This window comes from Populus trichocarpa, chromosome 14 (genome assembly GCF_000002775.5).
Source record: "Populus trichocarpa isolate Nisqually-1 chromosome 14, P.trichocarpa_v4.1, whole genome shotgun sequence".
Lineage (NCBI taxonomy): Eukaryota > Viridiplantae > Streptophyta > Magnoliopsida > Malpighiales > Salicaceae > Populus > Populus trichocarpa.
In genome coordinates this window covers 16,731,699-16,803,787 of record NC_037298.2, presented here as the reverse complement: position 1 = coordinate 16,803,787, position 72,089 = coordinate 16,731,699, and the positions used below count along the sequence as shown (strand labels likewise).

General features: G+C 34.4%; 2 protein-coding genes across 3 annotated transcripts; both read right to left on the bottom strand.

The window, feature by feature from the left end:
• Positions 1 to 10,569: 10,569 nt before the first annotated feature.
• On the bottom strand, positions 10,570 to 13,358 carry LOC7455690 (probable isoaspartyl peptidase/L-asparaginase 3). 2 transcript variants are annotated; one of them, XM_024584776.2, is made up of 7 exons: positions 13,224 to 13,358; positions 12,835 to 13,009; positions 12,459 to 12,523; positions 11,966 to 12,374; positions 11,791 to 11,849; positions 11,394 to 11,498; positions 10,570 to 11,009 (listed from the first exon to the last, which is right to left on the bottom strand). In XM_024584776.2, the coding sequence occupies exons 4-7, from the start codon at positions 12,350 to 12,352 to the stop codon at positions 10,790 to 10,792; spliced, it is 771 nt and encodes a 256-aa protein (XP_024440544.1). In that variant the 5' UTR covers positions 12,353 to 12,374; positions 12,459 to 12,523; positions 12,835 to 13,009; positions 13,224 to 13,358; the 3' UTR covers positions 10,570 to 10,789. The 2 variants fall into 2 exon arrangements, with proteins under 2 accessions (XP_024440544.1, XP_002320603.3); XM_002320567.4 differs by having other exon boundaries at positions 11,966 to 12,358; positions 13,224 to 13,352.
• An 8,685-nt stretch (positions 13,359 to 22,043) lies between these two features.
• LOC18105419 (uncharacterized) lies at positions 22,044 to 28,647 on the bottom strand. Its single transcript, XM_006375593.3, has 2 exons — positions 27,939 to 28,647; positions 22,044 to 22,801 (listed from the first exon to the last, which is right to left on the bottom strand). The coding sequence occupies exons 1-2, from the start codon at positions 28,222 to 28,224 to the stop codon at positions 22,431 to 22,433; spliced, it is 657 nt and encodes a 218-aa protein (XP_006375655.2). The 5' UTR covers positions 28,225 to 28,647; the 3' UTR covers positions 22,044 to 22,430.
• Positions 28,648 to 72,089: the final 43,442 nt, after the last annotated feature.

Sequence of the window (72,089 nt, the reverse complement as noted above, 5' to 3'; positions counted from 1 at the left end):
GAAAAGGCTCACGTGACGATTATGTAAGTGATCCTTAGACTTGAGATCACTAAGTCATCTTATATAGAGAATATTATGCTTTGATACTGTTATATGTTATCTTAATTGAGGTAACGAAAGGCCAAACATTAGGTATAACATGAACTATATGAAGATGCTTGAGTGATCAAGAGATGATTCATCACCCTATATGAATTAGGAAAAATGTTCCATTTGTTCTCAAATAGTATTGACTGAGAAATCATTGGCTAAGGTGGAATGAGATTTGAAAAGAGTTTTGAATCTTATTTAAACGATAAATGACTATTATGTAGATAACAAACATGATTTAACATGACAGACATACTTCATGCTTTAATGTTAAATCAGAACATTATTAATGAAAGGATATTAATTACACTAAGAACCAGTCTCTGAAAGGTTAAGTCAAACCGCTAATAACTTTTCTAATATTTGAGGGATCATGACACGTTGTTAGATGATGCACTTGATCTTCAAATATAAATTAAGCAATTGTTGAATAAATAATAAATTAAATTATTTAATTCTATTTAATTAGAATTATAATTTATATTTGTGCCAATATATTAAGAACCTAATGAATCACACACATTAATAACCATTAGTCAAAAATTAAATTAAGATGATTTAATTAAGTATGGCTTGATTAAAATATATTTTAGAAATTAAGAACTTATCATTAATACAGAGATTATATTTATAAACCTAGAAAAAAAAAGTAAGGACTTGATTGAGTTAATCTCTAAAATGATCTCGAATTAATATATGGATATTATTCAAGGGCAAATTGATATTTTGTCAATTTATAAGGTTTTTCCATATTTTCCTATAAATAATAAGCTATACCTCTCTTTTTTTAAGAGAGGAGTGGTTGTATAATAGACAGAAAAACTATCTAAAAACAATATTAGAGCTAGCACTCTAGGTATAGCAATCCCTCTCTCCTAAAAAGGGATTTAGAAGATTTTTTAGAGGTGGTTCATGTGGATTATTGTTGGAAACCGGATAATTAGACGACTTATGGTTTACGATAACCCAGCTTTTAAGGAAATATTTAAAGACCAAGAACACCAAATCTTCAGGTAATAAATCTCTAAACAACTCTAGATCTATCTAGCGGGATCTTAGGGACTCCCAAATATGTTTTTATAGCCAACATTAGTTTCCTTATTTATCTAGGATAAGTAATTGTAGCTTTAAAGAATCCTCTTAAACATGGAAACCCTTGTTGCCTTTCTTTAACCTTCCTTATACAATAAGGAAACTTTCCAAAATAAGCTAACTAATCTATCATTAAATATCATCAGCTCTTATTTCCTTGTGTAGCTAGCATGAATAAGATTTTCTTATAAGAAAAGGATTTTAGAACATTAATGAATTCTAGCCACACTTGAAAATTATGTTGTAGCCTATTAAAGATTCTTATAGAACTAGGGAATTCCCTAACCAAGTTATCACATCCTTATAGAAAAAGGATTATTGCCAAATAGAAAGTCCACAGGTTAAAAAGAAGTAAATAACAAAATTCATACAACCTATTATGACCTATATCGTAAGGATTTCTTGAACTCTGGTTTACTTATATTTTTACCCTAACTTAAATCAATATTTTCGGGAAACGATGGGTAAATTTTCAGCCAGATCCAACGGTCAGATTAAGAATTATAATTGTTTCTATAAAACTAGACAATAGGACAATTATGCTATAATACAATTTTTTTTATTCAATCTTTTCTTCGATTGTATCATTCCCTTTCTATTCAAGATGATTCGACCTCAAATCACCAATAAGTATAATGGATTTTTCAAAAGCCTCTTGTTTAAGCCTTCCGAGCTTTTTTCTTGCTAACACTCGCCTCCAACAATTTTATATGAAAGTAGCAACCATTATCTTTCATCTTTTATCTTTTAGGCGTTGTTACTCCTCTCTCTCTAAAACTTTCCATTCATATTATAGTTCATTTAACTTGTCAAATTCTTTCATTAAAACCCCAAACTTATAAAATAGATCTTTGCATTCTTTATCAAAAACACCAATATGTTTCTTCCTCTTCCTTTGATACCACCTTTCCTTTTGATATCTCCTCTTTCTTTGCCATAATACCTCATTAGAATACATGTAATCTTAATTGTAATACTCCTTTTTCAAAAAAATTTACTTTAAATTTTAAAACTAGTCAGAAAATAAAAAATTTGACCAATCTTTTTTTCTTATAACAGACCCTAAAACAAAAGCTAATGACAATAAAGAAAGTAAGAAGACATTAAGGACTAAAGAAAACTGACCCAGAATAAAAACATGGATAGAAACAAGTAGATTTAACGTGAAATAAGAGAAAAAAATGAATTTAACATAAGGATATAACTTGATTAATGGAGCCAATCTTTGATACCAAATGATGTGAAGCTCTTGATCACGTGGTCAAACAACCCATAATGAAGATGATACAACTCCTAGAAAGCCAATAAATCAGGTATGATAGAAGTGCGACACAATAGAAACCTGTCCAAAAGCATCAGCACTATTGGAATAAAAAAAACCCCTACCCAACGAATACCAATTCATGAACGAGAAGTATAAGGAAGATGTCACAAGGTCAGTTACACCTTGATAAGTCAAATTTGTTCTTTTTTCCAACAAAGAAAACGTGTTGCATCATGCAGAACACAAGTTTATTTCAGCTTCTGGGAGTGGCCTCCCTGCTGTTCGTCCCACTAGCGTCACCCCTCCGATTGGTGCTACCTCTTCCCCTTCCCTAGTAAAAGGCAAGATCCCTTTTGGGAGTCACCAGCGAGCCGCCACTGATATCCCAACAGGTACTACCAATACATAATCTCCTACACTAGTACATTTCCTTGAATATGCATCTTCAACATCTTGCCACTTAAAGGAAACCGATATTGGATAACCCATAGATATGTGGCATTTATGTTTAATCGGATATGTTGCTAGGAAATTCCTAGGATTTGCATCTTTGTCGAACTTTATTAGCAAAACCTGGAAACACAAATCAAATTTTACCATACATGACTCTGGCTGGCTAATTTTTGCTTTCTCCTCTGAAATGGAAATGCTTGATATCCTGGGTGGAGGTCCCTACTATATCTTTGGTCGGCCTCTCATTCTGAAGGTCATGCTGAATTTCTTTAATTTCAAAGCCACTGATATGACGCATATGCCGACTTGGGTAAGATTTCCTAACTTACCTCTCAAATGCTGGACTTCTATCTGCCTTTCAAAAATTGCTAGTATGATTGGGAAGCCTACACACTACGATGCTTCTACTACCTCCATGACTCGGCTATCATACGCTAGAGTCCTTGTAGAGGTTGACCTGCTTATGGATCTGCCTATTTCTGTTAATGTAGTCCTGCCCAATGGCTCACCTTTATCTCAGCAGGTTATGTACGAATCACTCCCTCGTTTCTACAAGTAATGCAGGGTTCTCGGGCATACTGTTTCTACTTACAATAAAGGAACCAGTTCTAAATGTAAGAAGAAGTCCCATAAGGCTCCTGCTTGCTCTGGCAACTCCAGCCCTTCTACAGAAACCGTTGCTGTAGAGAAACAACAACCATATAGTGAAGGCCCTCATGAAGACCCATACATTAATCCAATATCTGCTGAAGCTTCCACGGCTGTTGAAAAGAGGCATAAATCACCTGGGCGCAAACGAACCAAGCTAGCTGAAGTAGGACATTCTAGTGCTAAACGCTCTACTTCTCTAAAAGTTGTACATATATCTGCTGAATGTGATGCTATTGCAAATGTGGAGCCTCCCAAGAGCTAATATTTAACTCGTAGCAAAATTACAGCCACTAATAACTTTGGCTAACAGGAGAAACAAAATAGAGTATCCAAGACCGCTATTGTAGCTGATTCAAGACATCAGAGCAGCTCTGATGATTCTGCTCCAACATCTTCTCTCTGATTTCCTCTTTTGGTTTCATTGTATTTGTGGATCTTTATTTGATAGGGAGTCTGTTCCCTTGTTTTGTATATATTGTTATGGATTTGTTTGTTGGCCTTGATCCTTAACTGATCAAGTCATGGTTGCCCTTTGTCTTGGTTATGAGTTTCTCTCTTGCTGCTTTTAGGCATGTCTCTGCCTTCAGCTGGCTAGCTGTTGTTTCTTCTTGTGCTGTGTTTTTTGATTTTGTTTTTCTATGTGCAGGCTCTCTGCTTGCTTGCCTTGCTACTTGGTTTACCATTGTGCAGAGTTACTGCTTGGCTTTTTGTTGTTGTTGCTGGCTGTGTTACCTTTGCTTTCTCATTGCTGATTGAGCATTTAGGTTCTTGGCTTCCTGTTGTGCAGTCATACTGCTGGATATGCTAATGCTTTGCCTGCTTGACTGCATCTCCTTTTCTTGGTATTGCTAGCTGGGTGTTTTGTTGCTGATTTGCTGGTTGTTGCTTTTGGCTCTGCTAGTTGGGTTTTGGTTTTTAAAGCCCTTGCCTGCTCTTGTCTTTGTAGTTGTGGTAGCTTGATTTCATGTTATTGGTTGCTGATTGTGCTGGTGCATTGCTTCCCTGCTTATTAGTTGTTGTTCTCTTTGTTAGGATACCTAGTTTCAGTTGTATTCTAGATGGGTAGTTGCTGCGTGTTTTTTTTCTTGTTTCTTGGATGTTGTTGGCTGCTCTCGGCCTCTGTGGGAGCTCATCCCAGTTTGTGTTTTAGGGAGCCTATTATGTTTTCATGTTTATATTTGTATATATAAATGACTTGTTGGTTCTCCAGCTCTGTTTCATTTAATCTATAAATTTCTTACATTTAATAAAAAAAAAAAAACAAGCCTTCACAATTTCAATTATAACAATAATTATAAGTGTATTTAAACCCTTTAACATAAATTATTACAAGTATTTCTTTCTAATCAAATATTATCTATAGAAAATAGATATAATGTGTTGTCCAAAATAAATCCACAATAAAAGGAAAATAAGCACTTGAATTTTTTTCTATTCTTTTAACTATAACACATATATAAATAACACAAGAAATATAACAAGCACAAGCAACACATAATTCTACCAAATATTGTCACCATAAGAACCCAAATTTGAATTTTATTACTGAATATTTTCTCTTCTAGTAGTCTTCTAAAATACAAACTAAATAACCTTATTTATAATAATAGGTCTCAATTGAATAAAAAGAAAAAGAAATTCCTAAACTAAATAGGAAGAATAAAAACACCAGAAAAGAAAATATTTTTCTATACTAAATGGGAATAAAAATAATTAAGGAAACAAATAACTTTCCCGACAAATTCTTCTACATCAATCTCCCCGGGTTGGAAGGAGTTCATTCTCGAGTTCAAATTGTTGTTGTCTCGATCTCTTGGATGTCCAATCAAGACCCTCTAACTTTCTCTCTCTCTTCATTTTAGATTTTGCATAAGAAACATCAATTGACAAATGATTTCTCTTCCACTAGCTTCTAAAGTAATGAATTGTAAACCTCAAACTTGATTTATCAACATGTGTTTAATCCATATAACCTTTAAACAAATCTATCTTAGTGATAATTTTAAACTTGTGATCAACATAGTCTAAGCTAATAATTGTACCGTACATGTTCTATTTGCACTCAATCTTTAACTTATCAACAAGGACACTATCGATGACATTATCATCATTATTTTCATTATATATGTTATCATTATCAATATAATCATCATCAAAATAAATATCATAAATCTCCAAGATACTCATCTCGATCAAGAAGTTAACTCCTCTACTTATGCCTTTGAAACATATTTTTCAAATTGGTTATTGATATGTGATCACTCTCCTTACAATACTCAGTTTTTTCTTCATCTTCGTCAATTTTTGGGTAATTTTTAAAATCACCGCAACAACTTTATCACTTCCAATCGACATGTTAATTATGTAATTTATCTTTGCGTATCTTCTATCACCAGTTCCTGGACGTTGTTTTCTTGAGGGAGAACCTACTCATTTCCTCTTACATGAGTAAATTTTATTCTGCAACCACCTCTTCTAGCAAAGATTATTCAGAGACACATAACAACTAACCACTAGGAATCGTTAAACTCTGATACCAACTGACACGAACAAAAATAACTCAAGAAAAATAGGAAGCACATGCAACCCATAATTTTTTTGAATAAGGTCACCACAAGAACTCTAATTTGAATTTTATTATTGAATATTTTTTCTTCAAATGGTTTCCTTAAATATAAACTAAACAACCCTATTTATAACAGTCATTGGCCTATATTATAAGAAAAAATAAAATTTCTAAGCTAAATAGGTAGAATAAAAACACCATAAAAAAATAATTTTCCTAAATTAAATAGGAATAAAAATAACTAAGAAAACAAATAACTTCATCTAAAAGTCCTCATGCATCAAATTAATTTTAACATTTTTATAAAAAACAAATTATGCCATTCTTAACTTACATTAAACATTCGGCATGCATACCAAAACTTTTCCTCAATCAAATACCTTTACGTCAAATATTTGCAAGTACATCCAACTCAGCTATTGGCTTGCTAGCTAATTACCCTATGAAAAACTTGACAATTCCTGGATCATAGAACGGTAGAAGAAGTCATAAAATGGATACTACTTGTCACAGGGCGACGTCGAATGGCGGGCTTCCCTCTTGGGAGGTATTGGGAAAAGAAAGGGTTTTGAGTTTAATCATAAAATTAGGATTAAGGTTCAAGAGTCGCCACCTAATATTATGGTTATTAAAAAACCTATGGTCTGCGAGAGTTCGGGTAAGAGACTAGTTGTGCAAGAGAAAGACGCATCACCCCTAGTGCACCCTACCTAAGATAAGTTGCATTGTTGTTTGACTATTATTCTATGTCTTGTTCCTATCTGTTGGTTTTGTCTAAGGCTCAAAGCATATCTTCTTTTGTGAGGAAATCTTTATCTTATCGGGCTAAATCTTAATCATTCTAAAGTCTAAATTTTAGCATCATATTTATTTTGCACTTTGTATTTTTTATCTTAAATATCTAAGGGCATACTCTACTTTATAGTTTTACACTCTTAAGTATTAAAGTGTACATCTAATGTAACATCCTCCATTTCTGGGATAAAACAACAATCTCAATATATAAATTAACATCCAGGCATCAATTCATAATCGACTTGAAATGACTCATAAGACCAGGTTTAGAATATCTTACCTGGTGCGAATCAAGGCTTCGATCCCTCCTTTTCTTTCTAATGACAGCCGACCCTCCCCTCTTCTCTTCTTGTTCAATTTTTTTTTCTTGTTAATCCCTTTCCCACCAGGGTTTATTTTACCTATAACCCTCAATCTAGGATGGGTTCTTGAAATTTTGGTGTTTCTCTCTTGATTTGTAAAAATAGATATAAAAACTCCCTCTTTTCTTTCTTTATGTAGCTGCAGATCTGTTTTTAGTGAGAATAGGAGTATTTATGCTCTATAATTATTCTTATTTGTATTTAGGCCCCATTTTCTTTAAGTGTATTCGTTCTTGCCCCCATTTCTTTTTAGTTTAGTTTATTTTCTTTAATTTAATCCAACCTTGGTTTTTCTCAGGATTTACATCTAAACCCTAATACTTTAAATATAAAGTGAACAAAATGATTGCCGAAGGGTTTTTGATATTTTGACCAAATCCTAACGGATAACTATAAATTAGTCATGATATCCTTTTTTTTTTTTTTTTGCATTTTTAAAACGTGAGCAAGATGCAACTTTTTGTTTTTTTATGAAAATATGTTTGAAAACTTTTAGGATTCGGCTATATGCATGAAAATAAAATTTTTTTTTTTTGAAAAAGGAAATTAATTTTAAAAAATTTTGAGATTTTTTTTTGAATTTTCAAAAAAAAAATTAGAAACGTTTCGGAGAAAACAAAGTATTTTAATACTGGATATATATCTTACAGTGTAAATATACAACCTAATATTATGCAAAATTGGTGGGAAAACATGTGATAAAATCACAATTTTTTTTAAAGGACTTTTGAAATTTTTTTGGCATTTTTTTTATATATTATTTATTAATATATTATTATTAAATATATTGAGCTAGACCGGACCCAGCCAGGTCAGGTTAGGCCGACAACGACCTAACAAACCGGACTCTTTTTTTTTAAGGTGGCTTGATCTAGCTTAGGCCCGCATGGTCACTAGCCCAGCCCAGTGACCATGGGGTTAATTATTATGGCCACTGCATATAGAATGCAATGGTCAGGGGGTTTTGGAGGAGAAAAAAAGAGAGGGAAAACTCGCATGGTCACTTTGGGGACATTCCTGGTGTATTAGGGGGGAAACCAACACGTGGTTGGTGGTGGCAACAATGGTTGAGGCGCGGTGGATGAAGTGGCCAAAGTGGTAGTCGAGAGGGGGGAAAGAAAAACTAGGCAGAAAGATGGTTTTGTTCTCAACTTTGGCTTCCGATTTCTCCTCCTTCAGAGCATGGAATCTACCTCTATTTATAGAGGGTGGAAGAGGGACACTTTGTCTCTTTTAAGGACAAATCTTGGCCTTTGATTTAGCTGGGACGGATCCGAATCGTTGGCTCAAAGTTGTCATCATGGCTTGAAAAGGTTGCTGCAGAAAGGCTGGTTGGGATGACCATTTTAGGGTGGCGTTGAGGTTACTGTGGTGTCAATCGGCCAGAAAAGACCATACTAGGGTGTAGTCGAATGTCAGGCCATTAGTTGCATGTAATTTTTGTCAAATTTGAAGGGGAGATGAAGCATTAAATGGCCGTGAAAAGCGGTTACTCGATCAGTTTTTTTCTGGCGAAAGGGAAAGAAGACAATGATCGTTTGTATTTTTTTTTTTACCGTTTTCAAAACGGTGCCATTTTAGGTTTAGGGTTTTAATTTAGGGGTTTGTTCAAAGTTCAATTTGGTCCTCCGTCTTTTAATTTGTTTCATTTGCATCCCTATTTGACCATAAACTTTCAATTTTATGCAATTTTGCCCTTGCTGAACTTCAATGTCAGCCCCAAATTTCAGCGACTTTTTCATTTTGATCCCTGGTCTTGGATTTATACAAATTGACCTTTAATTGACTATTAAACTTTCAATTATCTTCTATTTCACTCCTGATTTCAATCATTTGGGTCCTTATAGTTTGACGCCTTTTACAAAATGCTTATTGGCTGAGAATTTCTTCAATGTAGCTCTTAATTAACCTTAAAACTTTGATTTTCTTGCAATTCTACCCCTGATTGAACCAATTAACTTTGTAAAAATTAAATTTGATCTCCTAAAATTTCATTCTTCTCAATTAAGCCCAAATTGGGCTTCCAAACCTAATGTTTCACCAATTAAGCTCCTAATAAAATTAATTTGACCTATTTAAAGTATAATTAAGTCCTTGTACCTAATTAAATCCTTCAATTGGATCCAAATTAATTCTTAAACATAATTAAACTTTAATTTGACCCATGATTAAATCAAATTGGCCTGTTAAAAATCTAATTATGTCCCTAGACTTAATTTTTATGCAGATTTGTCTAATAATGATTTAATTTGACCTTGAATCTGCATTGTCTCTTCAGTTTTGGGTAAAATGGGGTATAATTAGGCTTTCGGTTCCATCCAAACTTGCAGCTTGATTTTTTTCTTGCTTTTATCAAAATATCAGTTTTCTTACTATTATTATTTTATTTTTATTTTGAAAAGAAAAAAGGTGAATTTGAAGAATAGCCCAAAAATAGATTATGACACTACTTGTGTGTATTAATGATGTGTCTTAACTTCCAAACCCAAACTAACTAACAATGTAATATAAAGATAAAGGAAAATAGGTTAGGTTATTTGATTTTTTTTAATGATGTTTAGACTAAAAATTACAGGATTTGTAATGGAAATGAGAGATAAAATTTCAATGAAACTCGTTGATAAGTCAAAGACGTCACATAAAAGTTCCTATCAAGATAAAAACATCACACTCTTTGTAATTAAAAGTGACAAGTCTAATTTGTTCTTCAACTAATTCTTAAAATAAAAGAACAAGGAAGAAAACTCTCTAAAGAAGTTGAAAAGTTTTATATTCTTTCAAAAGTACCTAATATTTTGTCTGGAACACCATTAAATACTTGAAACAACCTTTCAAGTATAGGAATTATCAAAATGACATAATTGAGATCCAAATAAATAACTTTGTTTAGAAAACTAAACAAATAATAAATAGCATGTTTTACTTATAGAATACATACACAAACACATAAAAATTAAAACCATAACTTTTCGTACAAAATTCCAATGCATGTATGGTTGGACAAATTAAAAAGATAACATTCTAAACTTAAAAACTACATAGAATAAGCTTATTTTACAATGTTTTATAATGCAATAAAGTGGTGAAAATTTAAGCTCAAATTGGCCCACAGGTTAACAGCAAATCTAAACTCTTCAAAACTCTCAAATTATGTCTAAAGCCTTATTTGAAAACAAACAAACAAATTTGAACTATTTTCATTTAATTTTACAAGCCTCCAAACTTATCGAAGTTTTTAGTCGTGCTAATATCACATGTTAAGGTATTTTATACTTATTTTACCTTAACTCTCATAATTAGACCATTTGAATGCCCATCCATAATCATCCCTTCCATGTTAGAATCACAAATGCCTATCAACTAAAAAACAGCAACAATCTTTGTCTATCTCAAGAACGCTCTCATTCCAGTGGGACCTCCAAACAATTGGAGCTTACAATTACACAAGGTGAAATGTAAAAAATGTCATTTTAAAGGTTAAAACGGGCCATCTTGCTAAGTGAGGAAGTTGCTACTTCACGGAAGTACAGTAAAAACCTCCACATCAACAGTTACTGGACTTCTGACGGAGTACTCAAATGTCCATCCATGACAAGCACCAGCATGCACACCATTTTTATTGACAGCAACAACAGCTCCCACAAAATCTGGAAATTTTCTTGCAATTCTTGATATTGCATCCTTTGCAGCAAGCCTAGGTTCCATACCTAATCTCATACTTTCAACAACTTGATAACTGAAAGAGACAAGGATAGCTTAGCTTTAAGTAAAACCAAAGCATCAAATAAATGAGACAAGGCTATATACTAGAGGTAGGATGAAACTGTATAAGAAAGACGAGTCTCATATTTGCTGCAAAAGTCTCAAACTTAAGAATCAACTCATAGATAACCCAAACTAGTTTATTATTCCTGATAGAGCCAAACCAAGCAAAATTTCCTGTCAGCTGAGCGTATTTGTCTTAAAGCATCGAGATTGACAGCATTATCCCGAGTTCAGCCTATGTAATGGAACTCTAAAAGTATGGGTCGTTAAATGGTGTGAAAATACCTTTAGTGATGGTTTACCAAGAATAACTTCATCATTCAAAAAGTAAAAAGCCTGATATTCATTACAATACCATGGAAGGAAGCGCATCATGATGTCGCCATCCCCAGTTGCACCACAAGCACCAACATCAGTATCAGCATATGCTGAAGATCCCGCAATGGGTCCATCACCTACCCTGCAGTCAAAGAAAGAATAAATTAAATCAACAAGATGAATGCTTAACCTGAACCAAAATACCTTACACCGGGGGGGTTTGAGGGGTACAGTACTCAAAACTTCTTGTCAATTACAATGATTAAAGGAAAAGCTTTTTACATTTGAAGAGATATCTCAAAGCTTAAAGACTCAAGGGTGGGAGACAAGATGCTGCTGATGACAGCTACCAAATTTCATTGGAAGCAGAATCTGACACGTTTTAATCATAGTTCATTTCCACAATGTTTACAGTGACTTCATATTCACCTTACCTTCCAGGGATCTTATAAGTGGCTCCATTAGTTGATGTTCCAACAGCTACATGTCCCATCTACATGAAAAGCAAAAGAATTCCTTCTGTAAATATATATGCAGGAAGACTGTGTATGCACGTGCATGTGTGCGCACATGCTAGTGGAATTCGTATCTGCAGTTTCATCAAGTTACTTTATCAATAACAGCCATTGATATGGTGTCATGATTGTGAGGACCAACAAGAGATGATCTTGGTTCAGCAACTCCCATCAGGTTGCGTGTGGAACACCCGCCGTCTTTAACATCCATGCTAGCCTTTGCATGATAAGGGCCACAACTATCTAAAGGAACAACATCTTTCCAAAAATTAGGCTGGCAGTTATTCTCTTTCCATTTACTCCACTTCCTGATGGAATCGGAAGAACTAAGGTTACTTGGTCCTGGGAGACCCATCGAAATGGCAAAGGCTGAGGCCTTCTCCCCGACAAGCAAAGTGTGCTTTGTATGCTGCATCACTAATTTTGCAGCTCTAATTCCATCTTTCACAAACCTCATGGCAGCAACAGCTCCAACCTCCATTGTCACCTATGCATGAAAGGATCTTCATTTATAATGTAAGCAAACCAGCATGCAGCAGTAAAGAGAACAAGAATATTAATGAACGGAAAAGGAGAATAGTGTTTACCCCATTCATGATCAAGGCATCAATAGTAGTTTCTCCATTCTCATCTGGACTGCCCCCCGGTCCCACTGTTCATTCCAGATTCAAATTACTAGAGACAATCAGTTAACAAACCTTAGCTAAAAGCTACAATAATCAAAACACACATCGACTACGACTAGATATGAACTTGATAGAACACATCATAAAATTCGCAATTTGAGATGATATGTTAAAACACTAAACATGAAACTTCAAGTAAATGATGTTCTGCCATACAAATCAACAATTAAGGAATTTATTTAAGCAAATGGGTCTATTTTATGAAAGATTAAGTATTCTATTGAGTCATTTCATGGAAAGATTAATAATTAATTAACATTTAAATAAAATATTTTACCTGTACCATCACACCTGAGTTCCTCACAAGCAGAACAACCCTCCACAACAGCATCAACAGCAGAGTGGCCACCATCAACAGCCCTCCAAGCAGCTCTAACAGCTTCTTTGAAAGGCCAGGTGCTCACTACTAATGGGTACTGCTTTGAGATCGCAACCCCATCATCTCCTATTACCTTATAAGCCATAAATAAATAAATACCCATGTCATAAATTGCTAAGAACAATCAACATTCAATAAATAAATTGAAATATAACTGCAATTATCAGGATTTGATCTTTCATTTCCATTTTAATTCCCTTCGTTTTCTCAGTATCCAAACAGAAGTGAAATGAAAAGTTATTTTTTAAAAAAGAATAAAGAAAAAGGAGAAGAGATAATTCGTTTACCATGGAGAACAAAGTAGAAAAGAAGACAAGAGTGATGAAGGGCAGGATTCTGTTGGCCATGGAACTGGGACTCTGTTCCGTTCTGCTCTGGTCTGTTAAACTGGTCTTACACATAAATTTGAACATAAATTTAAACTGCTCTGTATATATCGGTCGGGGTTGTTTTTAAAATATTTTAAAATAATATTTTTAAAAAAAAAAATTATTTTTAATATCAGCATATTAAAATATCTAAAAATACTAAAAAATAATTTATTTAAAATAAAAAAATTCAAAATCATTTTTAGAATATAAAATCCCCCGAAAAGAAACAACATGCTATTTTTTTTTTTAATTTAACGTGGGTGTCCGGGCCAGCTTGTGCGTACCTCGACTAATCCCACGGGCCCTGAAGTTAACGACCATGTAAGCCTCCAGTGGCCATCATATAAATAACCACAGGGCTCGAACCTGAGACCACAGAGAAAACAAACCTCTTGATCTCAAGCTCTTATCACTGAGCCATCACCTAGATAGTTAATAACATGTTATTTTGATTACATGGAGGGTGTGGGGATTTAGCCCTTACGGCAATAATTTGTAAGTAATAATGAGGGCATTTTTTAGATGTGTACTTTGGAGTGGCAAATTGTTTTAACAAACATTACAATATAACATAATTAAGTTAAAAGGTAATCAACCCTTCTGAACTCTTATTAGTAAAATACAATTTGTATAGAATAAATAAATTCTATACAAATTGTTCGAATTCATTTAACTTATTTCAAACCAAGGTCCCGTCAAATTATTAACAAAAGCAAGACACTTGAAATTATCATTTGTTAATACTTTTAATAATAATAATAATAATAATAATAATAAAATACTACTTTTAATATTAATACTTTTAATCATAATAAAAATAATAATAATAATAACACAAATAATATTTTTTTAATATTAATAATTGTTTTTCAAATTTATTAATTATTTTATTAATAATATCAATTATAATAAAAATAATAATACTTATAACACAAATAATAATATTTTTAATATTCACACTATTAATTATAATATAAATAATATAAATAATTATATTAAGAATTTCAAGGATGATTACAACACAAATAATAATATTTTTTATATCAATACTTGGAGTTATAATAAAAATAATAATATTTATAACACAAATAATAATATTTTTTATATGAACACTTTGAATAATAATTTCAAGGACCCAACTTAGGGTTGGGCGCGGACGGGTCCGGACCCAACTTGGAGTTGTCATAGGCAATCAAGCCTTTTGTCAAGATCCAAGCGTCAGGTGGTGCTTGGGTCTGCCCCTCGCAATGGAGCCGCCCAAGCGCCAGGTGGCGCATGGCTCAGGGCAAAGGGCCTGATTATCTTGGGTCTGAGGCAGGACCCAATTGTCTTGGGTCCGTCATCGTATACTCAGCTCAATGGATATGGCGTGACCCAATTCTATTGGGTCTTGATGAAAGATTTTAAATATTTTAATTTTTATTATCATTAAAAGTATTACTATCAAAAATAGTATTATTTTTGTTATAAATATTTTAATTTTTATTATAATTAAAGTATTAATATCAAAAATAGTTTTATTTGTATAATGAATAGTATTTGGGTTAAAAATATTATTATTGTTATTAAAATTTAAAATATTCATATAAAACTAGTATTATTTGTGTTATAAATATTATTATTTTATTTATAATTAATAGTATGAATACTAAAAATATTATCAGTTGTGGTATAAATAATATTATTTTTATTATAAGTAATAATATTATAATAACAATGGAAAGCGTCATGTGGCGCTTGGTCTGCCCTTGCGCCACGTGGCGGTTGGGTTGCCATAGCCAATTGGGCCTTTTGCCAAGACCTATGCGTCAGGTGGCGCTTGGGTCTGCCCCTCGCATTGGAGCCGCCCAAGCGCCAGGTGGCACTGGGGCTGCCATAGCCAATCAGGCCTTTTGCCAAGACTCAAGCGCCAGGTGGCGCTGGGGTCTACCCCGCGTACTTAAGCCGCCTAAGCGCCAGGTGGCACTTGGGTCTGCCCCGCGCAAGGTCAGGGCTGCCCATGCGCCATATGGCTCTCGATCTGCCCCGCGCAAGGGCCGACCCACCGAAGCGCCAACTATCCTTGCATGGGCAGCGCCAGTGCCAGGTGCTCTCTCTCCATGGCCTGCAGCCCCACCAAAAGTTGTGCTGACAATTTTCTCCCTAACCATCCCTTTTAATGCCAAATGCACCCCAGCAAAAAGACAACCCCTTCCCTCCCCCGCTGCCATTGCAACTCTTTGTGTCAAGGGCTGGGCTACCATTACACTGCTTCAATCCACAGTGCTTTGTATCTATGTAAACAGTAACAGGGGCACTGAGCCCTTTTAGTATATTACGTAATAAAGATGACATGAATAATGATTCTACCATGAAAGGTACTAATTCTAAAATGTATAGACATTCAAAAGATCTAATAATAAGAGTTTTGGTGAAACAACTACAAAGTATCTGAACAAGTCGAATTAGCATGAATGAAGCTTCAATAAGTTTGAAGGCTTGTAAACTAAATGAAAGTCATTCAAATATGTTTGTTTGTTTTCAAATAAGGCTTGGATCATGATTTAGGAGTTTTGTAGAGTTTGAGTTTGTTATTAGCCTGTGAGCTAATTTGAGCCTGAGTTTTCACCACTTTATTACTTTGGAAGAATAAATGTCATCTTTCTACTTTGGCCAACCATGAATGCACTGGAGTTCTGTATGAAAAGTTATGGTTGTTTTAATTTTTGTGTGTTCTGTAAGTACTATTTTTTATTTGTCTAATTTTCTAAACAAAGTTATTTATTTGGGTTTTAATTATGTCATTTTGGTATTTTCTAAACTTGAAGGGTTGTTCCAAGTATATGATGATGTTTCATACCAGATATGGAGAACTTTTGGAAAGAATATAAAACTTCTCAACTTCTTTTTTATAGAGTTTTCTTCCTTGTTCTTTCATTTTGAGAATTGGTTAAAGAACAAATTAGACTTATCACTCTTAATCACAAAGAGTGTGTCATCTTTATCCTGATAGGAATTTCTTTATGGCGTCTTTGACTTATCAAGTAGTTTTATCATTTATTTCCATTACAAATCATGTAATTTTCAACCTAATCACCGTAAGAAAAACAATATAACCAAACCTACTTTCCTTCATCTTCATATTAGATTACTAGTTTGTTCCGATTAGAAAACTAAGGCACATCAAGAGATAAACCCAAGACTATCACATTGTATAATAGGAGGAAAAGATAATGATATATGTAAATATTTTAGAACCATTTGAGTATTAGGACGAGTCTTTCATTGTGTTATAATGAATTATAATCTATTATGGAATGTTTATATGAGTATTATGAAGGATCTACTATTTTTTATAAGGAATGCTAAATTGATACGAAATGTATGTACGAGTATTATGAATGGTCTATTATTGAAATATATTGAATGCTAAGTTGTTATAAAATGTTGAATGAGTATTATGATTAGCTTCGGCTAATGGCATCTTAGAGGAATTGTTGTGTTGCGATTGATGATTAGCTTCGGCTAATGGCATCCTAAGGGGATGGTCGGGATGAATTGATCATTAGCTTCGGCTAATGGCATCCGTGATGGATAGCCAGGTTGTGTTTGATGAGTAGCTTCGGCTAATGACATCCTAAATGGATGGCCGGGTTGCGTTGATAATTAGCTTTGGCTAATGACATCCTAGATGGATGGTTGGGTTGCACTGATGATTAGTCTCGATTAATGGCATCCTAAAGGGATGGTCGGGTTGCATATTACGATTAGCTTTGGCTAATGGTATTCTAGATGGATGACCGAGTTTATTATGATGATTGGTTTCGGCTAATGGTATCTATAGGAGATAATGGGTTTGATTTTGTGATTAGTTTTGGTTAAAGGCATCCGAGACAGATGACTGAGTTTGGATGTTGTGATTAACTACGGCTAAAAGCATCAAAGATGGATAACCGAGTTAAAGTGAAGTAATTAACCTCGACTGATATTTAAACTTCGGCCTCACAAATCCTATGGAGAGGTTGAAATGTATGAGTGAGAATAATACATTTAACGAAATAATAAGGATTGTACATTGTATATGAGAAGTAAAAGAAGGAATGTACTTATTTTAAGTTGATAACGAAAAGTAACAATAATGTTCTTCTAATTGTTTATTATCATGTTTAGATTATTCACAATTCTTGTATCAATGTTGTTTTTGTAATAAGAACATCACACAATCAAGGTGCGTAGGAAAGCTCGTTCCACGGGTTCACATATTTTAAAAGGTGCAATGTAATAGTATGTTTTAAGTGTTATGTATTTGATAGGAACGAATGTACTAGTTGTATAGTTGCCGATGGACACTTTTGTATGAACTCGTAACGATACAATATTAGTTTGGGAATGCTAGTTTATGCATATGTTAATGAGATGTAATGTAAACTTATGATTATACCAATATGATGTTGTGGGTATGTGTAATGAACACTATTTATGAAGATGATGATTCCCACTATTATATGTGTATTGTGCAAAACTAATGAATGGAATCCATCCAACATTTCTTGGAATGCTATTATGAAAAGCATTAAATGTACTAGTTGTGTATTGTCATTTGGCACTTTTGTATAACTCGTGATGATAACGAGACTAGAACAGGAACGCGATCTTATAAATATGTCAATGGGATGTAACGTGAACTTACGAATATGTAAATATAATATCGTGGGTATGTGTATTGAGTAACCATTTTATAGGGATGTTGATTTAGAACAACCATATCAGTATTGTTTTATGATAAGGAATGGAACCTATTGTTAACCTTGGGATGCTATTGTGAAAAGCATCGGGGACATAAAAACACAAAAAAAAAAATCAACCGATTTTGGCTTTGAAAAGCTGAGTTGTTACAATCTCTAAAACTAAGTTTGTTGCAAAACAGTCATTGCAAAACCAATAAAGGACAGAGCTTCTAACTATTAAAATGCAATGAAGCATTGAGCAATCATGATCAAACTTTAATAATAATAATTAAAAAAAACCCTAGCAAGAGCCTATAAATATCCCATGAAAATCCAAACAAAAAGGAAAAAGAGGAGGAGGGGACAAGAAAATCTTGATAAGAAAGCTAAGTGTGAAGGATCAAGAGTCAAGTACTAGAATTTCTTAAACTTTGAGTGTGGTAAAGCTAAACTATGCAAAAGAAAAGCATAAGGGGGAAGCAATCATTAATGAGCTTTAAAGGTATATACTTCCTCTAACCTAGGAGGTGATGTTCATTAAGCACACATCTAGTTTGTTTTACATGTTTTAATGATGTCTATGAACTTGTTTTGGTGTTATAATGTCTTTAGTTTTAATTTTTTATTAATGCATAAAATATTATTTTTATTTGTTTAATCCTACTTTGAGTTGGTTGTTAATGTTTGCTGGATATTTAGAAAATGTTTGGATGATTGTTTTTTATGAAATGGAATAGTTTTGGAATCTCCCATAGGTAGTAGTAGGCCTTTGATGTTTGTTTTGATACATGTTCTTGTTTTCTAGGTTTGTATAAGTCTTATTAAATGTTAAAATGCTAGTTTTAAATACCAAATTATTGAATATGTTTGTTGTTTTAATTTGGAAATTTTAAGAATTGGGATATTAGGCATGATTATGATGATTTAGTGTTATTTGTTGTTCATGTTAGTTCAATCATATGTAACAATTATAATGTGTTTTGTGTGAACCAAAAAAGCTTTGTTTTAGGGCTTGGAATGCATATTCTGGGTTTGACAGTAGCTGGGGGTTTTTCTAGGCAATTATGGGTTGTTGTTCTTCGTGTTCTTAGAAAGAACATTGTCTTGGCTCCATGATTTTGACTAGTATTGGTCTAATTCTTTTGCAACAACAACTTCGTGAGGTTTGGTTAATCAATAATCTAGGGTTAGTTTACATCAATAACTATTTTTTAGTTTTAATCTTAGGGTTTTGTTTTTACACTAAAACCTATTTTGATCAAATAGTGATTACTAGTTGATAATCGTTGATGTTTAATGTTTGATTATTGCTTAGTGATTGATTTCCAACATGTCTATGTCTTTGGTTTGTTTGTATTTGATATGGATCTTGATTAATGTTGTTGGGCATGTTTTTGGTTTTTTTCCCAAGTCAAATCAGTGTTTTTTATTCGGTTTATGTTCAAATCAAAAATTTCAGGTCAACCCGATCAGGTCAAATTCGGGTCATTTGGGTAAGGCTTTGTTTGGTTTTTCAACTTTTTTGATAAGGGATTTTTTGGCTTAAGCTTGCGTTTGGAAAACATGTCCATAGGCCTATTTTGACAGTTTTATTAAAAGAAAAAATGAGTTTTTGTCAAACAAAGCCTTAAAGAATAATAATAAAAAGTAAAACTATTATTTTTTAAAAAAATAAAAAGGTTTCCTTACATATGACTAAAAATCCTAAAAAAATATTGGACCATGTCTTAAAATTAAGAAAAAAATTTCAAAAACATATTTTTGCATGTTTAAAAATATAACAAGCATTGCATGGATTTTACAACCAATTTGTAAAATTCCAAAGGATTTTGATTTATATTTTAAAAATATTAAAAACCTATTTTTGACAAGAAAATATATAATTCACTTTTAATACAAGGATAAAAAACCTACAAAAGGGTTATTATCCAAAATATTATTAGGGATAGTAATTTAATATTATTCATTTTTAATATAAGGATAAAAAACTCATATGGGGATCAGTATCTAAAAATATTTTTTGGAGTATTACAACTCATTCACTTCTTTTATAAGGATAAAAATTGTAAGGAGTTTATCTGAAATATTATTTAGAATGATGCAGTAGCCAAAAAAATTCCAAGTTTGTCCTGAAAGTGAAATTAAGGATATTTAAACTTGTGTCCCAATATATAAGAGTCATAGACATTCAAAATACCAAATGTTTACAATACTTCTATTGGGTTTCGGGGTTGAGGTTGGGGTTGACTAGTTTGTTGTCTAGAGGATAGATTATCCCCATCACCTTGATGAGAAGATTCAAATCCTCTACTCCCATCAACAAGATGAGAAGGTTTAGCTCCACCACTTCCACAAGCAAAAGTACAAGTTCTGCACTTGAGGGCCTAGCTGCTGTGGTCAATCGTGTGACTTGTTCCGCCCCCGTCCCGGGTTCGACCCTCTATGTGCACGCCTGTCACCCCCGCGGTGCCTTACCTGCTCCTGGACTTGCAGGATGTCCAGTGGGTCGTGGGGAATAGTCGTGGTGCGCGTAAGCTGGCCCGGACACCCCACGTAAATCAAAAAAAAAAAAAAAAAAAAAAAAAAAAAGTACAAGTTCTAGAGTCTTCTCGACCACAAGTTTTTTAATTCAACAATATATATTTAAAAGTAAGCAAAAAATCAAGGAAAAAAAAGTAAGTTTCTTCACCTTTCTTTGCATATTGAAGGATCACCCACTAATAATTTGAAAAGAAAAAGAATGTGATGCTGAAGAAGATAAGTACTAGCTATTTATAACAGTGATTCTGTCGTAACCATTATTATGGTGAAATGATTATGGCATAACCATATGAAATAGTAAAGGGATGGACTAAGATTCCTGACACACCTGCTATTATCATGTTATTATCATAGTAGACCATGATTCTTCAACATAACCATGTGCACAACCATGTGAAAGGTGTCCCAAGACTCCTGACATAGCTACAAGCTTTTAGTCTCATAATTGTTGGGTTCCAGTGCCATAGTGTCACCATTATTAACAGGTAAGTTTATACCTTCCATGGATATATTTGAATAAGTCATGCATTATTTAGTTCTCCTCGGTATATTTGGTTTTGAACTTCTAGGTTGTGGGATAAAGTACCTAATTTAAGAAAAATTATTAGACTAATACATCATTAGTCATAAAACAATCTATAATATCATCAATACAAAAACCCTAATTAAAAAAAAAAACAATAACATAATTGGACAATTATTTAAATATTAATTTAATAAATTGATTTAAAGTGATTTTTTATCAAAAAATTAAAAAGAAAAAAAATAAATAAAGAGATATATAAGAAAAAGGCTAGATGCACTTGGGCCTGACCTTCTAGGCCCACACATGTATAGCCCAAAAAAATTCAAGCGCTCATAGGCCTCGAAGGTCAGGCCCAAGTAATCTTAGACTATTGTTTTATTTATTTTAATTAGTTTGAACTTTATTTAAATTTGATGTATGTCCGACCCATTAGTTTTACGGTTTATATATAAATACTGTTATGTAATGATTTTTATTTAATTTATGAATTTTATCTACAAGTTGCTGCTTATTGTGTGCTTATTTTTGTTTGTACGGTTGAGTGATTCTCATATTAAGTTTTTAATAGAATTTGCAGACTCTTCAAATAATTGATCAACTTTATACTTCTTGTTCGCATCTCGTTATAAGCATAGATTAAGAGTGATCAATTGCATATAATTTTAGTTCTTCTTTGCAAAAATAACTTTTTTCCAAACCTCAAATTAGCAATCTAATAAACAAATCTACATGAGAAGTGGCAGCTCTTGAACTTCAAATGTCGGATTGAAATTTGAATGTTGATTGAAGTCCTTCAGCACAGTCTGGAAAGGAGCAGGATCAGTTATCTGCGTTGTCTATTTATACTACAGGGTTTGCCAATTTCTGGTAAAGTGACACCATAGCTGACTGAAATAAATACAGGCAACCACAAAGAAAGAAAAGTAAAGGAAAGGGTGAGGAAGAAGAAGGCTAAATAAGAAGTTACAAGAAGCAGCTCCAAACCACCTTTTCCTTGTTTCAAAACAAGAATGCTGTCAGCAATCTAAAACACATTTCCATATCAATTGGAGAAAACAAAATGTAAAGAATTGTTGCTATCAGAATTTGATAGGCACACAAAACTCCAATCAGAAAAGGGGCGCCGAGATGGATAGGCCAAAAATTCCAGACTCAAGAGAACTGCAAAATATTGGACACTGGTAAATCAACACATCCCTATCTCTGAAAAGAAGCCAGGTCCTATTTTACCCAATTAAGATGCGACAAATGCCGTTTCCATGCAATGAAGCACAAGTTTCCTATATCTCCAGTGAAAAAAAAAAAAAAAAAGAGATTCCCAAAACTTGATTGGCATCTTTCAAAATTTCCTCAAATCCTATGTCCTGTAGCTTGAGCCTGAAGATTTTGGTTGTCTTCTAACAATCGGTCATATTCCAGCAGGAGGTCAGCAGACCGTTTGTGAAGGGCAACAACATGGGCTTCAGCTGTTTCAATCTGCTTGTCCTTTTGCTCAGATTCCAGCTTCAGCTTCTTCAAATTCTCTGATAGAGTAGAAAATTGTTCTTGTAGAAGCTTCATTTCCTTGGAAGCTTTGCCTTCCTCCTCTTTAAGCTGCATCTTCTCTTTCTGAAGCCTTTCAACTTCCTCTTTTGAAGATCCCACGCTACTTCTCAACCCAATAAGCTTTGAAAGATAATGGTGCATCCGATCAATTAAGAACCCAAGAAACAGGGTGAAACCTGCAAGATTAAGTTCGACCCATTAAAATACCACGGTAATGAACTAAAAGAAAATCGAAGAAGAGGGGAGATAAATTAATTTAGGCACTATCACTAAAACTATCATGGAAGAGCCTCATATAAACACTGGTAATAATATTGTTAGCCAGAGGTTCAGGAACTCTATGAAGTCCAAACTATCACAGATGACAACATGTATATGTGTTAAACACAGATGCCTATCTAATAGCATGTTGATTTTTCTTCACATCAACAGATCTGAATTTGATCTTACTCTCTTCTTTTTTTTCATTTGAAGGACAATTCACATTTTATTGAAGGACAATTCACTTGATTTTACACGAAAGGACCAAAAGAAACTAAGTAGCGTGTGTGATCAACATGAACTCCACGGAGCTCCTTGACCTTCGTAAGCAACATCATAGATCTTCTTGACACATGAGAAGTTGCACACGATTGACTTTCTAATATTTCTCTTCTCTTAGAAAAGGCAGCTTTCATCTTGTAAGGGTAAAGCCAAGGAATAACATATTACTAATACAATATGAGATGGCTATCTCAGCTATTTATGCTGCTTATAATATGGCTTGCGGGTATTAAAAGTAATTTCATTCACAATTAGTCTTAGTGCCACCCACTATGATAAATATACTCAAATCGAAAATTATTTGTAAATGACAGATCAAAATCATTTGAGGTCATAACAAAGGTGTAAAACCCTAGTTAACACGATATCAAAAAAAAATACAAAACAATCAAAATAAATGAATAATAATATATAAATATTAAATGACTAAAGATGAAGATTTATGAATTTAAATCTTAAAGTATGGTAAGCCTTAAAATAATAAACAAGGAAGGGATAACCGGTAAAAAAAAAAAAAAACTAAAGAACAAGGACAAGATTTTAATTATGAGTACAAGGGAGATACAAATAGAAACTCGGCTTCCTTAGGAAGCCAACTTTGCCTGCCATTTGAGGGAGAAAAAGAGTGATGTTGAAGCAAAATTATGGAAAAATCTTGCTAAAAAACACCAAAGAGAGATAAATAAATGGATCAAAGAGGGATTAAACAAGAAATTGAAGGTTATCAAGGATTGTTTGGTTAAAGGAGGCCGACTTTGAAGAAGAGGAGGGAAAGAAGCGAGTAGAAAATTATTATAAGAGGGATAGGTTGTGCCAATGTGAACCTGTTGACCGTTCTAACTGATAATGAACTATTATTATTCAATTTGAAACCCATAGTTCCATAATACAATGTTCATCCAAGATAATGATAAGATCGATCAAATTTGTGTGATTAAATTGTTAAATACATCATGTGGACTTATGTTACTTGATGCTTAATGAATAAGGAATACATTAATTCCAAAGAAATTTGAGTTAAAACCATGCATTCCTTAAAGAAAGAAGTTTGGTCAAATATGCTAGGATGAGGGGGTTAATTAAAATGTACAAAAGATAGAATAATAATTATGAAATCCCCTTGGGTATAAGATCAGAATTGATTAAAAATTGAAAATAAGACTTTTGAGATAAGGATTTTAAATTTAAAATAATTATAATTCTAATGATATAAGAAAGGTTGCGGAAGCTACTCAGCCGACAAAGACAATTAAGCGACAGTAGATTTTAGGTAGGTGCTTAACACCCCAGTAGCTATTAATTCTTCTTTTCAAAGTCAATAGTGACTACTATTTTCTTGATATCAATAAGTTTATGGAGTTAGTAATGATTGACAATTGTTACATTGATGTAAGAAATTTTAATTGAAAATGGAATAATTGGCATTTGAGTAAGATGCTGAATTGATTAGTATCAAATTAGAATTACTGGAGTTATTGGCTTCCAGATAGGAATGTTGAAATAATTGATATTCGAGTAAGATGCTGGATTGATTGGTATCTAGTTGGGATTGCCAGATTTAATGGCTTCCAAATAGGAATATCGGAATAATTGGCATTTGAGTAAGATGCCGAATTGATTGGTAACCAATTGGAATTACCGCAATTAATGGCTTCCAAATGAAAATGCCGGAATAATTGGCATTCGAATTAGATGCCGAATTAATTAGTATCAAGTTGGGTTTACAAGAAATTATTGGCTTCCAAATGAGAATGCCAAAATAAACGATAGATATAAGGATTGTCATGTCTATATGTAACCGAATAAGAGTTACACGATTAAAAAAAAGAGAAACTAGTACAAGATTTTATTTAATTCATTGTTGAATTATTAGGATAAAAAGGAATGTAATAGAAATGAAAATGAGTTCTTAAAAAGAAGGGAGATTAATCAAGATTGAATAAAGTTATAGTAAAGATTAAAAGCATTGTAATGTTAATTTTTATTTCGGGTCTGTACAAGATCATTAAGAAAACACTTTTGTTATTGTTTTCCTGTTCTAGTTACTAGGAAAGTTAATTCAGTAGTTATGGATAATGTATTATAATACTTAAGTATTTTTTTTTTTGTATGTAAACTAGAGATTATGAACTTTAATGTTTTGTTAGAAAAGAACTTGAAATTTAAAGTAGTGACTATGTTCTATTTTATGTTCTTCCTTGTTATTTAAATTCTCTTATCATTTTATTAGTATACTAAATTGATTAGGTTAAAATGATGTGGTGAATGTAATGAGATTATTGATGAGATGAAAATTCCAGATAAGTTAAATAGATGTTTGAGATTGGATTGAGTAAATTGTTTTGATGTCAACACTTGGGATCATGATATATTAGGAAAAAAACTCTGCCAGAATTTCAGTAAAATAGAAGAAAAAAAATCCCTTGTTTTTAGAAATCCTGATTTGACATGTTGATTATAAGTAGAAAATTTTTTTGGAATCGTTACAAAAGGTCTGCTCAATCATGGCATCCTCCATCTAGTTTCACAGTTAAGAATGGCATCATCATTCCCTCAGGTCATATAAGCTTATTTAACTACGCTATGTCATATGTTCCATTTGAAATGCAAGAAGAACCATGGTAGATTAGCACAAAATGTTAAAGACAAAAAGGAAAACACTGAAATGCATAACAGGTCATGGTGTTGAGTCTAAATCATATATAGATTTCTTACCTACAAACCTCGAGAAAGGTTCACAATTAACCACTTCCTAAATCTTCCAAATGCACTATAAAGCACGTTAGTCACCAGGTTAAGTTAGACAAAAACAGTATTTAGGTGCAAGGATCAATACAGAATCTCTGTTTAGCTTCTTTTGCAATAATCATAATTCATCCATTCTAGAAAGTAAATGGTGGAATACACGCAGAGGAAATAATTCCAAGTTACTTGCAATTTAAATTATTGGGTAATTTTAGTATTTTTATTTGCAATAACTGTGTAGTTTTATCATTATTTAAGTATAATTTATTTCATTTAGGAAAATAACTTATTTATTGTTATGTCGTTATTATTAATTAGGAGTACATGTTTATTTCGAGGACACTTTTATAAGGCTTTTTTGTGTGCCTATAAGCACAATCGTACATTGTATCAAGGAATCCATTTTATGAATTAAACTGGGAATTTCAGTTTTAACTAAAAAATAAACTAACGTAAAACAAAGTAAAACAACTTTGAGAGACCGATATCCTATTTTTCTTTGTTCTTGTTAATTCAAGAAGCACCCCTTAGTGGATTCGAAGATTTGCTAAGTTAATTCTAGGGATTTTTATCTTTTCTTCAAACCCCTTTTTCATCAAATTCCATCTTGTCATACATCAGGAGACCACAAGGATGGGAAGGAGAAAATCTCCAAGATTTGCACGCATGAACCAAAACAAAACTCGACTGTTGAATGCAAAAGGATGTTACTTCTTAAGCTATTGTTAACCACACCTTTAGCTGTGAGATAACACTCCAAAAACGTTTCACCACACTCCCGCTATCCCATATTTTGATACAAAAATACGAAATGAAGGTGGGGCAATGGGGATGTGGTTAAACATTTCTGGATTACCAATATCAGTTCCTCTTTAGCTGCTGTAGAATGGACACTCTTTTCTCGCTGTCAACCCATGACCAACTTTGAACCTGAATTTGCATCTCTTCATTGCATGGAAAAATAAGCTTATCGTTTTCAATTTCAGAATATGATCTTTTTAGATTGTCCAACTATGCATGCATCGGAGTTTTCTAAAAAAAATAATGGTTGTTTTAGTTTTCATGTGTCTGTTTGTGTTTCTAGGAAGTCAAAAACATGTGCTAGTTAATGTTTGTTTAGCTCTATCAAAGTCATTTATTTGAATCTTAATTATGTTATTGTAGTATTTTTTAGACTTGGATGGTTGTTCCAAGTATATAATGATGATTCAGACTATGTATGAAGGATCTTTAGGTGAATTTTGAATTAAAGTCTTTGACTTAGCTTTTTGGCAACCTATCAAGTTTTGTATATTTTTTTTGAGTGGTTGATTTATTACCTTATCTCTACAACTCTAAAGTGGTAATTGATCTACATCTTTAGAGTGGTGAGTAATTCGTATTTATATTTTTTCAGTTTTGTACCTTAAAGTAGTGAGTGAAAACTAACATTTTTGTGTGACCTGATACTTTTCGATAGTCGTACCATCCCGTATCAAATTCTCAGCTCAATTTGCTGATGCACTGTGAACAGTATTGTATTTCACACACTCAACAACACCTCAACCATGTGAGGTTGACCATTCATATATGTTTTCTCATTGTACTCTTCTACTAAATGCATGGTTTTCCACAATATTGTAAGCTATCAATTCATGCATCCTTAACTCAAACTCGCCATCTCTTCTCACTAGTTACCTCCAATGGTACGAGTTTTCACCTTCTAGATTCATAAGCAACAATATAATCAGGGGGCATTATATAGTCTACATATTTCTACTGATTATAGCGTTTTCTTATGTGCTTATGGAAACATTAGAATATAGTAAAGTAATCAGATAAGGCACGGACTTGATATAATTAAGTTCATTTATCTCCAAAAAAGAGTGTAATTTCCTCTTTATTTCACTACTATCAGAACTAATAATTGCAAACCACAAGTTTCCATCCAAAACAGCATCATCAAGCACAACAAAAGAAGCTGAAAGCAAAAAACACAAAGAAGCAAGCAAACAAAAGGACCCAAAGAAAAGAATAGGATCGTACCCATGAGTGATGCCTCAAGCAAGTGGGTTCTCCATAGAACCTGATCCATAGGTGACATGGTTCCAAGCTTTGCACCCTTATTTTGGATCTTAACAATGCTCATGAGGCTAGAAAACAGAATCACAGACATGGTTCCAGCAATAGTTTTCACTGTAGCAGGACCCTTTCCCATCTTCACCTGATCCAAACTCTTAATCACCAAGTCTCTCAATGGCCCAATCTTTACCAACAGCAAAGATGCCACAAACCCCTCAGCAAAAAGAACAAAGAACAACAACTGAATCATCTTCGCTGCTACGCAAAACTAGGTTCTATCTTAAGGAAATGAAAAAATTTAAGCCTATAGATCACAGATTAAAGCAGAAATTTAAAAAAAAAAAAAAATTCTTTAATGGAAACCCATTTGCCCTTGACATGTGAGCTAGAACAAGTGGATTGTCATATACTTAAAATAGCAACAAATTTCTTTTCCATAAGGAGCAAAAATTGGTTGGAAGAGTTCACAAAATCTCTTTTAGTTCTCGTGAATTAGTAGTGTCAATCTTGACAAGGAAAAAAACCCAGTTTTTATATTTGAGAAAAAAAAAAGAGAGAGAGAGGTTCTAATGGTGTGGTTTTAGGGATCAGTGGGGTTTAAGGCTACAGACACCGCGCAATTAGCTCTAATTGGGAAAAAGATGTAAGCTTTTTCTAAGAAGCCCTTTTTATTATTTTCATGAATTTTTCCTAATGGTGTGGTTTGGGGATTAGTGGGGGTGATTTCGGAAATGGGTTTTGCTTTTGCCAGGCCAACAGAGATATGCAGATAAGAGTACCGTTGTTCTTGCAATTTAAAAATATTTTGAAAAAATTAAAGTTAAAAAATTCACATTAAAAAAATAATTTATTTTTTAACAACATGAAATATTTATATTAAACGGCTTGAAATCCCACATTAAAAAAATATTATATTATTTTTTTAAGTTGAAGTATTTAAACTAAAAAATTTTTATCCCAACATAAAGTGTATATATATATAAAAGGATTTCAAATCTTACATTGAAAAAATATAATCTCTTTGATACGTAATATATATATTAAAGAATTTTAAATCTCACATTAAAAATATTTTTCTAATATTTATATAGTAAACTTTAAAATATGTTAATAACCAACTAAAAAAATATGAAAAAAGAGAGATATAGGAGAAAAATCATATTTGAAAAAAAAACATCGGGTCTCCGGGTTCGCCCGGGTCATGGGTCGACCCACCAGGTCGACCGTGTTTTGTCGGGTTGTTACACTGGTCAGTCTTTTAATAAATCCGGACCGATCCAGCCACCGGACTAGCCCGGGTTTAATAACTCTGGTTTAGAACACTAATTATTTGTTTAATGATGTTGTCCTATTGTTTTTAAAAATGATTTTGAAAATAGTGTAAAACTAGAAAACTTATAAAATAATATTTTTTATTTTTTAGATGTTTGTGATATTAAAATATCAAAATTATTAAAAATAATCTTAAAGTTATTTATTTGATTTTTTTTCTAGCTAAAAATACATGACGCTTTATTAAATAGACTCATAAGAATTGTTTTTTATATTAATTTATATAATAACATTCATAGAGTTTTAACTTGTTGTATTTTTGCTAAATTAGATAATAAAAGTCCTTCCATGTATGGTGAAGCCAGTATCTATGATTTTAGACTTTTTAAAAAAATGATGGAACATGTAAGATTTTTATTGTTTCCATTTCAAGAAAAAAATTGATGAAAATTATATATATAAATAATTTATTTATTTATTTACTGTTGGAAGATTTTTCTCAATCATGTTGGTAATGTATTTTTAAAGTTAAAAAGATGATTAAAATACCCCTTTTTGTTTATGCTTACTTTTTTTTTTTAATTTTTAATGGAATTAATGGTATCACAAAAAAATTATAGAAAAAAATATAAAAAAAAATAAATTTTATATAATTATTGAATAGTTCTTTCAACTATCACGACAACTACTACCAACCCCCTCACCATCTCCACCACTACCCTATTGTTATTAATATAACTATTTGCATCCATCACTTTCCAATCATTGCAACCATTAACGTATAACTATCATTACTATAATAATTACATCAATTCTTTCCATTAACTCTATTATTGTTATTTTATTACAAATACATCCATTATTACCACACTAATCACTATCTTACAATTATGATCAATACAAACACTATTGTCATCACCTCTAATATTATTATTATGATCTCTAACATCACAACTCCTCTTGGTTACCACCACTCAATAATTATGAATGGAACATAATTTACTTTTTAAAAAAATATTTTCCTTAACACATAAAAACAATGAAAATAACTTATTTTATAAAAAAATCTATAAAAATATTTTTCAGAAAACTAATGTGAAAAATTTTATAGTGCTCAAGCTGATAATTATTATATATGATTTAATATTATCATTCTAAAACAATAACATTTAATGTGAACCTCGCGGATATAAAGATCTAAAAACTCACAATCAAGTTTGAACATAATCCTGGAAAGTCAAAATTTAGATTTAAAAACATCTAAAAGAAGGTTGAAAAAAATAATAAAAGAGTTCTAAATAAAATAGAAAAAATAATCATAAATTTATAGGAAACTAATACAAATTTTGCAGTGTAATAGTCTCAATTTCCGAGACAAAACACATACTTTAATATGGAATTACTATGAATATTTTTTAAATAAAAACATTGTCATGTACTTTACTACAAATTCTATCAAAATTCCGATAGAGTTTCCTCTATAATACAACATCTCAAATTATCGACTTAAATCTGTTTTACTTTTATTCACAATATCAATCCCTTAACCCAATCATCCTGCATTATAATCCATATTAACCATTTTCCAATAATTTCAATTCATCCAATATAACATACAAATAATTATATAACACATTAATTATAAAATGTTGAGAGTTTATATAAAATTATAGGATACATAATAAAAAGTAGAGTTATATAAATTCATACATCCATAATAAAAGTTGAGCTTTGATATTTACATGCTTAAACAAAAATATATTATAATCCAAAATGGGTACATTATACTTACTCTATGTAAACAAAAGTGATAAATAAATATACTCTTGGCATGTATAAGATGACCTTTAAAAATATAATAAACAAATGACATAATTTAATTAACGATATTACATTAGATAAAATATAGCTAGGTTCTCTTTTCTTTATGTTGTGGTAATAATTCAAATCTTTTTTTATCCCATTTACTTATCAATCATTTATCTTTTATTTCAATTTCCAACATCTAACATCATATTATCAATTCATCACCCATAAACCGGGTCAACTAATTGATGCCGATGTCAATTCCAAAACTGATATCATTAGCCCTCACTTTAAGTGTAACAAATCAAAGGTATGCCGATATCAATCCACCTGGTGTCATTAGCTTTCATTCCATTAGATAATTAATCAATTTTTTCTAGTACATGCAAATGAACTCATTAACATCATTAGCCTTTCTATTTTCTAAGAACAATTAATCAAGTCCATTTCCATATATTTATTTCATGTTCATGTCGATGCTAATGAACACATTGACATCATTAACCTTTTTATTTTATAAGAATAACTAATAAAGTCCATTTCCATATATTCTGTAAAACCCCAAGCTTTTATTACAAGAATAATATTACAATATAAATAATGTTTACTTTGAAGGGTCTTAAAAAAAAGGGAGAACGAAATGAAATTAGGGCTGAAAATGAGAAATGCAAAATAGAATGGGGAGAAAATTGAATTTAAAGAAAGGGTTAAAAAAATAATGATAAAAAGAAATAAATGAGAAGTAACGGTCTCTCTTGGGAAAAGAGAGGAACCATCACTTCAAATACAAGAGAGAATGGAAGGATGAACTCTATTGTGACTTTTAATCCAGAAAGAGAGCACATTCAAACTAGAAAAATTAAGAGAACATTTAGAGAGTTAAGCAATAAGATACATTGCTCAAGCAAGAATTCAAGAAAAAACCAAAAGGAAATTCAAGGGATTAAAGAAAAGCAGGAAGAATTGGGGAAGAAGATAAATCAATCAAGAAGTAATCTATTGATTTTAAGATCACTTGGTAAGGAGTCTTAACTTCTATATTCTTCTCTTATACTAAATTGTAAAGAGGAAGAGAAAAGCCCCAAATTGTTTGTAAAATTAGGGTTCATGTTGATTGGGGAAAAATTATGTATTTAGTAAAGATTTCCTAAATAATATTCTAAAAGGAAGTAGTTAGGAGAATTAAACAACAAATTAAAGAGAAATCCAATGGTAGAAACCCTAATTGGATTTAGGGTTTGACCAATTAGAGGAAATTCAAAGGTGTAATCTTTTCTTGAATTTATGCATGGTTATTGTTGTATAAACATCAATAATATGTTACATATGTAACTTGTATGATGTATGTATTAATCTTAAAGGTAAAACTCAAATTTGTTGTAAAGGTGAAGATTTTGGTTAAAGAAAAAAAGAAGAAAATTTTTCAGTAGTAGAAACAAACTAGCCATTTTGAGAAATGGCTAGACCGATTTAAGAAACGGCTAGACCATTTCTCAAAATAGTGAGATCGTTTTAGCTACTATTTTGTGGTAGGCTGATTTTGTATTTTGGCTCTTTCTTGGTTTTCTTTGATTCTTTTATGGAATAAGCTTTGGTTTTTTTTTGTTGTTTAAGAAAAATAAGTGATTATTATATGGAAAAGAAGAGCATAATATGTGTGTATGCATGAAATAAGCTTACGTGATAGCATTGCTTATATTGGAAGGTTAAGAGTTATAAAAAAAAAAAAAAAACTTAAGTTTAAAGTGTGATAATGTAAGAATACATGTATTCATGAGTAAAAAAGTACTCAATTTGTTAAAAGAATATTGAGAAGTACATTATTGATCTTTTCTTAGAAAAAGAGTGAATTTAATGTAAGACCTTGGATGATGCAAGAGAGACATCAGCTGCAGGACCCCAGGTAAGTGAGACAGGACCAGTGAGAGAAACATGTAGGTGCTTGTCATCTCATGCTTTTAATATTTCAGTAATATTTACAAGTCTTAATTTTTAAGTAGTACATTGATGATGAGTTTACATGATGCATGGTAACGTATTGGTAAAAGACTGATGAAATCTTATTATAATATGTATCTTGAGAGTTGTGTTGCGGTATAATAGTTGGTCACATGAGTGGAGTTAGGGATGATATTTGACAATGGTTGTATTAAATGAAATAATGTATGGAAGCTAACTCCAAGGGGGGCTTAGTTTGTAAACAAGGTATTAAAGATACAAATATGCATAGGTTATATACATGGAAGTCAGCTATATAAGTGGGGCTAAGATTGAGGTTCTTTGAACGATATATTTGATGCGTATTTTATGCATAGGAGTTGGCCATAAGAATGGGACTCTAAATGGTTACTTTAGATCGGACATAAGAAATGTGGACTTGATTTTAATTTTATTGTACTAGACATAATTATGGAGGTAATTGTTGAATAATAGTCAACCGCATGAGCGGGGATCAGAAAGATGTTATATAACACCCCGTAATAATACTGTAACACCCTATAATTTATACATGTAAAATAATTTTCTTAAGCCTTGAACTTAGAAAATCAGAGCAATTGTTTTTATAGAATACGAGACTATTATGATCTAGTCCTTAAACTTTGATCTCCCTTCATTAAGCTAGAGTAAAAGGAATTGAACAACCCACAAACACAATATTCATAATAATTTTTACTTTTTAGTCCATAAGAAGTCAATGTATACATAATATTCAAAATCAATTATAATTTGATAGTCAATACTTAGTTTTCACATCATTTCCATATTAACATATACATGTCACACTTATTAACTTAACCATTCTCAACCTCCTTGTTTACATCCAATCCATCATTTGAACCCTTCACATTGAATTTATATAGATATATTTCTATACCCCCATCATGTCATTCAATAAATTTTTTTCTATCCACATGTTAATAGGCAACATTATCCATATAAAAAGAAACACTACGGAGACTCATTCCTTTATAAACAGAAATGATATCATACATTTTCAGTGATTTGACTTTTACACTTAACAATTTAAAATTCTCATTCTCCATACCCTTGGTCATTTAGCATTGACTTGTCTTATGACAGTTAATTTTAGTTGCATTATCACATTTCTTTTTAACTTGTCATATTATATCAGCACCATTACCCCATCATTAACTTATTTTCACCCCCATCAAGTAAAAACATGCTCAAGGTTTATTTCACCTTTTAACTTAATGGTTTATTGCATCACATGATTGGAATATTATTACATTCCTTATCCTTTTGTATACTTATGTTTGGAGTGGATTCTTCTCTTAAAAATTTATAATTTTAGCCGTAGTTTTTCTCGCACCTTTTACATTGAAAAACATGATTGATAGTCACATTCCAACACGTGGGTACCATCATTGCCAATAGGATGTCATTCTGCTACTAATACAACCACAATTTATTTTCATACCATATTGACTGTCAAGTCAATATATATTATATTACGAACATGTTATTACATGTATATTTTATAACGTTATACATGCATCCTTGAAATAATTCCAAATTTTATCAGATATGCCCTGATACACATTATCAAACACATCATATACATATGTTTTAACAATTTTGAACAACCATTATTTTTGTTATTTGTAACTTTTATCCATTTGTTCTTTTTATTTCATATATTATTATAACAGTCCCCTCCCTTCAAGAACCCAGACAAGGTTGTACTCCAAATAGCCTCAAGTTATGCCACACAAGTCATTTCAATCAATTTTTATATTCACTTTATTATGTGATCTCAATAATCACAAAGTTTTCTATACAAAAATATTCATACAATGCCACTCTACTTTATACTTTACTTAACTCCCCAACATAGTGATGTATTTAATCCCTTTTATCTCCAAGATGTTCTTGATGTGATAACATCATCTTCCTCCTCACAATGGTCATTCTCCTTATATAAACCCCCGGTCAAAAAGGAAAGAAATGTATGAAAAGTGCTGGTGTAAACACCAACGAGAAATCGGTAATGTTGTCGTGGCATGAGAATAAGCCATAAATGACAAAAATTGAAAAATAAATATAGTAAAGTGGCTCTGATGAGACAGTAAAATGATTGGGTGCTTTATACATGAATGAAATAAGGAGATTTTGATTTTTTTGGTGAAAAATCATAAATCGACTAGTTTTACATTAAAAATTCGTAACTCTCGATCGGGTTGTCAGAAAAATCTGAAAATTTGCGTAGAGACTTATAATATATTTTCTTAGTTTTGGTTAAAATTTCAGAATTTATGGAGAAATTGAGATTTTTTTTAGAAAAATTGCAATTTGACCAATTTTGCACTATCGCGCATAACTTTTGATATGATTGACAAATTGAGTTGAAACTTTGTGTGGAGCATTCTAATATATTATTTTACCATGGGGTAAAGTTTCAGAATTTTTAGAATATTATGTTTGGTGATTTTTAAAAGTTGCATGAAAAAGTACCTGTAACCGGGAATATATATATATATATATAGACACACACACACACACACATGCTGATATAATTAAAAGAAAGAAGAAATAAATTAGTTGAAATGTCAGCCCTCAAAGGGTTGTTTCCAGTCGACCAAAAGGAGAAAGAAAAGAAGAAAAGAAAATGACTCATGGGGACTAGATAAATTTAAACATGAAAGGCAAGGGCTTAAATGCAAATAATGAAAATTTTATTATATAAACCCCAATTTGATTGGGGTGTCCAGTGGGTTACATGGAGAGAAAAGGGGAGCTAGGGATTTTCTTACCTTGAAAATAATGCATAATTATGGAGAGTTAAGATAATTAAGAAGGTTTATGGTGAGCTACACTAAATATTTGAGTGATCTAAGGGTTTTAAAGCTTGTGGAGGAAGAATGAAGTGTGGAGAAAGGAAGAAGGAGGGAAATAAAGGGTGGTTTCACCTTGAGGTTTCTTCTAATTAAATTCCTTGTTATCTTAGTAGTAAATATGATTGTATTGTGTTGATTGTAGAAATTTCATACATGTATGTTTGGGTGATGATAGGCTTGATTATGGAACTTTGTGATTAGCATATTGGTTGTAATAATTTGTGATATTGTGATGAAATTTTGTTTGTTGGCATGAGAATTGAATGGGTTAGTGTTTAATTGAGTAAAAAGTTAAAGAAATTTCATGCTAACCTTTACTTGAAATTTTGGCATTGGTAGAAAAAAAGTAGGGAATGTGTGTGATTGATGAAAAGAAAAATTATCATGCTCAAATGAATAAAATTAATTTTAGATGAGTTTTGAAAACTAGAATCAAAGAAGAATTGATCTCTCCTTGGATGTTAAAAAACAAATTCGGCAAGGCTAAATGATGGAAGAAGAGGAAAATTGTATTTGACTAAGTTAGGATTTTAGTGTAGATGGAAATATATTTAATGGGGTTAAGTAATGCATAAACAAGTAGGATGTAAATTAAAAAAAGAAGAAAATAAATGCCATCCTTACTAAACTAAGAAATTTGACAAAGTGAGGAAAGAAATAAAAGGATGGAATGTGGATGTGGGTAATGATAAAATTAGTGTTAAAATACGTTAAGAAACATGGTGAGAAAGATTGAATTGCAAATTAAATAGGATGGAAGAAAAATCTTAATTTTCCATCTTATAAAGGTTTGGCCAAGTTCATGAAAATTAATGAATTGGGTTGTTAAATTATGACAAAATCCTTGTTTAATCTTATTTTTGTAATATATAAGGATTAGGAAAATGGTGGAGTTGAAGTCATGGAATGGATAATACAACCAATTTATTATTTGGATAAACCATGGCGATAAATGTATTATAAATAAAATAATTTATTATGGGTATATGGATTGGATGTAGTTTATTAATGATTTATGAATGTGAAGTTTAAATTTAATTTCGCGATGGCGAAATAAATTTAAATTATTTTGGAAAGAAATAATTGTATAAGTGATTTAGTAATTCTTGTTGGTACAAGAGAGTTGCCTACATGAGGATAATATCAGGGTTGTACATTCCGTAACTAGACTGTAGGTAGGTGCTCGACACCTAATCTATTTAGAAAATTTTACGAATGTTAAGATATTGTAATTTTTCTTATAATTCCATTGTAAATATGACCATTGATGTGATATTATTATTAAGAAAATTGAAAAGTTCTAGCTGCCAAGTGAGGAATTGGCGGCGGTGGAACTAATTAAATGATTGTAATGATTGATACAAATAGTATCGTATATTTTCAAAAAAAGATTGAAATGCGTTATGCTTTTAATTGATAATAAAGAAATTGGTTTTGTTTGATGAAGTGGCATTTGATTTTTATATGGCTCTGGAAACATGTGTGAGTGATCCGGTTATAATTTTAGGTTCTTTATGTGTGTATTGATTTTTTAGCATGTTTAATTATAAAATTTGGAAAAATGAAATGATTCGGGTAGGGGTTCAATTAAGTTGGAGGATGTCCTATGTTTAAACCTTTCTTAGTGAATGATTTTTGATGATCCTCGTTTATAATATGAAGAACTGGAATTAAATCTCATGTTTCATTTGTTTGCTGAAAATGGTGGAAGAAAAAATGCAACCAAGAATGTGAAGACTTGTTTTCTTTATTTCCCCACTTTTTCTAAGTTAAGTTAATTAGACTTGTTGCCATATTTGATGAATTATAATACTTTTCAGCGAAAACAAGAGCAGCATCAACAATATGAATAAAATTGCTTCCATCTTTTCTTGTGTCAGTTTCCTGCTACTAATTAGAGGTTAAAAATGTTCTTGTTTGAAAAAAAAACCGATAAAGGAGGTCAGTGCCCGGGAAAATAGTCAAATGAATTAGTGATCCAGTAAAGGGTTCAGTGCCCGGGGAAAATAGGCGGATGAATTAGTGACCTGGTAAAGGGGTCAGTGCCTAGGAAAAGGGGCGGATGAAAGGGGGTCAGTGCCCAAGAAAAGGGGCGGATGAATTAGTGACCCCGTAAAGAGGTCAGTGCTCGAAAAATTAGGCGGCGGATGAATTAGTGTCCCGGTAAGGGGGTCATTGCCTGGTAAATTGGATGAATAAATAAGAGACCCGGTGATGGGGTCAATGCCCGAGAATTGGGCAGATAAATAAGAGATCTAGTGATGGGGATGGTGCCGGGAATTGGGTGAATGGATTAATGACCCATTAACGGGGTTATTGTCAAATGTTGGATGGTTGGATTTTTGGATAGTCAGAAATAATGGACTGAACCTGGGGTCAGTGCTGAGTTTAGGTAAATGTGATAGATGTCTGGTAAATAGGCATAATGGGAGGAACTACTTGTCTGGATGGTTTGGGACTAATGTCTTGGTTAAAGGGTTGCTAATAGAAGCAATTATCGAGTGGATAATTAGTATATGCGGTATAATGTTAATGTGGAATCTTAAAAAAAAAATTTAGGAAAAAACATTTTATCAGAAAAAGAAAACATGTATTGTGATTGAATACGTGAAAATGATTGGGATGTCATGATAATTCTTATTTTTGAACTATTGCAGCATTATACCCCGTTCTGGGCGATTGAGCATTACTACCTGGTGAGGGTCGAATGCTTGGTGAGAAGGAATGAGAGTGGTTGTCTGATTAAGAAATTATTGCATGGCTTGGATTGAGAAAAAAAAATGTTCCTAAATGGTCGAGATGGGCCGAATAGAATTGTTAGGGTGATCTTGGACGAGGAGTTATTACTTGGTATTGATCAGTTAGTGCTAGTACATGACACCATTTACTGGAGTGATACTGTTGATTAGTGTCCAGGAATTACTGAAGATGTTAATGGAATGGCATTAGGGATCGAGGCTTTAAACATAAATTCTAATTGAGGGTTTAGATCCAAAGGTTTGTGCCTTAGTCTATAAAGTTATTGTAAGGCATTAGTGACTCAGATAGGGAAAAAGGAACCCTGTTTGATGGAACCAAAGGGGAACCTAATACCTGTAACAACCTAGCTTTTCAAGCCCAAAACAACATTAAATTTTTTTTTGGAAGTTGACACACATCGTGTCAGTAATTGGCGAGCATGTTCCCTTCACATCATCAATATACAATCCATGCATCAACAACAATCAACATTTCATTTAAAAATGAATCTTACATAAACTCATAATATTATGTTTGCATGATTAGAAGTTCGCATATAAAATATACATTCATAAACATGAGTTTGTATTCTATCCTACAAATAGTCATCACGAATTAATCTAAAAGGATCTAATAATAGTTATACATTCAGTACATTGATTCATATAAAATACATCATGATTTAAAATGCAACTAAATGATTCCTTGCAAAAGTAGGTTCCCGTGTATTGGGTTTCCTGGGCATCTTATTGGTATGACGTTCCTACTACAGTATAAAACATTTACAAGAATGCAATAACTTAATAATAATAATAATAATAAGAAAACAGTCTGGCAGTTTAATGAAGCATTAATATTATCTTATGTTTGAAGCGTGACATTTGTAGTTTCTTCATGTTCTTGGTATACATAACTTGCAGTACATATAGATGCACCAATTCTTACAATCATCCATAATCTTAAATCCGGCCATCCTCTTAATACATCATTTGTTGAGGTTAACCGTTCACTCACCCCGACCATCCCCTTCGAATGCCATCAACCAAAGCTAATCAACCGTTTGTCCCGGTCATCCATTCAGATGCCATTAGCCAAAACTAATCAACCATTTGTCCCGGTCATCCATTCAGATGCCATTAGCCAAAACTAATCATTCATTTGTCCTGGTCATCCATTCATATGCCTAATCAATTGTTTGTTTTGGTCATCCCTTCGGATGCCATTAGCCAAAGCTAATCAACTGTTTGTCTCGGTCGTCCATTCAAATGCCATTAGCCAAAACTAATCAACCATTTGTCTCGGTTGTCCATTCAGATGCCATTAGCCAAAACTAATCATTCATTTGTCTCGGTCATCCATTCGGATGCCATTAGCCGAAGCTAATAATTTGTTAACATTTAAGCATTTGACAATCTGATATCTGAATTAACACAATAGAGTAACATTCATGATAAAGTATTTTCATTATTCAACATTATTTAAAAGGAAGGTGAAAGTCACCTACCTGTAGTAGAAGCTCTACTCGTGCTCCCCTGTTGCTGCTGTTGCACCACACCAGTGGTCCCTCCTGCAGTCACAGACTCATCTCATAAATTTTCCTCATTCAAGGATATGTTTTATAATAATCATATCAATAACTAATAAATCTTTCTTTCAATCATTTCTTTCTTTATATCTTACGTTTTTCTCATTACACCCATTAATGTTGTCATCTTTTATCCAACCATAGTTATCATTCCTTCAGGCCGATATTACAGAGAATCCATATTCATCCATTACTCATATGTTACTTTCTATGCATGCTTATTTCCTCACAATAACATACATACATATATCATGTATATTTTCAGAGTTAGTATCTCATTGTGCAAGTGTTCGTATGACTCAATTCTTTTATATTCTTACATATAGTATTCACGTGAAAGTCTACTGTTACTGTCTAGACATTGAACTGTTATTGTCCAACTGTTACTGTCTAGACATTGAACTGTTACTGTTAAAATGTTACTGTCTAGTCATTGAACTGTTACTGTCCAACCATTACTATCTAGACATTGAATTGTTACTGTCCAACTGTTACTGTCTGAACACTCATCAGATTTTTAACTATATCTAGAGTTATAGAACTTCGTTTCAAGCGAGATTAGTCTCGTTGGAAAACTAATACATGAGGCTACAAGTTCTCTAAAGGAAGGAGAACCCAGTTCTGCCTCTGAAATAGTCAAAATTGCTCATCAACAAATACTACCCTACAAGGTTTGTCAGGACCCAATCTCGGTTGATGACCCATAGCTGAGGTTCTACAGCTCCATATTGAGTAAGACCAGTTTCCTTAGTTAGCTAACATCCAAAATTACAATTACTATGAAGAAACTTGATCCTAATTCTCTCATCCTCCTACTCGAATTCTCTCTAAAAGTCAGGAGACGAATCTGTCCAGATTCATCAACCTTTCCATTTACACACAACATCCACAATTTAACTTTTTCTCTTTTATCTCAACCCCTGGCCATATCACATATCATTTAAGAGTGTCAAAACATATCTTTATAAGAGCCAATTTATCTTATTTATTTCAATCTTCCCTCTTAACGTCAAAATAAAACATTCTTATCGATTTTACAAACTTTCCGAGCAATATTCTTCTAAACACAATCCTTGACAACAGTTTCAATCACAACCATAAATAATAAATGAATAATATTCCAAACAATCCATACTGTCAAGTTATAATGCATTATTATGAGTATAACATATCCAAATATTAACCTCATCAAATGGTGAAATTTCCAGAAATATGGGTTTAACTGTACTAACCTCAAACTTGCAGACCTATTGTGCGAGAAGCACAACTTCTATACCAAATGTTTGTTTCTGATCTCCATCGTTTAGAATCTGGAAAGCATCAGGAAGAACAACATATCCAAATTATAGCCTAATCCAACGGTGGCCGAAGGAGAAAACAGACAGCAAAGAAGACTGTCCAGAAGTATATTTTCCCAGATATTTTCCTCCCTCGATATCGCTTAAACGGAGACTGATATAGAAAATCCCTCTGGTGAAAATATACATGACATGGATGAGAACAACATATCCGAATATAGTTTTGATCCAACAGTGGAAGGTGGAGTTATAACTGTCGGATGTTCTGCCATCATTATGTCTTCTCTCCAGCCTCTCTCTAAACTCTCTCTTACTCTTGCCAGTCCCCCCAAGAGAAAAAATAGAATGATATTTATAGTTCTAACATCTTGTTAATTACAAATTTATCCCCACCCCTTTTTATCATTTGTACATAAACTCTCAACCTTCTGTTATTTGAATATTGACCTCTCTTGATCTTACATATTCATTTTGTCCTCACAAATGTTTTTTTTTCAATAATTTAGTACTATATTCACTTTTCATTTCATTAATTTCACTATTTTTATCTTGATTTAGGTTTCTTTAATTTAATTTAACCCATTTTACTATTGGTTAAATTTCTCATCTTTTAATAACCCAGAAAAATTATAATCGGGGGTTTACAGTTCCTTTCATAGGAACTAGTGTTTATTCAGTGTTAGAAATGAAATTGTTAGAATGGAAGATGTGATGTGATAATAAGGGGTATCAGTAATGAGGAGTACTCACGTTAAATATGACGGTTAATAAAACAAGTTTATGATATTTGTTAGCAGGATGACGTGATCGAATGAGTGAATGTGTGGATCTCAAGATGGATATTCAAGATGATGCCGAACAGAGTAATTGAGATGGTCATTGGCATAGCGATGATTGAATTAAAGTGACTAGTCGATTTCACCATTAGGAAATGTGAAATAAATGGGTGATTCTGCATAAAGATAAGGGATAGCTGTTTCAGAAAGGATGGGTGGTATACCCAACTAGCATGAGCAAGAGTAAGTGAAGTTGCAGAAATACAGAGGTGTAATATACTTTAATGAACTGAGATATTGTGGACAAAACACGTTGAGGTCTTGCGAACAAAGAGCATGTTGTGACTTATGACCTAATGATATCATAAAGGTGTAGGGAATCAGTGGTTCTACTTGTATGTAATTATAGTTGTTCAGATTTACATAAATATTAGTTCTGTACAGGACTCCTACCATGAACGACAAGAAGAAATTTTCCATTATGAGACAATTGTTTTAGGAGTAGTTTGGTTAATATTAAATTTTTGGGAGTAGTAACCAAACAGAAAAAAAAAAAAGTATTTATGTTTTTCTCATTTCTTAGTCATTATGTTTCTAGTACATCAAATGCTAATTTATTACCTTAACCATTTATTATTTATTATGGTACATTGTGTGTGAAACCAAGACGTTATAGATATTGAAAAAAAAATCCTTATTTTTCTTGAGTTCAAGGCTTGTGGAAATTGCATTTATCATGAGGAAATCTTGGGGTGTTACACCTTATCACTATTTGAATTTGCTAGATTATCTACCCTTCCATGCATTATCATCAGGTGATATAATCTTTGTATTTATCCTTCACAAAGGTTAGGCATTAATCAATTCAACAATATCATGAACTTAATCATAATATTCTTATTAATTCAGTACTTAATATCATAATTTACCACTTTTATTTAACAGTTAGATTTTGTAATAGCCCGGCCCAACCTGCTGTATATTGTCCGATTTGGGCCTTCCGCCCTCACGGTTTTGTTCTTGGTGACGCGAGCCCATCACCGAACCTGACGCACCAAAACGCATACAACAGATTAGCGATAAGCACTACTAATAAGGTCAGCAACTAACTCCTCATCCGCCAATGTGAGATCTTACAATCCACCCCCCTTAATGAGTCTGACGACCCCGTTGGCACCATCAGACAGCCAGTGAGGTTGGCTTTGATACCAAATGTAACAGCCCGACCCAACCTACCGTATATTGTCCGCTTTGGGCCTTCCGCCCTCACGGTTTTGTTCCTGGTGACGCGAGCCCATCACTGAGCCTAACGCCCCAAAACACGTACAACAGGTTAGCGACCAGCACTACTAATAAAGCCAGCAACTAATTCCTCACCCGCCAATGTGGGATCTTACAGGTTTCACCCAATATTTCATTAATAGTTCGACAAGTTGATCTTTAAACGAGATAATGCCACTAGCCCGCACTAACCTCATTATCGAGTAATTAGTTCCACAACATAACCCATTACCAGGTTACTAGTTCCACAACAAAGCCCATTACCGTGCACTAGCATTAAATACCAACACTTCAACCACTAAGTATCATTCCATACTTATAACATAATTAATTTAACTCTTTCATAACGTTTCCCATGCGCAATCTTATTTCATTTCAAACATTTACTATGCCCATATAATCTATATACACCATAGTTTTGAAATCCAGCTAAACCCGGTGGGTCGACCCGGGACCCGGCCGACCTGGGGTTGGAACCGGGCCGGGTTTAAGAAAAAATAAGGAAAGGCAAAACCCAAAGTGACCCGGCAGCCCGGTTGACCCGGCAAGACCCGGTCAAAAACCCGGTTGCAATCAGTTGACTTTTTTTTTACTAGAACGACGTCGTTTTAATTTAAAAAAAGGAATTGACCCGGGCGACCAGTGACCCGGTCAAAACCTAGAACCCAGGTCTTGAACCAGACCGGGTTTAAAAACTATGATATACACTGTCTTGTTGTATCCAATCCAACTCACAATCACATTAAAATACAGTTTCATTATATTCAATCGAACTTACAATCTTATTAGCACATAATCCCATCAAATATAATACCAACTCACAATCATATTATAACATATCAATTCTAAATTTCATAGTTCTAAATTACATTAAATTTAGGAAAAGACAAGGTGTCGAGCACCCACCTGGAGTATGTGCATGTGCTGCCACTCCATGCTGTTGTACAGTCCCTGCACCCACTCCTGTACCACCAGGGATTCAGTTTCATCAACAATACAACCAGCATCACAACTTTATTTAATTTTCATTCAACGATTATTTTCAAACCAATCACAAGGAAAATCCTTAAAATCCCATACTTTTACACATTTTCATGTTCATATTCATTCTTATATATTCTGTTATTAAAATCCTTTCACTCGAAAACAATTCCAAGCAAAGATTAAAAAATATCTAATTCTGATTGATTTAGTCCAACCAACCCAGAATATTGTCTAGTGTTTTAATCATAACTAAAGTTGTATAACTCAATTGTAGGCATGATTTGTCTATATAAAAAGCTAAGACATAGAACTACAACTTTCATGAAGAAATAAACTCCAAATCATATTGTTTTAAGGTCAAAGTCAACAATCATGGTAGCCCATCTTTTACAACTAAAATTTTAAACAACAAGGATTTTCATCCCTTGAAAATCTTTTTTCAACTTCCAACTTATATCATGCATAAACAACATTATTCAAGATAATTTGACATCATTAAATCACAAATTTAAATCAATTCTAAAACAAGACATTCGACAATTTCCCTACCTTTATAACATAGCAAGATTCGACCAAAATAGAAAACTCATCCTCTTGAAATTTCTCTTATTTCTTTTACACGCCACATACATTAACATCTTTGTTTAACATTATTAACATAACAAAACAATGAACCCTTTATTTTTTACTTTCTCCTTCTGCAATTAAACATATACAAAAAACCTTAACAATTAATGTTCTTACATCATTATCACAACAATAATTTTCATTAACTAATTAATTTGCCAAAAATATTCCTATGGCCAACCTTAAATATATTTAATTTTCCAAATCTTTTTCTTTCAAATTTCTTCATGGTTCCAACTCATTCACATCCACATAACCTACAAGTTAGCCTTTTATTTATTCAACGTGCTCATATTACAATGTTTATTCCTATTCTTACACCATAATCATTTTTCCCCTCATATAAAGAATACACAATTCATCCATAACAATATTAACAACAAGAACACATTTTACCACTACATCTTCTGTAAACCCTATCACCCACACAATTTAAATTTCATCGAAACATGTATTTAGTCAAGTTTCCTAAATTTTATAGAAACTAGTAATAGATTAAAAAAGCAATACATCATCCACCTTAAATTATATTTTCAAACCCGATCATTAGAATATAGACTTTGACGTCTTGTATAATATATCTCAAATTAGAATGATCCACTAGTTAAATCTCCTTAAATCAAAATAAAATGAGCTAACCTGAAAATTAACGAGCTACTATTCAATATGAACAAAACCTCACCAGAGAGTTTGTTTCCTATCTCCACCGTCCAGAATGAAGAGCACATCCAAGCGCACCACATAACCAAAAATAGACGTGATCCAATGGTGGAAAAGAGAGGAAACGGTCGGCGACCGAAACTGCCCTTTAGGGTGTTTTTTCCATGATATTCCCGATGGAGATTTTTGTCAAATAGAAAAAGAATGTACAAATCCCTCTAGTTTATGTATCCAAAACAAAGCACGATCCAATGGTTTATGTTAGACATATCATCGCTGAAGTGTAATATTTTTATGGGTTGGCTTCTCCAAATCCTCCACTTGTCTCTAGCTGAATTTTCTCTCTTGTTTCTCACATTTTTTTTACATATAGAATGGTTGACCTCTTTGTTGTTTTAAGGGCAATTTTGCCATTACTTACAATTTTATCCCTCATTTATGCCTTTATGTATTTTATTTTAATTTTTGTGTAAACTATCTGATTTGTTGTTTAAATTGTTAGTCTTTATCGAACTCCGATTGAGCTGAGATCTTAAACCAATATAGGACAACATATTAATAGACTCCATGCCAAATTGCAACATGATCTGATGGTTAGATTTAGAGCTTTGCTCTTTAGCGTAAAATTATTCAGTTCATGACTTTTCATCAATAATCCAAATTTTCTTATTCAATCCTCATAGAAATCATATCAATTATCCTTCTAAATCCTTAGGGTCATTTTATTATTTTAATCTATATTTATTTTAGATTTTCCACCTTTATTTATATATCAGGTTTATTACCGTTTCAAGGTAGCATCACTGCACCTTCAGTCTTACCTTTTCGTTGCACTATCCTTCTAATAGTTTATTCTTTATTACATCAGTTATTCTTTAGAAATATTTTATCATTTTCCTTATTATTTTATCCATTAAAATGTGTTACTAGTTTCACCGTCATTATGAATTCTAAACTAAAATTCATTTTATGAAGGTCATCCTCTCTATTATATGTCACATCCCCTTATTCGGGATAAAACACTCGTCACATTTCAAAAGGAAAATAGGGTATTTTTTTAATACAATTTTCATATAAAGTCCACCGAAATTTCTATTGAAATTTCAGTAGTCTCCCCTATACCGGGAGGTCCCAAGTTATCAATATATAAGTTGTATACACTTCTAAGATCCCACATCTCATAACTCAATCACAACTCAATCATCTTGGGTCTCAATCCCATAAACACCATCATCATCTCAACCATAATATTTAACACATATATTGAACAACAAATACCATTATAGAGGAATAAATTAGATAAACACGCATACATAGAACACGGTTATATGAATTTCAAATTTAAGTTCATCTATTCAAGTTTAAACATTAATTATACAAATTAAGTTATACAAATGTTTTAATATTACAAAATACAAGGATATACTTCCTAGAACTACATAACAAAAAGTGAACAAAAGCTAGAATCTACTCTTGCCGTGAATGCGATGGTCCTGAAACAAAATACATATTATTGAAACATGAATATCACAATAAGTATAATAACACAAATATCCAATAATTTAAAAAGGTAGACATGTATTTTAATTCTATTCACTTCTCCCTTTTTGTTTCCATTAAAACTCTCTCTTTCTCTTTCAACTATTAAAACTGTTTCATCTTCCATTTCTAATTTCCATTCAAGATTCCATAAAATCAACCACATTTATTTCCGCCTAAAACATTGTCGATACCACTTTCACTAGTATCATCATCACCCTATACGCGTCGATGCATAGCGATCCCTTTACCTAGGACCCTAACATACACTAAATATATGTTAGTTGATGCATGGTGATCCCCTTACCCGGTATCCTAACATACATTAAATGTATGCTAATCCATGCTACATATCACACTTCTCATATTTTCTATGTCAGCGATACTTCCATCACTTGGCAATTCACACGAAAGACCATTCACCTTGAACACATATACATTCAGGATATTATCCAAAATAACAATATCATTATGCAAACTTTCATTCTTTCACATAATATATAAATTCATTAATTCACATTTCACCTCAATAACATATTAAATCATGAAATATAACTAAGAAGCATAGGTGCGGATCACCTATTTGCAGTAGAAGCTCTACTTCATGCTCTGTTGTTGCTACTACTGCACCACGCCTGTGGTCCCTCCTGTAATCACAGACATATCTCATAAATTATCCTAATTCAAGGATACATTTCATAATAACCATATTAACAACCAATATAGGTCTTTCTTTCAATTATTCCTTTCTTTATATCTTACGTTTTTCTCATTTCACCCCTTAATATCATCATTCGTTGTTCGACCATAGTTATCATTACAAATTTTCATTTCGAACATGGCTCATTTCTTTTGAAAGCTAAGATGTAATATCACTTGTTCCCAGAAAGGAAAGGACCCAATTTTCACCCTTAACACATCTAGAAAGTCGCTTTAGCGACTTTTTGAATCTGCCAGCAGAGGTCGCATTCTGATCTCACCTTAGATTTTTGACTATATCCGAAGTTCTAGAATTCCATTTCAAGCGAAGTTGGTCTCGTTAGAAAGATAAGACATGAGGATAAAAGTCCCATGAAGGGAGGAGAACCCAGTTCTTCCCCTAAGACACTCAAAATCACTCGTCAACGAATCAGACCTACTGCCCTATAGGGTCTGTCATAACTCAGTCTCGTTTGGTGACTCATAACTGGAGTTCTATAGCTCCAAATTAAATAAGACCAGTTTCTTTAGTTAGTCAACATCGAAAACTATAATTTCTATGAAGAAACTTGATCATAATTCCCTCATCCTCCTACCCGGATTCTCTTCGAAACTCAAGAGACGAATCTGTCCAGATTCGTCAACCTTTTCATTTACACACAATATCCACAATTCAACTTTTTCTCTTTTATCTCAACCCCTAACCATTTCACATACTATATAAGAGTGTCAAAAAATACCTTTTAAGAACCAATTTACTCTATTTATTTCAATCTCTCCTCTTAACATCAAAATATAACATTTTTTTTTATCGATTCTACTAACTTTCTGAATAATATTCTTCTAAACACAATTCTTGCTACTTCAACATGTATTTTTCCTCATTTCAATACAATTAAACACTCGTTATCAAGCTAAATATGTTAAATTAAACATCCTCCCCCTTTGATGCATATTTGGCCAAAACCATGACCTTAAGGAACCAAGAGTTCCCTTATTCCTTTCATGCTAATTTCATTCAATTCACACACACACATTCACACTAAAAACAACCTATTATAATAAATTCAATAAGAAAAATCATAATGTCCCCTTTTCCCTCTTTGCTCTTCATATAGCCTACCACCCCCAAATTAATTGCCCATACATTTTCTTTGATGAATTATCATGATTCCATACCCCCAATCACATACAACACATAAATTAACTTAATTCTAACAATTAATATATTTTCCCCACTTCAAGTCTAAGAACCCTAATTAAAATTCAACACTAAGGCATCAATTCGTAATCGAATTCGAAATGACTTATAGAACCATGTTTAGAACTCCTTACCTGGTAAGAATCAAGGTCTTGATCTTCAACCAGTCAAAAATTTTCAACTCCGCCTTTTCTAATGACAGTCGCCCCCCCTCTCTTCCTTTAAAATTTCTTGTTAATATCTTACCTACAAGTGTTTATTCTACTTATAAACCCTTAATCTTGGATGTGTTCTTGGAATTTTTGGTGTTTCTCTCTTGATTTGGCAAAAACAATTCAAAAAGTCCCCCTCTCTTAATAGTTGCTGCGGATTTTTTTATGAGTAAGGGAGAGAGGTATTTATACCGCATAATTTCTCTTATTTGCACTTAGACCCTATTTCCTTTAAGTGTATTATTTTTGCTTCCACATCTTTTCTCATTATAATTAAGCTATACCTCTTTCATTTCTTATAATTCTAACCCTTAACTTTTTAGTTTAGTTCATTTTCTTTAATTCAATCCAACACTTAATATTTCCGGGTTAAATTTATAATATCTCAAAATATTTTGTCCGGAAATTTATATCCAAAAGTTTTCGAATTCCAGTTTTATTTAAATTTGTACATGAATTTCTTCACTTTTATTTTTCATTTATTTAGTTTGTAATTTACGCAAATGTGAAAACCTTGGAAATTTATAATTTAAATATGTAGATGTGTAAACCCTCATGTAAACGTAAGACTGAAAGTGGTAATAATATTTCAATGAGTGATGGAAACCAAGATTAGAAATAATAGATAAATAATGATATATAATGGAAGAGATGACCTCCATAAAATAAATTTTTGGTTTAGAATTCATAAGGACAGAGAAACTGGTAACGTGTTTTGATGGATAAAATAATGAGAAAAATAAAAAAATATTTTTAGGAAATAAGTGAGGTAATAAAGAATGCATTATAATAAAGGATAATGCAATGAAAAGGGTAGGACTGAAGGTGCAAGCACCGATTAAAAATCAGTGATGTTATTTTGAAACAGTAATAAGCCCGATAAATAAATAAAGGTGGAAATTAATGAATACGTTCCAAAATAATAAAATGACCTTAAAGGTTTAGAAGAATAATTGATATGACTTTTTGTGAAGATTGAACAAGAAAAATCTAGATTGTTTATGAAAAGTCATGAACTGAACAAATTTACATTAGAAAGCAGAGCTCTCAATCCAATCGTTGGATCGGGATGAAATTTTGCATGAAGTCTATTAATATGTTTTCCTACCTTGGTTAAATATCTCATCCTAATCGAAGTTTGGTAAAGAGTAGCGATTTAAGCAGAAATAAACCAAATAGTTTACATGAAAAATAAAATAAAATACATAAAGGCATGAATGAGGGATAAAATTGTAATTATGGAAAAAAGTGCCTATAAAACTACAAAGAGGCCACTAGTTAAAAAAATAGAAAAAAATAGAGAAAAATAGAGAAAAGCGGATAGAGAGAGAGCTGCAGATTTTGGAGAAAAACCAATAATGCTCTGGTGGCCATATCTCTGGAATCCATCGTTGGATCATGTTGTGTTTTAGATATGTTGTTATTATTACACTCTTATACTAACTGACCGGAGGGATTGGAAGGCACACAATCCATTTGACAGAAATCATCATCGGATATTTCCTGGAAAACAAAAAGGAAATGCACCTGCAGGGCAGTTTGGTCGCCGACCGATTTCTCCCTCTTCCACTGTTGGATCATGCTCATTCTTGGATATGTGGTGCGCCTAGATGTTGCCTTCATTCCGGACGGTGGAGATCGGAAACCCATTCTCCGGCAAGGTTTCGTGCATGTTGAACAGTAGCTCGTCCATTTTCAGGTAAGCTCCGTTTTATGCAGATCTAGGGAGATCTAACCGTTGGATCATTATGATTTTGAGATATATTATGAACAACGTTATGATATGTAGTTTGACCGTTGGGTTTGAAATAATAATCAGAGGTTGATGACTTATTGCCTTTTAAATCTATTGCTAGTTTTGACAAAATGTAGTAAGCTTGATTAAATACATGTTTTGATGAAATTAGAATTGTGTGGGTGTAGGTTTTATGGAAGATGTAATGGTAAAGTATGTTCTTGTTATTAGTATTATTATAGATTAATTGTGTATTCTTTATATGAGGGGAAGAATGATTATTGTGTAATAATAGTAAGGAACATTGCTATATGAATATGTTGATTGAATACAAAGCTAACTTGTTGGTTGTGTGGATATAAATGGGGTGGAACCATGAAGAAATTGAAATGAAAGAAATTTGGAAAATAAAACATATTTAAAGCTAGCCATAAGTATTTTTGTCAAATTGATTAGTTAATGAAGATTGTCATGGATTCCAACTAGTAGGGTGAAATTGTTGTTGTGATAATGATCTAAGAATATTAAATGTTAAGGTTTGCCGCATATGTTTAATCGCACGAGGATAAAACGAAAGAAAATGAATAGTTCATCATTTTGTCGCATTAAAAATAATAATGGGAGAAATCCCAAAAGGAATGAGTTTCCTTATTTTTGGTATAATCTTGCTACATTGTAGAGGTAGAGAAATTGTTTGAATGTTTTGCTTTAGAATTGGTTTGAATTTGTGATTTAATGATGCCAAATGACCTTGGATGATGTTGTTTTTGCATGAAAATAAGTTGGAAGTTGAAAAGGATTTCCAAGGAGTGGAAATCCTCGTTGTCCAAAATTTTAGCTATAAAGGAGGGGCTATTGTGATTGTTGATTTTTAGCCTTAAAACTAAAATAATTTGGAGTTGGTTTCTTCATAAAAGTTGTATTTCCATGTTTTAGCCTTTCATAGAGATAAATCACTCCCAAAACTGAGTTTTACAGCTTTAATTATGATTAAGACACTAGATAGTGTTCTGGGTTGGTTAAGTTAAATTGATTGGAATTAGACAATTTTTAATCTTTGCTTGGAATTGCTGTTGAGTGATGGTTTTGATAACAAAATTATAAGAATGAATATAAACATGAAAATGAGTAAGAGTATGAGATCTTAAAGAAAATTCCTTGTGAATGGTTTGAGAATACTAGTTGAATGAGAATTAAATGAAGATGTGATTGTTGATAAAAATGAATCCCTGGTGGTACATGGGAAGTTTTGGGGACTGGATAATTGCATGGAGTGGCAGCACGTGCACCTATTCTAGGTAGGTGATTCATCACCTTATCTTGTAATTATTAGTTTTTCTTAAATGTTTGTGTTATGTATTTAATTGATGTTAAAAGAATGAAACAAATGAATAAGTTGAGTGATTATTACAAATGAGAATTATTGGTAATTTAAGAGAAATTACCGAAATTATTTGGTTAACAAAAGAGGTTAGCCGGGTGCTGGGTAATTCGTAGGAAATTACCGGATTGATTGGCTAACAAAAGAGGTTAGCCGGATGCTAGGTAATTTGTATGGAATTACCGGATTGACTTTGGCAACCAAGATGGGTTAGCCAGATTTCTTGGGTAATTAAGAGAATTACCGGGTTTATTGGTTAATAAGGAAGTTAACTGGATATGGGGTAATTCGTATGGAATTACCGGATTGATTGGCTAACAAAAGAGGTTAGCCGGATGTTATGTAATTCGTATGGAATTACCAGATTAATTGGCTAACAAAAGAGGTTAGCCGGATGCTAGGTAATTCGTATGGAATTACCGGATTGACTTTGGCAACCAAGATGGGTTAGCCAGATTGCTTGGGTAATTAAGAGAATTATCAGGTTTATTGGTTAACAAGGAAGTTAACTGGATATGGGGTAATTCGTATGGAATTACAGGATTGATTGACTAACGAAAGAAGTTAGCTAGAGACTGGGTAATTCATATGGAATTACCAGATGTACTAGTAACTGAGGAAGGTTAACCAAATGTGTGGGTAATTATATGAAATTACCATAATTATTGGCAATCGAGATGAGTTAGCCGGATAGTTAAGTTTTGAAAAGATTATGTGAATTAATTGATTGAAGTTAGAAGTAGTAAATTCTAAATGTTATGAGTAAAATAATTAATATATGACTAAGATATTGAATTAATGTGGTTATTGGGTAGACACATTGATTTGGAGATTGGAGGGGAATTGATAGATAATTGGTTACCATAGTGTTGGTGGCTAATGATACATTACAATGATACTTAACACTATAATGATGGTGGCTAAGGGCATAAATTGATACTTGGCACTGTGATGAGGGTGACCAAGGTTATGTGAAGGATGCTTAGTGACCGTAGTGTCGATAACTAAGATTGTGTGCAAATGATACTTGGCAACCGTGGTTACAATGCATATGATGTTAATAAGAAAAATAAAAGGGGTTTGGTATGAATGGAAGAATCAAATGGCATTGATTAGCTATCCAGGTTTGGATTGCTAATGGTATCGATGAAGTTTCATCGGTGCCGATATTCCTTAAATTGATTAGTCTAGCCCAATATTAGAAGACTAATGATACTAATGAGATTTATTAGTTTCGGTGATTACCTTCTAGCAATGGATTCAGAAAAGGGAAAATATTGATTGATTATTCCAAAAGAATGAGATAAGCTAATGATACCAAGAGAGGAATATCTTGGTATCAAGTGAGAATTGATTTATAAGGAGATGGTGTTCGCAAACCGTTGAGTTGTGTTGAGATTTCCAAGATGGAATTATTCTTGGCAAATGAGACTCTGCCGAATTTTGGTGGAACCTGTATAAAAAAAATTATTTGAAAATTTCCAATATATTGCGAAAAAGAATGTAGAAAAATCGGGGTTGTTACAACAAACATTTATTTCCCGGGGTTTACATTATACATTGCAATTATTGTTATTATCATCATTTATCTATTCTTTCTCACCTTGGTTTCCATCACTCATCAAGATCTTACTACTTTCAGTTTCACATTTACACAGGGGTTTACATATTGGGTATACATCTTTGGCATATATGTGAATGAACAAGTTTTACTTGTTGATTATGTTATCAGACCCCTAGAAGGTGATTAAAAAGGGTTCACCTTTATACGTGGGGCTATTTATTGGTGTTAGTGTGAGAAAAACTACTATGGGCTATGCCTTATAAAGGGGTCAACCAAAAGATTGGGGACTATGTGCCTTATGTTGAATCCTAGAGCTATATGAATAACTTATCATTTAAATGCAAGAATGAATATGTTAAAGTATCATGTTACTATTAATAATTGATAGAGGGAATGTATATGTTAAATAAGGGTAAAATTATGTTGAGAAGTTAAAGGGTTTATAAGTAGCATGTGTATATGTAAAAAAATATCATTGTTGAATGTGAATGGCCAACATTGTGTTATGAATATATCTATTATCCTTATCACTTAGTATGTTTTATTTTTCTTTGATAGGTTTATCATATACTTCTCAAAACTAAATGACTAGACATGATGTTTAATTGTAGGATTTCCTAAATGTTTTCATTTAGCTGTATGATTTCCATGCTTATGTTTATTTTGATAACTTGAAGGATTGTACTAAACAAATCATATAGCTATTGTGGTTTAATTCTCTTTATCATGAAGTTGTAATGATGATGACGACGACATCAACCTTATACAGTTAATACAAGATTTTTGTGGTTGCTTTTCTATTTTAAGTATGTAATGTTGATCTTTTAAGTTTAGTGATCATACATTGTATTATTCTATCTGAATTGATTGTCTTCTAATTTCATGGTCAGTTATGGCTAGGGTTCAAGGGTGGATATATATATATAATTCATGTTATTTAAGTGGTATTCCACTGGTTTTAATGTGTTGATTGTCTTCTAATTTCATGGTCAGTTATGGCTAGGGTTCAAGGGTGGATATATATATATATATATATATATATATATATATATATATATATAATTCATGTTATTTAAGTGGTATTCCACTGGTTTTAATGTGTGACCACATATTATATGGGGTGTTACATATTCATTTCAAGTTTATGTTGATGCCAATGAACCCATTGACATCATTAGGCTTCTTAATTTTCGGGAACAACTAATCAAGTCCATTTCTATATATTCCTTTCATATTCAGGTAAATGTCGATATCAATGATCATATTGATATTATTAACATTCAAATTACCTTGGATAACTAATCAAGTTCACATTTCTTTCTTTTCATTCACCCTTTATTCTTTCATTTATTAACAATGAATTGTACATTTAAAAAAAAATTGTAGATCGACAATTCAAGTGATATAAATAGAAATATCAAGGTATGGAACGCCTATCGGCTGCACGTGAAGTCCTTGCGCCCATCCCGGACTATGGTCTAGGTGCTACATATCTCCTATCAAACATGATCACTTCATTACTATCACTTCTCATAAACTTTGTCACTAGCCCACAAGTTCCAAAGTCATCAATTATAAATTCTATACTCAAGTAAACAAACATCTTTATAAATTCATTGGATTTAATCACATAAAAATTTAGCAACACTTTATCCATTCAATTATACATATTTCAAAACAATCTTATTTATTTCTTCAAAAATTAAGTTTGGACGAATGGCCTTATCTAAAATGATATAGATTTCCTTTTCAATTTTCTTCTTCCCAAATGTTCCCAAATCTATTCTCTTATACGTCTCATGATCATTCCATCACAACCACAAGGAATTCTCTTTTTTTTTCCTCCTTCTTAGCTATAGTTTGCCCAGAATGACCATTATGGTTTTTTATGGTGGGTTTTTCATTATTTTTCTTATAATTCATGATCAACACAACACAATTTGGTTTTAAAAACACCTTTTCATTATAATTACATGCATAGTTATATCAATTTGTCCTCCATCATAATTATTCATTATATACCTATTCAAACATAATTCAACTCATTATTCTAACAATTAACTCAATTAAATCCATCCCTCCATTAATAAGTCCTGGCTGAAACTTTTATTTAGGGCGGGGGTAGATTTTCTCTTTATTTGTTTTTGCAATTAACCCATTACCTATTCATTTTTCATATCTATAAACATGTTTCAAGTATCAATTAATCAATCTCATTCATCCCTAAAAAGAAGTTTAGGGCCAAAACTCCCATAAGTGGTGACATGTGATTTTCTTTCTCTTTTCTCCTAATTGACACCTTACCCAACCATTTTTCATACTTATAAAAATCATTCTAACATGAAAACATCAATTAAAGTATCCCACTATCACAATTCAAAATTACAACATACTAATTCATCCATAAAACACAAATTCACCTTTAACAATCACTTTAAAAGAGTTTCTTACCTTCAAAGATTGAGAAATCAAGAGAAAGACACAAGAGAAATCAAGTTCTCCTCCATATCTTTCTTCACTCTCCAACCCTTTAAGATTTTTCACTTTCCCAACCTTCAAACACTTCTCTAAGCTTAAAATCCTTGTCAAATTACTTAAAACTCCTTTTTAATAACTTAATCTACCTCTCTTTAGTGTCTTTTATGGAAGAATTTAAGATGAAATCAAGCAAAATAATCCCTTTCCTCTCTTTTCGTTACATGGCCAAGTGATGCCTTCTAAAGGAAGCCAATTCTATTTTGATGGTCAATTTTACCTATAATTATGACATTGCCCCTTTTTGTCTAGTGTAATTATTTTTCGGTTCAACCAAGTATTTCATCCTGGTCTACTTTTAAAATAACATACACGGAATTTTTAATCTTTAAAAACTCATTTATATCTATTCAATATCTCCTTATTTTACTTTCTAATCAACCCATTTTATTCTTGAGTTAAAATTTAAATTTCCATTAGTATTGAAACAATTCAGGCTAGGATTTTACATTCTCCCATCCTTTAAAATTTCATCCTAAAAAATAAATCTTGTACCTAAATAAAAATAATAATTTTGAGATGCGTTCTTGATACGATCCAAGAAAGGGTTGAACAAGGAAATTCGAATTCTAGCGTAATTGTGTCTACTATCTATTTTATAGCAACAACAATAATTCTCAATCCAATCATTGGCTTGAGTTGAAATGTAAACACCAAAAAAAAGGTAAAGCTAGAAATGACTCCACTATCGCTACCGATTTCTGAATCGGCAACGACATAATTTTTCATTGCTGATTTCTGAATTGGCAGCGACGCAGTTTGGCTGCTGATTTCTGAATCAGCAGCGACACAATTTTTCATTGCCGATTTCTGAATCGGTAGCAACATAGTTTGACTGCCAATTTCTGAATCGGCAGCGCCGCAGTTTTGCTGTCAATTTTTGAATCGATAACAATACAGTTTTTCGATGCCGATTTCTGAATGGGCATCGACAAAAGTTTGGCAGCTGATTTCTGAATTGGCAGTGACTCTGTAAAATCCAACAAAAATTAGTATTGGACCGGCTTATCCTAGAGGAGAATTGGAATGGAAACCAACCCAAGATAACCCAAAAGAGAGATAAGGACAGCCTTGTCCAGTACCCAAACATCCTCTCTCATTTAAGAGGGGTATACATGCAGGAGGAAAGAGAAGGTGACCCTTCCTTTTTGCCAAAAACAGTCACCCAGCAGCCTTGGCTGTAATACCCCCTCTCTTCCCAAAACAGAACCCAGCTGCATGCAAGCTCTTGATTGTTGTGTGAGGAGAGAGTTAGAAGAAAGGAGAGAAAACCATGAAAGGTAAGTGAGATGGAAGGGTCGGCTGCTGCAGCAGAGAAGGAAGAGAAGAAAACACTGAAAGTAGAGAGGAAGAAGAAGAAGAAGAAGAAGAAGAACTACATAAGAAACCTATCTAGGACAACCCAATATCATGAGGTAAGGAAAGAACATCACTTCATTACTTGCCTCTTGGAATTTCAGGATAGAAAAGATAAGGAAACCGCAAGGGTTTGGCTAGGGTTCTTACACTTATTACTTGAAAGGACTAAATAGAAAGATTAATGAGAATAGGGGCTGGATGGTGGGACCTATTCCAGAAATGTTGACAAAAAGAAATGGATGAACATGATGAACAAAACCTAGACTAAGGGCTGGCCAAGGGAAATAATGTAAAGGATTAAATGAAATGATAAAACCTGAAATTTATAACCTTGTTTAACTCATGAAAACATGCATGAGCTGAGGTAAAAAATTCATGTTCATGATAAGGTATGGATTTAGCATGCATAAGTGAAGAGTTGTGTGAAAATAAAATGGAAAAATGTGCAAAATTATGATCTTGTTGAACCCTTAGGATGATAATTGAGTCGAAACAAAATATATGTTAATGCTTTGATTTTATTATGAGGTTAATGAACTTGCATGAATATGGTTCAAATGAATGAGAATGTGGTTGCGACATGATTGTTGTGATTATACTTTGTGTTAATGATATAAATTCTGTATATGTGGTGGACGAAGTTATGCGAAATTGTGTTACCTACAACGAATCTGTGTTCGCTGTCGAAATTGTGTCATCTGTAGTGAATTTATGTTCGTTGCCAAAATTGTGTTGCCTGTAGCGAATCTATGTTCACTGCTGATATTATGTTGCCTGTAGCGAATCTGTGTTTGTTGCTGAAATTGTGTTGCCTGCATCGAACTAGCTTTCGCTGCCGAATTGTGTTTAGTTGCAGCGAATCAGTTTCCGCTTCTGAATTATGGTGTCTGCAGTGAATTAATTTTCTCTGACGAAGAGTGTTGTCTGTAGTGAATCAATGTTCACTGCTGAATTTCTATTGTTTGCCTCAAATCAGTTTTTGCTACTGAATTGTGTTTGTCTGCAGCGAATCAGTTTTCGCTGCCGAATTGTGTTGTCACCGACGAATCAGTTTTCACTGCAGAATTGTGTTGTCACCGACGAATCAGTTTTCACTGCAGAATTGTGTTGTCACCGACGAATCAGTTTTCACTGCAGAATTGTGTTGTCTGCCTCGAATTAGTTTTCGTTGCTGAATTGTAGAGTCTGTAGCGAATCCGTTTTCGCTGTCGAATTGTGGCGTCACCAGCAAACTAGTTTCACTGGCGATTCTGCATTCTAGAGAATCAATTTGCTGGCAAATCTGCGTCACTAGCGAACCAATTTCTACTAACAAATTTCTATAGCAGTTTATGTATCTGAATTGGTCCAATGACTAAAATGATTGCATTGTGTGATGGTGTGATATGTGGAACACTTGAATGTGAATATGTGGATTCTTGGAATATGTATGGTGATGAGTCATGTGATTTCAGAATACAAATGTGTTGATTTATGACCATTGATGTGTTAGGTAGTGCGATCGGGATTGGACTTTCGACTGGGCAAGGACACCCCACAGGAGGAACAAGTAGGTGATTTCCACCCCCTTCTAGCATAACATGAGTTTCTAAAGTGAATTTATTACAAAAGATCTATTGTTGTGCTATATGGAATGCTAAACTGTCACGAATGATCGTATGAGCATTATGAAGGATCTATTCTTGTATTGTACTGAATATTAACTATCACGAATAGTTGTATGAGTACTACGAATGATCTATCATTGCATCATACTGAATTAAAATTATCACGAATGTTTATATGAATATTGCGAAGGAGTTATTGTTGTGTTATACAAAATGCTAAATTATTATGAATATTTGTATGAGTATTACGAAGGATCTATTATTGTATTATATTGAATATTAACTATCATGAATAGTCATATAAGTATTACGAAGGATCTATCGTTGTATTATACTGAATGTTAATTGTTATAAATGTTTGTATGAGTATTATGAAGGATTTAATGTTGTGTTATGCAGAATGCTAAATTGTTACGGAATGCTTGTTTGAGTATTACAAGGGATCTATTATTGTGTTATACTGAATGCTAAACTATTACGGAACGTTTGTACAAGTATTATGAAGGGTCTACTATTATGTTATAGTGAATGTCAAATTGTTATGAATCATTTGAAAAGGCATTACAAAGGATATATTATCATGTTATAGTGATTTCATAAATCGCCTATGGAACATTTGATTGGTTAATGATTAGCTTCGACTAATGGCATCTTAAGAGGATGACCGGGATGAATAAATGATTAGCTTCGGCTAATGGCATCCAAAATGGATGACTAGGATGAACAAATGATTAGCTTCGGCTAATGGCATCCTAAGTGGATGACTGAGGTGAATAAATTATTAGCTTCGGGTAATTGCATCCTAAGGGGATGACCAGGATGAATAAGCTTCATCCTAAATGGATGACTGGGATGAACAAATGATTAGCTTTGGCTAATTGCATCCTCAAAGGATGACCAGGATGAATAAATGATATAAATGATTAGCTTCGGCTAATAGCATCCTAAGTGGATGACCGAGGTGAATAAATGATTAGCTTCGGTTAATTGCATCCTAAAGGGATGACTGGGATGAATAAATGATTAGCTTTGGCTAATGACATCCTAAGTGGATAGTTGGATTTGGGAGTTATGAGTTAGTTTAAAAAATCCATGCGTTCATGTATACTATTTTTTGTATATACCAAGTATATGAAAGAATTACGATTGTTATGCTTTAAACAGAGAATAACGTTAGTTCAGTTAATGGTATTTGAGATGGATGATCAGGTTTGAGTATTGTAATTAACCAAGGTAATTGACTAATTATTAAGGGTGATATTTACGTAAATAAGGAGAAATGAAAGAATTATGCTCTTTTGGTCCATGAATGAAATGTAACGTTGATATTGCTTTTTATGTTTTTAAATTGCTTATAATGCTTGAAATTACCTTGTGTTGTAACAGGGATATCATACCAACATGGTGCGTAAGAAAATCCATTTCGCAACTCACATATTTTGAGAAGAATTGTATATTTGCATGTTATGGGTGATATGAATTATGTATGAACAGACGAGTTAATCGCTCAATTAGTTGTCCGACCCCTTTTGTAAAGACTTGTAATGAAAAATTAAAATGGAACATGGATGTGTATGTGCAAACATGTAGATGTGATATGTATGAATATACAAATGTGGTACTCTTCTTATGAGGATGTTATATTGTGAAATTATATTAGGTCAGGATAAACGAAAGTACTAGTTGTGTAATTTGTCGTTTGATACTCTTATATGAACTCGTGATGATAATGAGACTAGAACAAGAATGTGAATTTATAAGTATGTCAATACGATGTAATGTAAACCTATGAGTATGGAAATATAGTATTATGAGCATGTGTATTGAGAATTCATTTTATGGGAATGTTGATTTTTTTTATCCTACGTGCATTGTGCCTTGTTAATGAATAAAATGCAATTATAAATATGCAGAATGATACGGTGAAAAAATCTAGAACCTATATATATATATATAAACCCAAAAAAAAGAAGAAGAAGTGAAACCAAAATGACTCCACCATCGCTGCTGGTTTCTGAATCGGCAGCGATGCAATTTCTGGCTGCCAATTGAATTGGCAGCGATGCAGTCATGGGCTGCCGATTTCTGAATTGGAAGCAATGTAGTTTCTGGCTGCCGATTTCTGAATCGGCAACGACGCCATAAAACCTAACAAAAAAAATTAGTGTTGGACTGACCTATCCTAGGGGAGAATGAGAATGGAAACCAGCTCAAGGATAACCCAAAAGGGGGATTAGGACAACCTTGGTCCAACATCCAAACACCCCTTTTTTTCTTTTAAGAGGGGTATAAATGCAACAAGGAGAGAGATAGGGGCACTCTTCCCCAAACGAGCTACATGCTCTTGTCCCCTTCCCTCTTCCCAAAGTGAGTTGCATGCTCTTGTTCTTTCCTCCTTCCCAAAGAGAACTCAACAACTATGCTGCATGTGCCCAGCAACATGCCCTTCTCTTCCCCTTTCCAAAGAAAAACTTGACCAAACCCAGCTGCATGTGCCCTCCTTAGGCGCAAGAGAGAAGGGAGAGGGAGAGGGAGAGGGAAGGTTGAACAACTGAAATCAAGGAAAAAGAGGGAGCCTAGGGCCGGCTGGAAACAACCAGCAGAGGAAGAAGAGCAGAAAACCGATACTTGAGGGAAGAATCATAGCACCAAGACTTGCTCAAAAACTATCTAAAAAACATGAGGTAAGACCAATATCTTTCTCTTGGCTGGCTTTTACCCCCAGATTTCAGACAAAAGGGAAAGGGAAGAAAACTAAAAAATGGAAGGGGTGGTGTTCTTGCACCTTAACTCAAGGAATCTTGACTAAATGGACAGACCTATGTAGAACAAAAGATGAATGAACACATGCACAAACCCTTACTCTTGAAACATGAACGATTTTGAATGCATGAACCTAGGGGAGGGTCGGCCATGGTAAGGGCTAGACATAATATGAATTAAAGTGACAAAATGCATGGATGATGATCTCATGAGACTTCTAGGAACATTTTTGAATAAAAAACAGAATCATACTTGTGTTGATGATGTAAATTCTGCATATTTGATTGATGAAATTATATGGAAAGATGGTGGGAATGATGTTAAGTGCAAATTGTGTTATTAATGAACCTTGAAAACATGCTGCAGTTGAAATAGGAACCACACCATATAATGCTTCGGTTTTGTTTGTTTAATAAACGAACATGTGTAATTGTTAATCAAGAGAATGAATTGTGAATTGTGATTGTGATTATACTTGTGAGAAATATGATGATTGGCATGTGTAGCTAAGTGTATTGGGCAGCAATGTCCAACCATAAAGAATGAGGGAACAATGAGAGAATTCGACGTAACGAACACCTTAAGGGAATTAAGTCCGTGACAAAAAAATGAACACTTGCGAATTATGAAATTGCTAGTGGTGGTGTTGACTTGTGTTGTCTGCAGCGAACTAGTGTTCGCTGTCGCAAACTATGTTGTCTGCAGCGACTCAACGTTCGTTGGCGAAGTTATGCTGTCTGCAGGGAACTAGTGTTCGCTGCAGAAAGTGTGTTGTCTGCAGCAAACGAATGTTCGCTGCCAAAGTGTGTTGTCTACAATGATTAAGTTTTTGCTGTCGAATTTGTGTGGTCCACAACGAATCATGTGTTCGCTGTCGAATTCTGTTGTCCGCAGCGAATCAGGTTTTCGCTGCTGAATTGCATTGTCCCCAGCAAATCAGGTGTTCGCTGTCGAATTGTGTTGTCCGGAGCGAATAAGGTGTTCGTTGCCGAATTTGTGTTGTCCACAGCGAATCAGGGGTTCGCTACCGAATTGTGTTGTCCACAGTGAATCAGGTGTTCGTTCCTGAATTTGTGTTGTCCGCAGAAAATAAGGTGTTCGCTGCTGAATTGTGTTGTCCGCAGCGAATTGGATGTTTGCTGCCGAATTGTGTTGTCCGCAGCGAATTGGATGTTTGCTGCCGAATTGTGTTGTCCGCAGCGAATAGGGTGTTCGTTGCCGAATTGTGTTGTCAGCAGAGAATCGGGTGTTCCTTGCCGAATTGTGTTCTCCGCAGAGAATGAGGGGTTCGCTGTCGAATTTGTGTTGTTCGTAGCGAATCAGGTGTTCGATGCCGAATCGGTGCGGTTCACAGCGAATCACGGGTTCACTGCCGAATTCATGTTGTCTGCAGCGAATAAGGTGTTCGCTGCCGAATTGTGTTATCCGCAGCGAATCAAGTGTTCGGTGCAGAATTTGTGTTGTGTGCAGCGAATCAAGTGTTCGCTGCCGAATTGTGTTGTCCGTAGCGAATCGGGTCTTCACTGCCGAATTGTGTTGTCCGGAGCGAATCTGGTGTTCGCTGCCGAATTTGGGTTGTCCATAGCGAATCCGGTGTTCGCTGCCGAATTGGTGTGGTCCGCAGCGAATGAGGGGTTCGCTGCCGAATTCATGTTGTCCGCTGCGAATCAGGTGTTCGGTGCTGAATTTGTGTTGTCCGCAGCGAATCGGGTGTTCGCTGCCGAATTGTGTTGTCTGCAGCGAATCCGGTGTTCGCTGCTGAATTTGTGTTGTCTGCAACGAATCAGGTGTTCGCTGCTGAATTGGTGTTGTCCGAAGCGAATTAGGGGTTTGTTGACAAATTCATGTTATCGACAGGGAATCAGGGGTTCGCTGCTGAATTGTGTTCTCCGCAGCGAATCAGGTGTTCGCTGCCGAATTCTGTTGTGCGTAGCAATTTAGGTGTTCGCTACCGAATATATATGGTCGCACGGAATCCGGTGTTCGCTGCTGAATTTGTGTTGTCCGCAACGAATCAGGTGTTCGCTGCTGAATTGGTGTTGTCCGAAGCAAATTAGGGGTTTGCTGACAAATTCATGTTATCGACAGGGAATCAGGGGTTCGCTGCTGAATTGTGTTCTCCGCATCGAATCAGGTGTTCGCTGCCGAATTCTGTTGTGCGTAGCAATTCAGGTGTTCGCTACCGAATATATATGGTCGCACGGAATCCGGTGTTCGCTGCTGAATTTGTGTTGTCCGTAGCGAATTAGGTGTTCGCTGCTGAATTTATATGGTCGGTAGGGAATCAGCTGTTCGCTGCTGAATTTGTGTTGTACGCAGCTAATCAGGTGTTCGGTGGGGAATTGTGATGTCCGCGGCGATTCAGGAGGTCGCTGCTGAATTTGTGTTATCCGCAGGGAATCCGGTGTTCACCATCGAATTTATGTGGTCAGCAGGGAATCAGGTGTTCGCTGCGGAATTTGTGATGGCCGCAGCAAATTTGGTGTTCCTTGCCGAATTTGTGTGGTCCGTAGAGAATCAGGTGTTCACTGTCAAATTGTGTTGTCCGCAACGAATCAAGGGCTCGCTGCTGAATTGTGTTGTCCGCAGCGAATCACGTGTTAGGTGGTGAATTTTGATGTCCACAACGATTCAGGTGTTCATTTCCTAATTATGTTCTCCGCAGCGAATCAGGTGTTCGCTGCCGAATTCTGTTGTGCTCTGCGATTCAGGTGTTCGTTGCTGAATTTATGTGGTTGGCACATAATCAGGTATTCGTTGCTGAATTAGTGTTGTCCGCAGCGAATCGGGTGTTCGCTGCTGAATTGGTGTTGTCCGCAGCGAATCAGGTGTTCTGTGGTGAATTCTGGTGTCCGCGACGATTCAGGTGTTTGCTGCCAAATTGTGTTGTCCACAGCAAATCAAGTGTTCGCTGCCGAATTTGTGTTTTCCGCAGCGAATCACGTTTTTGCTACCGAATTTGTGTCGTCCGCAGCGAATCAGGGGTTCGCCCCCGTATTCGTGTTGTCTGCAGCGAATCATGGGTTCGGTGTCGAATGGTGTTGTCGGCAGCGAATCAGATGTTCGCTGCCGATTTGTGTTGTCCGCAGCGAATGAGGGGTACCCTTCCAAATTTGTGTTGTCCGCAGCGAATCAAGGGTTCGCTGTCGAATTGTGTTGTCGGCAGCGAATCAGGTGTTCGCTGTCGAATTGTGTTGTCCGCAGCGAATCAGGTGTTCGCTGCCGAATTTGTGTTGTCCGCAGCGAATCACATTTTTGCTACCGAATTTGTGTCGTCCGCAGTGAATCAGGGGTTCGCCCCCGCATTCGTGTTGTCTGCAGCAAATCACGGGTTCGGTGTCGAATGGTGTTGTCTGCACCGAATTAGATGTTCGCTGCTGATTTGTGTTGTCCGCAGCAAATCACGTGTTAGGTGGTGAATTCTGATGTCCACAATGATTCAGGTGTTCATTGCCTAATTATGTTCTCCGCAGCGAATCAGGTGTTCGCTGCCGAATTCTGTTGTGCTTTGCGATTCAGGTGTTCGTTGTTGAATTTATGTGGTTGGCACGGAATCAGGTATTTGCTGCTGAATTAGTGTTGTCCGCAGCGAATCGGGTGTTCCCTGCTGAATTGGTGTTCACAGCGAATCAGGTGTTCTGTGGTGAATTCTGGTGTCCGCGGCGATTCAGGTGTTCGCTGTCGAATTGTGTTGTCCGCAGCAAATCAGGTGTTCGCTGTCGAATTTGTGTTGTCCGCAGCGAATCAGGGGTTCGCCCCCGCATTCGTGTTGTCTGCAGCGAATCACGGGTTCGGTGTCGAATGGTGTTGTCGGCAGCGAATCAGATGTTCGCTGCCGATTTGTGTTGTCCGCAGCGAATGAGGGGTACCCTTCCAAATTTGTGTTGTCCGCAGCGAATCAAGGGTTCGCTGCGGAATTGTGTTGTTGGCAGCGAATCAGGTGTTCGCTGTCAAATTGTGTTGTCCGCAGCGAATTAGGTGTTTGCTGCCGAAATTATGTGGTCGGCAGGGAATCAGCTGTTCACTGCTGCTTTTGTGTGGTCCGCGTCGAATTAGGGGTACCCTTTTGAATTTGTGTTGTGCGCAGTGAATCAAGGGTTCGCAGCTGAATTGTGTTGTCAATAGCGAACCAGGTGTTCGGTGTCGAATTGTGTTGTCTGCAGCGAATCAGGTGTTCGCTGCCGAATTTATGTGGTCGGTAGGGAATCAGTTGTTCGCTGCTGAATTTGTGTTATCCGCAGGGAATCCGGTGTTCACCATCGAATTTATGTGGCCAGTAGGGAATCAGGTGTTCGCTGCGGAATTTGTGATGGCCGCAGCAAATCACGTTTTTGCTGCCGAATTTGTGTGGTCCGCAACGAATCAGGGGTTCGCCCCCGCATTCGTGGTGTCTGCAGCGAATCACGGGTTCGTTGTCAAATGCTGTTGTCGGCTGCGAATCAGATGTTCGCTGTCGATTTGGGTTGTCCGCAGCGAATGAGGGGTACCCTTCCAAATTTGTGTTGTCCTGAGCGAATCAAAGGTTCGCTGTCGAATTGTGTTGTCCGTAGCGAATCAGGTGTTTGCTGCCGAAATTATATGGTCGGCAGGGAATCAGCTGCTCGTTGCTGTTTTTGTGTGGTCCGCGTAGAATTAGGGGTACCCTTCCGAATTTGTGTTGTACGCAGCGAATCAAGGGTTCGTTGCCGAATTGTGTTGTCAGTAGTGAACCAGGTGTTCGCTCCCGCATTGGTCTTGTCTGCAGCGAATCACGGGTTCGTTGTCGAACTGTGTTGTCGGCAGCAAATCAGGTCTTCGCTGCTGAATTGTGTTGTCCGCAGCGAATCAGGTGTTCACTGCGGAATTTGTGTTGTCCGCAGCGAATCAGGTGTTCACTGCGGAATTTGTGTTGTCCGCAGCGAATATGGTGTTCGCTGCCGAATTTGTGTTGTCCGCAGCGAATCAGGTTTTTGATGCCGAATTTGTGTGGTCCGCAACGAAGCAGGGGTTTGCTACTGAATTCGTGTTGTCTGTAGCGAATCACGGGTTCGCTGTCGAATTGTGTTGTCGGCAGCGAATCAGGTGTTCGTTGCTGAATGGTGTTGTCTGCAACGAATGAGGGGTTCGCTGCCAAATTCGTGTTGTCCGCAGCGAATCAGGGGTTCACTGCCGAATTGTGTTGTGCGCATCGAATAAAGTGTTCACTCCCGAATTGTGTTGTCCGCAGCGAATCGGGTCTTCGCTGTCGAATTGTGTTGTCCGCAGCGAATCTAGTGTTCGCTGCCGAGTTTGTGTTGTTCGCAACTAATTCGGTATTCGCTGCCGAGTTGGTGTGGTCCGCAGTGAATGAGGGGTTTCTGCCGAATTTGTGGTATCCGCAGCGAATCAGGGGTTCGATGCCCAATTGTGTTGTCCGCAGCGAATGAGTGGTTCACTGTCGAATTGTGTTGTCCGCAGCGAATCAGGTGTTCGCTGCCGAGTGGTGTTGTCCTTAGTGAATTCGATGTTCGCTGCTGAATTGGTGTTGTCCGCAGCGAATCAGGTTTTCACTGCCGAATTTGTGTGGTCCGCAGCGAATCAGGGGTTCGCTACCGAATTCATGTTGTCTGCAGTGAATCACGGGTTCAATGTCGAATGGTGTTGTCGGCACCGAATCAAGTGTTTGCTGCCGAATTGTGTTGTCAGCAGCGAATGAGGGGTTCACTGCCAAATTCATGTTGTCCGCAGCTGACACGATGAAAAAATTGATGTCTTCTCCAAAGTGCAGGAGTGTCGAAGTAATAAATAACCCGGCAAGACCGGGGTCGAACCACAAGGAGGTTAACTATATAAATTATAAATAACAACAACAACAAAAACAACAACAACAATAGTAATAAGTTAAAGAGAGCTTTGAGATGTGATATTGATGTAAGTATTAAACAAGGATAAAATAATTGTCAAGGTTAGATGATCCACTAATGGTATTTCAAACAAGTATAGTATAAACTCTTTTTATTACTCAACTGGAAACCACACACAAAAGAGGTTCCAATCGGATTATAAATTGTTAACATGATTACATTAGTTATCTTATTCGAATAATGCTAATACTTGTAAATGTTGTCAGGCATTCATGATTATAACTTATGTTAACAACAAATCAAGTTCCTTTCATAGCACAGGTGTCAGTTATACCATACGGTTGGGCTATGAAAGTGCCAAGTATTTGTTGTCCCAAGAGTTATACAACATAAATCTAGATTAACCATTTAACAAGCAAAGTATTAAAAGTGAACAAGATAACAAATATAAAACATGTTAGTATCAAACATTAAGGTCCATGTTGAGTTTATATTATACTTATTCTTACACCATTAGTGTAACCTTTTCACCTTGACATGATAAACTTAGCTAAACATAATGAAAGAGAGAAACATAAATAAACAAGGAAATGAAATGAAAAGCATTAGTAAGAGATTAACATAAGCAAAACTTAAGCATTACAAAATATAAAGAGAGAGCAAGAGCATGATTTTGATCTGAAAACCAAGATGCCTAAATACATGGCAAATGCCTCCTTTTATAGGCCAAAATTCAGAACTATTGATTTGTTGACTAATTGTTGAGTGGGTGACCACATATTGACTTGGTGACAATCCTTATCTTCTGTCTGCCAAAAACGTCATTGATAACGTCATAATTTGAATATACTTAAATCATGAAAGTTTTAGGAAATTGTCTGAGCTTTCCAGGAGAGAAAAAATTTGAGGTCATTTGGAATTCTAGAACTCGAGATATGGGCTGAACACTGAATAGTGTCTGGGCTGCAGGACACATTCGGACTTCTCCGTTGTTGCTACAATTTGGACTTGAAAACGGCCTTTTTAAATCTTGGACTCTGCATGAAAGTTTTAGGCCTATGTCTTAGCTTTCCATCCATATAAGGCAGGCCTAAATCCAAGATCTACAGCTCCAGATATGACCCAATCACCAAACAGTGTTCTAGTTTGGACTGAACCACCATCTCTTTTCTAAGTTTGGCTCTCTCTTTATCCTTTCAATTTCCGTACTTAAACTCATCAATCAATTCTTTCATTTATGTGATAGACCTGCATTTAAGATGAACATTTACCATAAATTAAAGGTATCTTATGGTATCAAACTTGTTATTATAAAACATGCTTTAGTTAAGGAGTTATTGATACTTTAAGTGCAAAATGATGATATAAAACCTTGATAAAAATGCATTTTTAAGTACTAATCAGCAGCAAATCAGGGGTTCGCTGCCGAATTGTGTTGTTCGCAGCGAATCAGGTGTTCGCTGCAGAATTTGAGTTTTTCGCAGCGAATAAAATGTTCGCTGCCGAATTGTGTTGTCCGCAGCGAATCGGGTCTTCGCTGCTGAATTGTGTTGTCCGCAGCGAATCGGGTCTTCGCTGCTGAATTGTGTTGTCCGCAGCGAATCCGGTGTTCGCTGCCGAATTGGTGTGGTCGGCAGGGAATCAGGGGTTGCTGTGAATTCGTGTTGTCCGCAACGAATTAGGTGTTCGCTATTGAATGGTGTTGTCCGCAGCGAATCAGGTGTTCGCTGTCAAATGGTGTTGTCCGCAGCGAATCAGGGGTTCGCTGTCGAATTGTGTTGTCCGCAGTGAATCAGGTGTTCGCTATGGAATTTATGTTGTTCACAACGAATAAAGTGCTCGCTGCCAAATTGTGTTATCCGCAGCGAATCGGGTCTTCGCTGCCGAATTGTGTTGTCCGCAGCGAATCCGATGTTCGCTGCCGAATTTGTGTTGTCCGTAGAGAATCAGGTGTTCACTGCCGAATTGGTGTGGTCCGCAGCGAATGAGGGGTTAGCTGCCGAATTCATGTTGTCCGCAGTGAATCAGGTGTTCGCTATCGAATTGTGTTGTCCACAGCGATTCAGGTGTTCACTGTCGAATTGTGTTGTCCACAGCGAATCAAGTCTTCGCTTCCGAATTCGTGTTGTCCGCAGCGAATCAGTGTTCACTGTCGAATTGGTGTTATCCGCAGCGAATCAAGGGTTCACTGCTGAATTGTGTTGTCCGCAGCGAATCAGGGGTTCGCTGCTGAATTGTGCTGTCCGTAGTGAATCAGGTGTTCCCTGTCGAATTTGTGTGGTTCGCAGCGAATCAGGGGTTCACTTCCGAATTCGTGTTGTCCGTAGGGAATCAGGGGTTCGCTGCCGAATTGTGTTGTCCGCAGCGAATCAGGTGTTCGCTGCTGAATTTGTGTTGTCCGTAGCGAATAAGGTGTTCACTGCCGAATTTTGTTGTCCGCAGCGAATCGGGTCTTCGCTGCCAAATTGTGTTGTCCGTAGTGAATTCGGTGTTTGCTTCCGAATTGTGTTGTTCGCAGCGATTCAAGTGTTCACTGACGAATTGTGTTCTCCACAGCGAATCAGGTGTTCACTGCCGAATTTGTGTTGCTCGCAGCGAGTCAGGGTTCGCTACCGAATTGTGTTGTTCGAAGCGACTCAGGTTTTCACTGCTGAATTTGTGTTGTCCACAGTGAAGCAGGTGTTCGCTGCCAAAGTGTGCGCCCTGCAGCGAACCAGTTTTCGCTGCCGAAGTGTGTGGCCACCACCAAATCAGTTTCGCTGCCGATTTTCTACAATAGTTCCCCGGGCAGAAATGACTTAAATGCTTGTAACAATTTCATTGTATGATGGTGTAAAATGTGGAACACTTGAATGTGAACATATGAACTCTTGAAATTAGTATGGTGATGAATGTGATTTAAGGATGCAAATGTACTGATTTGTGGCCATTGATGTCTTAGGTGGTGTGGCCAGGATCGGACCATCGCCAGGACAAGGACAACTCGCAAGTGGAGCAGGTAGGTGGTTCCCACCTTTTTCTCGTTATGATGTTTATGTTTTGAAATAATTTACTTATGATGATATTTTATTAAATCCTTGTTGAATGAGGAATCGACGATGAAGAGTTGGATTCAATTCTTGATGATTGTCGAAACGACTATGAAATGTCGAACGAGTTCTTGATGAATGTTGAAACAATGACGAAAATGTTAGAGTTCTAAAATGACCCATTTGAGGTGGATATATATTATTGTGTTGTGATGAATACTAAACTGAATATAAGATGTTGTTTGAGCTATTATGAATTTGGGCTGCTGATGAATAGTAGTATGAGTATTATGAAGGATTTATCGTTTTATTATATTGAATGTAATTGTGATGAATGTATTACAAAGGATCTACTGTTGTATTTTTATTGAATGTATTATGATGAATGGTTGTATGAGTATTATGAAAGACCTCCCGTTGTATTATATTGAATGAAATTGTCATCGATGGTTATATGAGTATTACGAAAGATCTACCTTTGTATTATACTGATGGTTAATTACCACGAATGGTGGTGTGAGTATTATGAGGGATCTATTGTTGTGTTGTATTGAACATTAATTGTCATGAATGGTTGGATGAGTAATATGAAGGGTATTGTTGTGTTATACTGAATGCTATACTGTTATGGAATGTTTGTTTATGCATTACAAAGGATTTATAATTGTGTTACTGAATGGTAAACTATTATGAAATGGTGGTACGAGTATCACGAAGGGTCTGCTATTATGTTGCAGTGAATGTCAAATTGTTATGAATTGTTGGATGAACCAATGATTAGCTTC

Coding starts and splice junctions, on each gene's coding strand:
- LOC18105419 (XM_006375593.3), bottom strand. CDS start 28,224: ATGATTCAGTTGTTGTTCTTTGTTCTTTTTGCTGAGGGGTTTGTGGCA. Junction 22,802..27,938: donor GCTTGAGGCATCACTCATGG/GTACGATCCTAT, acceptor TTAATCTTGCAG/GTTTCACCCTGTTTCTTGGG.
- LOC7455690 (XM_002320567.4), bottom strand. CDS start 13,349: ATGTTCAAATTTATGTGTAAGACCAGTTTAACAGACCAGAGCAGAACG. Junction 13,010..13,223: donor TTTCTACTTTGTTCTCCATG/GTAAACGAATTA, acceptor ATGGCTTATAAG/GTAATAGGAGATGATGGGGT. Junction 12,359..12,458: donor ATGCCTTGATCATGAATGGG/GTAAACACTATT, acceptor TTTCATGCATAG/GTGACAATGGAGGTTGGAGC.